Source organism: Papaver somniferum, chromosome 5 (genome assembly GCF_003573695.1).
Source record: "Papaver somniferum cultivar HN1 chromosome 5, ASM357369v1, whole genome shotgun sequence".
In the NCBI taxonomy this organism is placed as follows: domain Eukaryota; kingdom Viridiplantae; phylum Streptophyta; class Magnoliopsida; order Ranunculales; family Papaveraceae; genus Papaver; species Papaver somniferum.
The window spans coordinates 71,966,040-72,038,128 of NC_039362.1; the positions used below are offsets into that span (position 1 = coordinate 71,966,040).

The 72,089-nt window shown below is 37.0% G+C and overlaps 2 protein-coding genes, 1 long non-coding RNA gene and 1 pseudogene across 3 annotated transcripts; 3 read left to right on the forward strand and 1 right to left on the reverse strand.

Annotated features, from left to right (window-relative positions):
* Nucleotides 1-16,995: 16,995 nt before the first annotated feature.
* LOC113281882 lies at nucleotides 16,996-18,644 on the reverse strand. Its single transcript, XR_003326391.1, has 2 exons — nucleotides 18,253-18,644; nucleotides 16,996-17,270 (listed from the first exon to the last, which is right to left on the reverse strand). It is a non-coding gene; the product is annotated as an uncharacterized LOC113281882 (long non-coding RNA).
* Nucleotides 18,645-18,772: 128 nt separating this feature from the next.
* LOC113281881 (heat shock protein 90-5, chloroplastic-like) lies at nucleotides 18,773-23,682 on the forward strand. The gene is made up of 19 exons (XM_026530784.1): nucleotides 18,773-19,167; nucleotides 19,352-19,425; nucleotides 19,531-19,656; nucleotides 19,736-19,829; nucleotides 19,941-20,024; nucleotides 20,111-20,254; nucleotides 20,345-20,461; nucleotides 20,586-20,633; nucleotides 20,715-20,795; nucleotides 20,871-20,975; nucleotides 21,076-21,216; nucleotides 21,313-21,405; nucleotides 21,699-21,776; nucleotides 21,859-22,113; nucleotides 22,232-22,334; nucleotides 22,440-22,614; nucleotides 22,742-22,847; nucleotides 22,938-23,027; nucleotides 23,148-23,682. Exons 1-19 carry the CDS (start codon nucleotides 18,904-18,906, stop codon nucleotides 23,337-23,339), a joined length of 2,370 nt encoding a protein of 789 aa, XP_026386569.1. The 5' UTR covers nucleotides 18,773-18,903; the 3' UTR covers nucleotides 23,340-23,682.
* A 3,678-nt stretch (nucleotides 23,683-27,360) lies between these two features.
* On the forward strand, nucleotides 27,361-37,817 carry LOC113279169 (annotated as a pseudogene).
* Nucleotides 37,818-69,134: 31,317 nt separating this feature from the next.
* LOC113281883 lies at nucleotides 69,135-70,767 on the forward strand. The gene is made up of 2 exons (XM_026530785.1): nucleotides 69,135-70,193; nucleotides 70,356-70,767. The coding sequence occupies exon 1, from the start codon at nucleotides 69,271-69,273 to the stop codon at nucleotides 70,168-70,170; it is 900 nt and encodes a 299-aa protein (XP_026386570.1). The 5' UTR covers nucleotides 69,135-69,270; the 3' UTR covers nucleotides 70,171-70,193; nucleotides 70,356-70,767.
* Nucleotides 70,768-72,089: the final 1,322 nt, after the last annotated feature.

Here is a 72,089-nt window from a genome sequence, read left to right on the forward strand (position 1 = left end):
TTATTTCTACTGAGCACTATGAGAGAGTCGAAGAAGATACATTTGGTTGCTTTGTTAGTCCGCTTTCAATCTGGCACAAGATCTTTCTAGCACTGGTTTAACTCATTGCACGTAATTAGTCCAGCTGTGTAGCAGATGTCCCTCTCATCTTTATCTCTCTCCTAATCTTATCCAGCTGTAAAGCAGCGGACGCATCTTACAATGTTTATCTTGCTGTGTAGCGGATATCTCTTTATCTAGTAGTGTTGCGGATGTGTCTCCCCTTTTCTTCAGTCAACTTTAGAGCTGACACCTTTAATTTCTTTGACATTCTAGTTACCTGGAGATAGGTTGAGAATTTGTATGTCCTCATAGCTCTTTGGATACTTGTGACCAATTAGAAGTCATGGTTTTGTGGGTACACCTCTGGTAAACCCTCTCGAGATTAACTCGGTTTTGTTTTTTTATTAGTTTTGCTCGAGGACTAACAAATAATAAGTTTGGGGGTATTTGATAGACATATTTTTGTGTCTAAATTGTCCTCAATGTCTGTTTTGTTGGAACTCGATTTTTGTACTAATATTGTGTTTTTATGTATTTTTAGGAAATAAATATTGTTGGAAAATTCGGCTCGAAAAGTTGCTCGGAGCACCCCCCGGAGGACATTTTCTATACGGACCCTCACTTTGGATAAGGGGTAACCTAATTAATAAGGGGAACCCCATTTCTAAGAAGCTGCTAACCGCACCCCAGAGCCGGATAGGGGGCAACCCTTCTTCTTCATTTCAAATTCATTTTTTGGCGGGAAGAAGAGTTCACTCCTGGCAGTTTTCTCGATCGGATTTTGGATGGGTTAGAGGTAGACTAAATCGCTGAAACTTCATGGGTGGACGTGATATAGCCTAAAAGGCTTGGTATGGGCCTTTGGTTTGATCCAATTTGGCTGGATATTCCGCGAGAAGAAAACAGAGCTACACGTTCGTGGGAGAGTTTTTCACGGGATTTGCTATGAATTGTGTGTCCTGCTGGGACTCTAATTCGTGTACTGGACGTGTATGGAGGACTCTTAGTTGCGATAGACGCGTGAAGGAAGTAAAGAAGGATATAAAACCATAATTTTGGAAATAATATATTCCCGAGTAATGGCTTTGCTGTGAGAGAATTTGGAGACATTACTGCGAGATATTTTGGTCTTGTGGAGTATATATAGGGTGATGGGGACTCAGAGAGGCGAGAGGGAGAGTTAGGGAGACTTTAGAAGACAACAGAGGCGAGAAATAAAAGTTGCAGAGAACTCCATTGTTGCTGCTGGTGAATAACACACGAAGAACAACGACCCACGCGAAGAACAACGACCCACAGAGAATCGTCGTTTATGCTACAGTGGAGCGGCAGACTTATTTGCACAGTAACAGCTACACAAACCTTATATCGTTCTTTGTAACAGTTTGGTTTGTAACATAAATGATTGTTACAAACCCGGTTTAAGCATTATTTCTCCCTTTTTCTTCATTTGTAAACCCCTTGAGCAATAAAAATGATTTTTGAGCGTGTTTCCAACATGATGATGACCTAATTCTCCCACAACCAAGGCAGTGAGGAAGCTATTTACGCATGAATAATTGGTAATCATTTATTTCCTCTAATTTATAATTTATAATTCACTCAATCACTGCTTTTGCAGAGTTTTTAATTGTTTGCAAAAATTTTCTTCATTAGTTGTGATTCAATTAGATAGGTTATGCTTTGTTTAGATAATTTATGTTTAGGGATACAATTAATTTTTGAGAATTTTCCAGATTATTTGTGAATTAAGAAATAAGAGTCTTAAAATATAATTAGAGTTTTGGATTGTTTACCATAATTTATTCATGTGTAATGGTGAAATCAGTGTCTTGGTTGTTTTCTAATATCTTGAAGTCAATTTTGTAATAAGTTTTCTTTGTTTTTAAATTTTTATTAAGTCTAAAATTCATTGCATTCACAAGTCTTAAAACAACCCTTTTATCACTATCTATAACAACTTTGAGAACACATCAAAAGGGGAACCGATCCTATGGACATGTGCAACACGTTTTTAGGAAAAGGGGAACCGATCCTATGGACATGTGCAACACATATAAGTTAGATACCATATATATGTGGGGAAACGATCCTAGTACCTAGTCAACCGAATTTTGGAAAGCTAGTGTTACTATGCACAATACTCACATGGAGGTAGAACCGAGACTTGTTTTGGTAGAACCGTTAAACCCATGATTTGTGATTGAGTGTTTCTTAATCAATTACATAGTTCTTGAAAGTCAGATGAACCAATTCTAAACTTGTTTGGAAGTGTGGAAAATCTGTTTCAAGGTTGTAAGTATGAAAGAGGACTTACAAAGTAAGGATATCGGCATACTTTGAACACGTACAATAATGTTTATCTTTTATTGTTCAAAGTTATTCCTTAATAGCTACAGAAAGAAAATTCCAGGATCGAAATATAAATAAGTTAAGAATCTTTTAATTAAGGTTGTTAATTTTATTTTAGGAAAATGAGAATTATTAATATGCATTTACTAGTTGAGATTTTCCAAAGAGATTTTCGGTCATTATTTTGGACAGAGCATTTCCAGGAATTATGAAAAACGAATTTGGAATATATTGAATATCTTTGAGAATATTTTTGGTTTTGGAAATTCCTTGGTGTCCAAACTTCATTGTCTCTAAATACTTGAAGTTTTCATTTCTAGCAAACTAATCCTTCGTGACAGCAAACTTCCTCGGTTGTGTTGTTACTGGTGTAGCCGCCTATTCGGAGAGGAGAGTAACCTAATTAGGCAAAATCTCTTACGACCGCTCGTTTTAAAGACTTATTTGGGTCTGAGAATCTCTACGAGTACCGTTGGTGGGAAACTAGATAATTGCAGTTTATTATTAGTTTTTGATTGATTTGATTGACTAACGGTTGTTGAACTTTGATTGCACCTAGTTTGTTTATGCTTGAGAATCTTCTCTTCTGATATAAGATTCACTCAAACTAGATCGAAGTTTCGACAGAGATCTTTAGACTGTTATTAGTGCTAAAAACAATCTTGTGATAATCCATTATTAACAGACTCCGTTCTGTGCGTGATTGATCACAAGATTCAAGTTGTTGTGTGCAGGTATTTATTGAAGATCTAAGAAGATTTGAAGACAAAGAAGATATTGAAGATTTCTGATTTGGGGTTCATAATCTTTGGTGTGCACAAGTACGGTATAAGAGGATCCAACTATAATCGGTTTATCCTTGTGGTAGATTGGATTTATTAGTTGTGTAGATCGACATCAATACAATTCTTTGTGATTAAAAGTATTGATTGCAAAATCTTGACAATTACTTCGGTGATTGAACATAAGATAGATCTAAGAACCTGACAAAGGAGTTAATGTTAAGATAAGCAGAAGAGCCTTTGTCCAACTCACATCACTTGGTTGAATAGATTTGATACCAAATAGATTTGTTGTTCATTTACTGTTTGGAATACGAACCAAAGGAATTGTTCCAAGTACGTGACTTATTCATAAGTTGGAGGCGTGGGACTACAGACGGAACTAGGTGAACTATAGGTTTAGTTACTTGGTCTCAACTATACGAAGTTAGGTTTAATTTTGTGTAGCGGTTTAATCCTGAGAGTATTCAATTCTGGACAAGGTCCCGAGGTTTTTCTGCATTTGCGATTTCCTCGTTAACAAAATCTTGCTGTGTCATTTACTTTATATTTCCGCATTATAATTGTTTATTATGATTAAAGTAAATTACACAAACATTAATTCCTATTTACTTGATAAGCAATCCTATTGTGCTTGGTTAAGTCCGAACCTTTTTATCAAGTAAACGTACTCCGTTGTTGTATTGTCTCGATCTCGTATCCATATACGATCACACGAAGTGTGAACGATTAGCTCAGTCCATAGACAATCACTTTCGGAGAAAGGACTTATAGGTAGGAAAAGTTTTAGCTTGAGGTATATTTGGGTACCCTTGCCTTTTTAGAATCAATTGTTCAATCTATAAATCGATGGAAGAACCTTCTCGAGTTGAAGATAAACCACTCTTATCAGACATGGCGAAAGGATACTGATCTAGAGTAAGGGTTTCGACTATTAAAGGTGCAATCTCAGAGGGTAAAGGTAATAACCATTTGATACCGTATATATATATATATATATATACGTAAGGAGGCAGAACCTTAAAATAATTTTCTTGGATAATGAACAACATAGCAGAGACTTATCTCGAAGAGTCTGGCACTGATATGGTCAAAATTCTTCATTTGAAACCCTGAACGATATTGAAGAAAATCATTGATATATTCAAAGGAGGAGTGGCCTCTTCACAATATACCAATGCAAAAAAAAAGGAAGAATATCCCCTTTGTACCTCATTTAGACAAGAAAAAACTAGGATACTAGTTTTGTTATCAAGGAATCTGATTGGACTTGAACAACTATTCTGAAATTAAGGCTACCGATTGTTAAATCTAGACTGAAACCAATCATTCTTAAATTGAGAAAATTGGAGATGAAAAATTGGGAAATTAGGAACTTGATTTTGAAACCGAAAGATTAATCTCCCACCGTGGTCGTCAATTTGTAATAGGGTAAAAAATGATTCTGGTGAAAATGGGGTAAGTTGATGAGAAACGAGTCTAAACCCTAAACAAATGTACTGCACATGAGTACTTTAGATTCGAGAAATTAATTTGTACAATTTTGATGTTTACATTATGGAACTTATAATTACACATCTCCTTCTCATTTAAAAATGATAATCAACCTTGTGTTGTGACACTATTATAAGCAAGGGGAGATTATAACCCACTATTTTACTAAAACACTTGTACAAAGGATAGATTATGTTTACTTCTGAACTTGTAATAGATTTAGTTGAATGGCCAATCTCATATGAATGTTTTCCCAATTGCCCAACTACTTCTATCGTTCCCTTCAATTAACAGTACCGAGGAGAAAAGTAAATCTTCCCGAATCAATCCACATTGAGAAGTTTAGTTCACTGTTGAACTATTGGGTTGATCACAAATAACTTGCACGAGTAAGAGAGTATCCTACAATATATAACTATTGATTATCATTTTTAAATAAAACTATTACCTCTGGTTTTGGTTCCTCACCAGAGGTAACTTAATCTTTGTTGTTTCTGGTTGAGCCGACAAAATACATTACTTGTAATTCTATTATGGAGAGAGAGGAGAGTAACCTAATTAGGAAAGGAGAGTAACTTAATCAGGAGAAATCTCTTACGTCCGCTCTGTTAGAGCACTGATCGTTCGAACTCGCAAGCGTTGCTATATCAAGTTTGTTTGTCAAGTTTAATTGCCAAAAATATAAGTCTTAATTTCTAGTCTACTTATAGCTATGTCTCGGATTAGGATAGAATGTGTAGTTGAGCTTTAAACTTCACGGAGTTCATTGATTGAAGTCGAAGAACTACTAAGGGGAGCTTGTGGAACTTCATCAACAAAAGGTATGTGGAGACTTGAACTCATCTTGTGGATAACAAAAATCTGTTGTGCCACGTGGCACAACATTAAAGGTGGAGTAACTTATTATGTTACAACAACGCACACTACATCTCTCCTTAGGATGCTAAGTTATGAAGTTATCTTTATCAACGTGTGGCGCAATGTTAAAGGTTGGAGTATCAAAGTACGCTACAATGGAGTACACCAAATCACTACCAAGATTGCTTAGTTATTAAGTAATAGGTTGTAGTATAGGCACATGGGTATGTCTGTCTGTCAGAGGTAACTGAGCAGTCTGCACAGCTTTTAGTACGAAGGCGCAGTCGTCAACCACATGGGCTCAGAGTATGTGGCATCCTATGACTGGAGAAGGTACGCGGCCAACGAAGGCACAACTTGTACGGAGGTTTCACAGTTCACGATGGCACGTGGGGGAAGCTAAGGTGGCATCGTCTGATGGGAGATGGTAGGAAGCCAACGAAGGTACTAGATTGACCAAGGATCATCAGATCTCGATGGAACATAAGACATTAAAGATATCCATGATGCATGTGGAGCTATAAATGCCTATCATCATCTCAAGAGAAAGGGGACTTTTGGGTGAGCTAGGATTAGAGAAAAGACTCATCTCTCTACTTTCTCTCTTATTTACTAGAGCTTCATACTTTCTTTAATGGAGTTCTTCCACCCAAATGTAACAAGATCATAATAAACTTATCATCTTTACCCGTGGACGTAGGTTAAGATTAACCGAACCACGTAATCTCTTGTGTGATTTATTAACTTAGTTGCACTTACATTATCTTCTCACTTAACTATTTACTTACTGAGTTGTCTCTGTTCTCAAAGTTATCTCTGTTTTCTGAGTTATCTCCGTTCTTTGAGTTATCTATGTTCTCTGGGTTGTCTCTGTTCATCAAAGATATCTCTTTATTTAGATTATTTGCTTACTCGTCTCTGTTTTATAGAGATACCATTGTTTTCTTAGCATCTGCTCTATCGAAGTATCTTTACTTACTTAGTATATGATCTTCTGAGCAGATCTCATTACGAACGTACCTTTTATTACTCAATAGTATTAGTTCAACCGAGGTATCCATACTGCTTAGTATTGGATTCTCTGAGTTGTTCATATTACGTAGACGATGGGAAAATTAGTAGTCACACATCTATCACTTATAAGTCTATTTCTATTTTATCTCCTATTGAGACAAAAGTCGTATAACTATATAGACTTTATTTTGTAGACATTTGATATTTCGAGCTGAGTTTAACTCGCTTACATATTTATCGAAATATGTGTTGGTAAGATTTTGCTTTAACCAAGTTCATCTTTATTTTTGACGAAAGTCAAAAGATGATCATGTGAAAATCGTCTGGTAACATCTTACATGATTTGTGTGAGACAGTCATTTGATGTGGACTCGAAATATTTCGTATTGATCTATTGATCACTTGAAAATTGCTTTGAAGCTAATAGTTTGTGTGAGACAGCTATTCCCGTCTTCCAAGAATGTTTCAATGATTAACATGGAGTTTAAAACGATTTTAACCATTGATTGGATATAACACAGTATGCGTACTTGTATGCTAACTGTTGCAAGTTATTCCAAGTCCGGGAACCATAGTATGCAAAACCGTATGCGTACTGGTTTGATAGTTGAAGTCCGTGAACTTAGCATGCATACCCGTATGAGTACCGGCTTAAAAGTTCAAGCCCGGGAATTCAACTGAGTTTGGTCATGTACGATAGTATGCGTACCCGTTTGCATACTGGCGAACCCAGACCAAGTCCGGCTACTTAGGTATGCGTACTCGTTTGTATACTTGAGTGAATTAAGTTCTAAAATCGGTTTGTTCATGAACAAATACATTTATATAATAAGGAATGCAATCTTTTGCAAACCGTGGCTATAATGTTCATGAATTGATTCGAGTGTTTCAAAATCGATTTTGCTTCAATTGTGTCTTGTATACTTCTATGAGAATATAAACAATTGAACAACTCTAGAACTAGTTGTGATTAAGATGAACAAGGTTGATATGAAAGTGTTCATATAGCTAACTTCGGTTAACTATTGTTGAGCCAACTATGTGTACACGTTTAGGTACGGTTACCCATATCTAAATGAAGGTACATTTCATTTGTGTGTAACAAGCTAAGTTCAATCTAACGGTTGAAAGATATTAGCATGACTCTAATCAGGTTTTCATCTAACAGTGAATATTGAATGCTTTGTTACCAAGGTAGCATTGATTGCAAACCCTGATTTGAAGACTATATCATGGAGAACTCTAACAACTGGGAAACCTAATCCCCACACCTCCTGTGTGATACAAGTTGTGACTAGAGTTGATTCTCCTTTAACCTAGGTTTTTCCTAAAACCATTATAGGTTAACGACTTAACGACTTCATTGGGTTTCTAAATCCAGATCCAACTATTTTCTCTGTAGTTGCGTGTTCTGATCTTACTTTGTTCTATCGTATTGAGTACTATCTTCTCTAAGATTTGCTCGATATTTAATCTCCGATAGGTAAGATAAAAAGTGGTCACAAACATCTTCGTCTCATCATTTGTGATTCCACAATATCTTGTTTCGCTACCATACGATTAAGATTATTGTTAGGTGATTGATATTACTAGGATGTTCTTCGGGGAATATAAGTCTGGTGTATCAATTGGTTCATGTTCACCTTGATTTTTCAAAAGACGGAACGAAACCTCTGAGGTATTTCTTTGGGAGACAGATTTACCAATTCGATATACTTTTCTGTGTGAGACAAATTTGTTTATCAAGTCTTCGACTTTGGGTCGTAGCAACTCTTAGTTGTGGGTGAGATCATCTAACGGAATCAACTGCGCAGAATCCGGTGTGGTTCAAGAGGCGTAGGAACGCTACTGTACCTTAATCAGTGTGAGATTGGTTAGGGCTATGGTCGGTTGTCAGCCGACGCAAAAATAATTTAAGTTCTTTCACTTCACAATTATAAATAATTGTACAATTATAAATAATTGTACAATTATAAGAACAGATTCGTTCCACAGGGAGATATGGGTTGTCAACTTGTTTTGATTATTTATAGAAACTGGGGGGTTTTGTTTGTGATTATAACTAAATAAGAATAAAGCAAATAGAATAATACGAATATCAGAAATAAAAAGTACTGGTTAGAGTTTTCATCTTCCATCTTCCAACATGTTATCAACTGAATCAATCTCAACTTTCATTTTCTATCGATATCAATAACCCTAGAGCGTATTATCGCAGGCGCTTACTCCGGCAAAACTCTTATTATCATCAAAGGCGCAAGAGCCGCTCTTTGAATCCTTTCCACCAAATAACTTGGTGCAAGAGCCACTCAAGTTTAACCCAATGAAAGCACTAATATTTATGAGTTGAGGTTATTCTAAGCAATCCAGCGCAAGAGCCACACGGATTTAACCTAGGTTACACTTCTACATATAATTGTATGGCAATATCCCGTCGTTAACAACTATATTATGCTACTTCTAACAAGGATTTTTCGATAATTCCGGATCTCAAACCCTAATTTAGCAATAGAAATGAATGCATGCTCATTTAATTTGCAACTTAAACAAACTAGCAATCAATCGTACATGGAGTTATAAACGGTAGAACATAAAACGATACTAACAAATTATGAATGAATAAGAATGAATACTTCAATTGAATAACATGTCTTCCAACTTAGGACTACATCTCTAACCAATAAGAAAGGTTTAGTTACTCATGGATTTCTTAAAACCCATGTAAAATAATAAAGAAGAAAATAAATCAAACCCTAGGTTGTAGAAAATCTTCAACTCCCAAACTCCCCTCTTTCTCCTTTTGTGTGTATAAAATGAATGATAAAAGATCTCTTCAAAGATATGAAAGAAAATCTCTCTTATAACTTCCGGAAACTCATGCTCAAACTGATTTCACGACCAAAACATGAAGCTACAACCACATGGGCTGCGTAAAAAATAGGAAAATTTGTTGGTTGGTCCTAGGACCAAATAATTATTTATAGTATGGTCCATCCAGAATAATAACTTAGCCTAGGGTCCATATTTGATTAAAATATGGAAAAGACTTATACAACCCCTGCTCCAAACGTGTAAGTAGTATCTCATCGTTCTATTGGGGAAAAACTCAACGTACTTTTACGAACTACAGAGGAAAGTAAGAAAAAAAATCCAACCTAACCCTAGGTTTCTTCTATTGATCGATCAAAAAGGAATTTAAACGGAAACAAAAATCATCAAAACATGGATCAACTATTGATTTATCAAAAATGAGTAAGAAACAAAAACGAGAATCATCAAAATCTATATCGGTGGTGAAGAAATCATATGAAATCATCAAAAACTAGACGAAGAATCATTCGCTTGAAGATATGTTCAGTTTCCAATTCTTGCAGGAATTTCTCGACTAAGACGATTATGAGAAAGAATCTACCCTTGCAAGTTCTTCTACTCTGTGATCCCCAAAGAAATTTCACCCGTGAACTGATTGTGAGAAACATCAAGCAAATCAATCCCCAACTTATCTGATGGTTTAGAAATTACACTTTGGTATATGACATGATATCTCATAGAAACTCAAGGTTTGATAATACTGATTTATAGCCATGTCATCCTGTTTTTGCGTTCTCAAATTTATTTTACAGTATATGATCCAACAGTACGTATATGATGTACTGTCACTGTATATCGACTGCACCAAAAAGAAATTAGGTAGGTTTTGACATTTTCAACGGTTGGCACACATTGGCACATATCCCCTATACTGAAGAAAAATAAGCTATCGGTACATATATCGGCTATACTGAGAAAAATTGTACGTACATAACAGTTATACTGAAAAATGTAGCTACATATTAGCTATACTGGAAAAATTGTAGGTACATATTAGCTATACTGGAAAAATTGTAGGTACATATTAGCTATACTGAAAAAAGTAGGTCTTATTTAGTAAATTTGGGTTCAAAATTTGGATTTCGAGTTGATGGTATGAATAATAAGGAAAGAACAAAAGTTTTTTCTTTTTTACATTATCATCAACGTAATCCATAACTTAACAGTACAGTACTTAACTATTGTATGAGAGTGGGCGACCTTGGAACGAAACGACAATTTTTTTTAAAAGGGAAATCGGCAAAGAAGACACCCCTTCTTTCCGTTCATCCCTTTCGACTGCTATACAAAACATTTGGCTAATATTCAAATATAAAAGCTAACAAGACCTATTTTATCTCCCTTTCCCTCTCTATATCTCCCACTGATAAATGAGATCACTCAGTTGACTTGTGTAGTTGGGCATTTGAGGACCGAAAATAAAAAAGATACAAAAGATAATGTTCCCCACAGTTCAGTCACCAAGTGTAGTTGGTCTGCACAAAACACTCCAAACTCCTGGTAATGCAGTATGAGAGTCACAAGCTTCCATCATCTGCATAGATCCCATTTCCTTAGATCAGTCTCACATTTGCTTTCTCTCTTCAACTCAAAATATAACAGGCTTGTTCATGTTACAAATACAGAGAGGGCATATCCTTTCCTAAACTTGTATCCTTCCTCTTGTATCGGCATTTAGGTCCCTTCTAAAATGAAATATAGGAAGATGGTTATCTTAAGCACAAACATGCGGTACATTACATGCACCAGAAAATATTAACCTGTAAATCAAAATAATTGGTCATTTTTATCCATCTGTGATACGCACACTTTAATACTTCCATCTTGCATGGAAGGCGGTAAAATAAAATGAATTTTATAGAGTGTATGGTATATGTACTGTGGTTTTTGTACAATACATCATTTATGCACTGTGGTTTTCTCAGAGTACATGATTTATGTACAATTTTTTACACAAAAAAATCCATTTATGGCCAGAGTTCCCCCATCTAAGTGACTAAATGAACTCATAAAAATATCAAGTTTCCCTGTGATTTCCCTCTATTATGTTAGATTCTAAACAAACCTGTGTATGAAGGCTTCGCCAAATAAGAATTTAGTACACATTGACCTACTGCTACTTCATTTTTAGATCCGTGTAGAAGGTATCTGTGCAGGAGCTACTGGGATTATCTCTCCATACAAGCAACATCATAAACATCTTCAACCTCAGAAAGCGTACATACAAGAAAGAAAGTTCAATTGATATTATAGCTAAGAAATTTATTTCTCACCTCTCATTAATGGACTTGAATTCAAGCAAAATTAACATACATTTTAGATACCATTTTAAATTAACATAATGTGGAAGACAACAAAATAGTCAAGTGGCAGATACAATAGGAACAAATGGAAATTGATTTTTAGGAGTACGTCATTTATGTACTATGAAAAATTCCCCGATTCATAGAATGCAAGAAAATCTACAAAATTTCATAGTAACATTATTGGTATGTTCAGACAACATAACCTATGCGTAATGCAAAGAAAGGAAATTATTCCTTTCACAACGGTCAGTACGTATTAGTGAAATCATACTTCTATTGGATTTTAAACATCATAACAGGGATTGCATTCGAAAAGACAATTAATTCCATCTAAAACCTTTGCATAATGCTAAGATAACAATTCTTCCTTTCACAATTGTATCAGTACATATTTGCTACACTCATATTTCAGTGGATTTTAACTATCATAACAGGGATAACATTTGAAAAGATAACTAATTCCATCTAACACCTATGCATAATGCGGCACAAACACAAATTAGGCTGATGTAAATTTCATTTTGGAAAATGGTACACTTGTCTTCACAGCAGAGAGATGAGTCTGTAGTAAATCATGGTGTACTGTAATTTACATAATAAGAGAGGATAAACTTACATATCTTGTAGACGTTTGCTTTAGATCTCTTGTTTGTTTATCAACTGCTTGTAAAGTCTAGTAGCACCGCCACCTTTTGAGTACAAAATGAACAACACCATCAACACCATTACCGAAACGGAATAGAAATTAAAATTTTAAGTGAAGTCGTGGCGAAGATCTCAAAGATCTAATTTAACAAAACCAAAAATTACCAAAAATCAAAAAATAAACTCAGGATAATCCTCTGGATTAGAAGCACTACTGTCAGCTAAATCATTGACAAGGACCACTACTCAGCCATTGGTTTAAACTACTCCTGATAGTAACGAAATCTGGCGAGAAATAACACAGTACCTGCGTATGAAAGCTTCGCCATATATAAAGTTAGGAAGTACAAAGTACATCGTTTATGCAACGATTTTCTCTTGAGTGTAGCGTTTATAACCTGAGAAATAGCACAATATAACAATTATACATAGATTTTTTAGCAGTGCAGCGCATACACACTGAGATTTTGTCAGCGATGCATCATATATACACCCTGACTTTTCAGCAGTGCAACATATATATACATTGTGTCTTTTTGGCAGTGCAGTGTATATACACTGTGACTATCGAATGTAAGCTAAACGAGGTTTAGGATTGTGGTAACATTGGCATTAACATATGCACAAGGTTAAACTAAAATGATTAAATCTAGTAACAAAAAATAAACACAAAACAAATTCAGAATGCAAGGTTACCAAACCACCAAATTGCATTGACAAATAACGCAGCACAACGTTTATACACTGAATTTTCCCGGAGTGCAGCGCTTATAGACTGACATTTTCTGAAGTGTGGCCTTTATACCCTGAGAAAATAACATTGTACATCGTTTATACACTAATTTTTATGAAGTGCAGCGATTATACACTGACAAAATTACTTAACAACCACATTTCGATGATACTAATCGACCATCTGCAATGGATACCTGTGCACAAGTAACCATTTTGATAGTCAGAAACGTATTAATTCACTGATTTTGTATCATTATCTTAATACTGAGAAGTGAGAAGTCTCAGTACATGAAATATATACTCACCAAGATCCAAAAAGAGTAGAGCAACATTGCATTCAATATGATACTAGTTCATTATTTCCAATCTATAACAGACGTACACAATTTGCAGTTTCAAAACTACAATAAATATAAAGTCAATTCATTTTCCAGTCTATAAAAGATGTACTCAATTCATTTCCAGTCAATTCATCAAATATACTGCATAATCAAAATCCAGTCTATAGAAGATGTACTCAATTTCTCGACAATACATCAAATATACACTCAATTCATTCAGTTCTTTTTAAGGAAAAAACATGCCTCTATTCATTATGTACGTCAGCAGATAACATCCCTGGTAAGCTTTTATATGTTTATAACTACAAAAATCATCCTTGAATAAACCCAATCCACACCAATTACTGAATAATCTAAACAATTTTCGTTCTCTAATGAACACATGAACTGCTCAATAAACAAATTCCATTACCAAACCAAACAGATCATCAGAAATGAAAACCAATTAATAGATCAACAATCAAACATTCAAAATTAGATCTATACTACTGTAACTAATAGATCTAACACAATAATCACCCAAATTTCAGCAAGAACCTACGAAAACAAACTATTACAACAAATAAAAAACTCGATTAATGAAGAAAAAGACTGAAAATGTTAAACCCTAAAGAAAAATTAAAAATCTCACCATTTTTTTGGGGTGTTAGAAAGGATCAATCGAAGGAGATAAAGAGGAGTAAATTTAGGGAATAAAATCTTGCTTGCAGAATCTGATCAAATCGATCAAAGACCTTGAATCTTCATCGCCAATCGCCAGAGCTTTCCTAACCGAGAGAGAAAATGAAACAAATGATTTAGGATTTGGTTATGTTATTGATGTATATCAAGGTTGTTTTCGGTATTTTAAAAAATGTCACACGTGTGGTTGGACCAGTGGATAAAACTTTGGGTCCAAAATCTTAATTTGTTATAGAAATGGACCACCGATTAATGGACTCCTAATGGGTGGACCTGCCATTAACTAGAACCACAATAATAATAGTACCCATTGGTAATTCCTACTAAAAAATACGAATAAGGTCCAGCCCATTAACTATTCGGCTTGTCAGTTGTGGAGAACTGACAAGCATAGTCTCTTACTCAACTATCAGTTCCCTCGGACATACATCCGTCCGTGAAGATTATCTTCTCCTGAATTATCTTCTTCCGGCCAATAACATTCACGGATATTCTCTACTCCGTGAAAATAATTTTCTTATGGATTTTGTGTTTCCGGCCATTCAGCTCACGGACACTCTGGTTGCCGTGAGTTTTCAAAGTCCCTGACTTTCTCCATCGACCACAGATCTAAACTTCATGACCATTCTTATTTATCACCGTCGAGCTCCATCTCATGCTGTTAATGGTAGCAACAATAGAACTTGGACCATCTACTCAGCTCCAACTGATCCATCCCGATCAACCCATCACCAATGTTACAGCACCCATGGACCACCAATAAGGCAATAACACAACCTTCTCATCTCAAATGACCTGCAACAACCCTTCAAAACTCAACAACATCCACTATCAATAATCATCACTGCCATCTTCAATAACAGCAGTCATTCAAATTCCCATTACTGCCAGCACCTCTCGGCTCTATTCATCTCACTCTCCATCGTTCCATCGTAGTTACTACTGCCTTCACATGGCAGCATCCATTCTCCATCAAGTACCATCATCTCAGTTATCCTATTGATGCTGACTCGAGCTCTTCTATTCGATCACCATGCTAAATCGTGATCATCACAACAAAACTCTATTGACTTCCATTCTCGAGCTTCCCTGCCAACTCCACGTATTCCATCACAGACGCAAGTAGCAACACAACTCCTTCTTTATTCACTGTCATTCCTACCACAGCATCAGCACAAGTTCACAACATTTATTCCATCGATCATGGCAACGCAACTCCATTCCTCAACCACCAGCAGTATTACCATCCACCAGCAGTATTACCATCCACCACAGCTCCGATCAATCTCCTCCTTTTTGACTTCGTTCTTCACAACAATTATCTCCTCAACTGCCAAACTTCGTCGATCGGCAAACTACCACAGACCACCAACTATGCTCGCGTATCACACCACTGCTATGAATGCAACCATTATGACTCTCTGTAACTTGAACATATTTTAGTGTCAGTCTTGAGGGACTGACAATTCAACTCTATTAACAACCTGTGCGGCTGCCCTGAGTAGAAGGCGCGCCCGCCTTTAACAATTCTGTGTTATATCACTTTTCGCCAACTTCGGCTCACTTAAAATGCTTCTAACTTCTTCATACGAGGTCGGAATAACGTCATTCTTTCGGTGTCTCATTCGTCTTTTCATCCTCTTCAAGGTACGTGGTGCTAAGAAATCCCGTATTTGAACAAGTTCCATTTCCTTTTGGTCAAGATAACCTCAAATACCTAAGAAACTCAAACAAACAAAATCAAAGCATAATGATACAAAAACAACCAATAAAGCAAAACATTTGAGTACCAAACTAGTACAAATAATGCACCTATCAGGCTCAACTACATTCTAGTCCAAAGTTAACTTGTAGTAAGCTAGAGTCTGTAGCGGCTTAATACAGTGTGGTGTTCATATATGGACTAGGTCCCGGGGTTTTTCTGCATCTGCATGCGGTTTCCTCGTTAACAAAATTTCTGGTGTCTATGTTATTTCTTTTCCGCATTATATTTTTATATAATTGAAATATCACAGATTTTGCGTAGTTCAATCAATTGGCGAATCCAACCTTTGGTTGCTGATTGAAATTTATGGAAGCTTGGATATTGGTCTTTGGTACCATCCAAGTTTATTTCTCATATTAATCCGGCTCACAGATTTCTATATGATCGATTGCTGATTGATTTGAGAAATTGAGACATAACTCTTGGATGTATTTTCCTTGATTGAGTCTGACTGTCTTGTTGATTCTCTTGGAAATATATTGGAGTTAGTCCATACAGATTGCCCAAACGAAATACTGGGTGTGGTTGTTAGACTCCCGCTTTTTCACGCTCGTTTAAAGACTTCTTTTGGATCAAGAAGCGTTTATGAGGTACCGTTGATGTCAAAACAGAATGATATTGTTTTTTTTTATTTTTCCTTGACTTGAACCTGTTTCCTTATTTTAGTATGAATTTTGTTAATGGGGAAACTAAAATCTTTTTGAAAAATTACGGAACCTCGTCCAGTTTGAATACCGTATTGTACTAAACCTCTACAAACACTAGCCTACAATCGAATTCAGTCTGGAATGTAGTTGGGACCGAATCAACCCTCAGGTAAATCAACTTTAGTCGTGCTCCTTAGTCTCTTGGATCTCACAAGACCCTGTACAGTTGATTCCCCTTGCTGACATCCTTTACATCCCTAGGAGTTGCTTCGGTCGCAATGCAGACTTTTAACTATTGCGCCTCTAACAAATTTAAGTAAATAATTATAAATGGCTGATGACGAAAAGTTTGTAGATAAGGTGTTTTAATAACCAATTAATTTACTCTAAATGAATCACAAACAACTTGTACATCTCAAAAGACTTATGTTTGTCGAAATAAATTGTTTTCCAATCAAGTCGCAGAAAGTCAGCATTATAACCAGGTGATTTAAGTAAAAAGTCAGAAAATGAGAACATAATAGACCTTAATTCAAGGAGTTACACGTCAAATGGTTGATTATCATGAGTATACTCACAATGCAACAATTTAAAAATTATAATCAATCTTGTCTATATGAGGTTCCACATCATTGGATCATGTAAGTTGTGACACGATATACTCTCACAATCTGTCAACTTCATCAGTCAGGTGAGAAGAAGTCGTGCAGGGTAAGCCTTGGTCATGCATGTATGCCCTGGTCATGCAGGTCACATTTACAACTAAAAATTAACAACCATTTACATGATTTAAAATGGTTAAATCACTTATGGAACACGAAGAAATTAATTAACAATTAGTGCAATATTAGTTGTTTCCTCTTCTTTACAGTATACCAACGCAGAAAAATGAATTAAACTAGTATCCATCGTAGTGTTGAACATGGGCATGTGTAAGGAGCGTTGATCTCAGAATTTTGCACAACCAGTTAAAATGACAATGTAGAAGAAAACAGTTTTCAGCTAGCACTAACGCATTTAATAGTAAAGCTAAGTTGTGTTGGAAGCTTTATCGTTGGTATTCCAAATCACACGTCAGTTTAGGGAAAAAAGACGACATCTTCATTTTTAATTAAATTAACTCAATAAGCTAAGCTTTCAAAAAACCAATAATCAAGCATATAAAACAAACTCAATTAGCTACATAGTATTTCTATATATCCATAATCTTTCAGAAAAAATAAATGCAAATATAAACGTAGTGATACAAAGAACTAAACCCATGTAGTTTTCCTATATCACCTTTCACACCATAATCTGCATCTTGCAATCACACAAGAGAGTTAACAATCACAGAGCAAACCAGAAATCTTAATCTCATTTGGTTAAGTCATTAGTGAGATTCCATCATCAAGCTGAATTTGAAAACTTTTAATAGAACCAAAATCAAACACATAACTACCACCATCATCAAATACCTAATTACTGATTCCTTTGATCCAGGTTAGAACGACATTTACAAAAACAATAATCGAATCACAAAGACTCAGAGCTCCAAATACAAATTGATCGAATCACAAACACTTAAAGCACTAAATATAAATCAGAAACTAAAATAACAACCGAAAAACGTTCAAAAGTTTATTATCAAATCAAAAACTGATCGAACCTAAAAAGTCGAATAATAAGTAAAGAAGAAATTAATTAAATAACATAAAACGAAAGGATCAAAATACTTACCTGAAGAACGAATCCCTCTAAAGAACAACAATTCCAAATTGTCTCCATTTCTATCTCTCTCCAATTTCTTAGATCTGAAAATTAGAATAAACACCTAAACACGAAAAGGATAATTAAGGAAATAAAAAGAATCGTATTTTTCAGATCGGCTGAAATTTAGACTAACTCATCCAAAATATGAACCAAATGGTCTAGCCGGAAAAATTCTGGACTAATGAGTACTCGGCACGGAAGGACAGAACTAAACTGTCCAAAACCCTATTAATATGAGATTAAACGTTAATTTCTGTCGGGAAGATTTACTTTTCTCGAGAATCATCCCGTCGCACCCAAAGCAATACTGGCCTTGTTGATTGAACCATGGGCATGATATGCGTCGCATCAGGTTTGGGCGTGAATCATGGTAAAAATAAATAAATCACGGCCCTCGAAAGGATAACAATGTTTCGTTTGACACGGCCGAATCTCCACCATACAAACACCTCCGTAGTCCAGACAAAACGGCACAATCACAAGCTCACACTCTTTCTTCCAGAAACATCTTCCCCTCTCTCTAAAACCTCTTAAACCCCGAGAAAGGGTTATTTCAATTTTCAGTCTGCTACCAACTCCTTATCTACAAACTCTTGTGTCTATCAAAAGGTTTCAGCAATGGCGCCAGTTCTAAGCAGGGCTTTCACTACTTCAATAGCTTCACTTCCTTCCGTTTCAGTTAAACAACGTAACAATAGTTTATTAAAATCTACTCTTTTTAACCCAAACCTTATCAACAATAGATTAGTATCTGCTGGTGCGTTGAAATGGAAGCTTAATGAAAGATATAATAGGCGAACAACATCAATCAGATGTGATTCTGCTGTTGCTGAGAAAGAAACTGTTGATGCCTCTGAAGAGAAGTTTGAGTATCAAGCTGAGGTGGGTTTTCCTGTTTGAATCTATGATTTCTATGTTCTATTTTATTGGTAGGAAATTGAAATTCCGTGTGGGTTTTTGTTGAAATGAGAAAAATAATAATTAGGGTTTTAGGTTGAATTTTAATTTCGCTGTAAAAGGAGAGACCTTTATTCATAATCTTATCTTGATTATGATCGCTTTGCAGGTTAGCCGGCTGATGGACTTGATTGTTCACAGTTTGTATAGTCACAAGGAAGTGTTTCTTAGGGAGCTTGTGAGGTGGGTATCCATTCGCTCGGTTTTACTGCTACCGGTTTTGTTTTATGTTTTTTTGTCTAACCGGTTTCTAAAGTATTCATTTCTGTAAGTTGTTATGTGTTGCAGTAACGCGAGTGATGCGTTAGACAAGTTGAGGTTTTTAAGTGTGACTGAGCCTCATTTACTTGGAGATGCTGGTGAATTGGAAATTAGAGTTAAACCAGACCCAGATAATGGAACCATTACCATAACGTAAGACTTGCTTTAAGTTACTCTTATCATAGTGTTAATGAGAATTTATTATTCATTTTAGATGTTTGTGAGACTGCAGAGATACAGGAATTGGAATGACGAGAGAAGAACTCATTGACTGCCTTGGAACTATCGCTCAGAGTGGAACGTCTAAATTCTTGAAAGCTTTGAAGGTCTTTTAGTACTACAAGTTCTCATGTTTTTAACCGTGATAATAATTAGTTATTTGCATTTTGGTGTAGGTTAAGTGTCTTTGTCTGATTACTTTGGGTAATCTTATGCAGGAAAATAAGGATTCTGGTGCAGACAACAGCTTGATTGGGCAGTTTGGTGTTGGATTTTACTCAGCTTTCCTTGTTGCCGACAGGGTATGTTTTTTATATAGTCATATTCATAGGAAGGTTTCACGGGATTCACTGGTGTTGATTTCGTGATATTCTTGAACTGGCAATAGGTGGTTGTATCAACAAAAAGCCCAAAATCAGACAAGCAATATATCTGGGAAGCATTAGCTGATACTAGCTCTTATGTCATTAGGGAAGAGACGGATCCAGAAAAGCTACTTACTCGCGGAACACAAATTACCTTGTACCTAAGGGTATTTACAATCTTCCTCGTATATTACTTAATTGAAGATTCTGGGTCTTTACAAACAGGCAGTCAAATTTTGGTAATTCGATTTTTGCAGGAGGACGACAAGTATGAATTTGCAGAGCCAACAAGAATCCAAGGCCTGGTGAAGAACTACTCGCAGTTCGTTTCATTCCCCATTTACACATGGCAAGAGAAGTCGAGGACTGTTGAGGTGAGGGTTGTTTCTTAAAGAAACTATCTTTTGTTTGTTGAAGATAGAAGTGTATAACTAAGATAGTAATTTCTTGAATGCCAATTGCATCTTCCTATGGTTCTAATATGGAATTTCATCACAGGTACAGGAGGAAGAAGAGCCAAAAGAGGGTGAGGAACCAAAACCAGAGGTAATGGTTTTATATATTTAAATCATTGCATGACGTATTCTCTGTTTAAACAGAATATTGAAGCTATCAATCTTGTTTCAGGATGAAAAGAAGAAGAAGACGAAGACCGTAACTGAAAAATATTTTGACTGGGATTTAGCAAATGAAACAAAACCAATCTGGGTAAGTTCACTACTAATCACTTTGATCAATAAATAGTTACTGTTATAGTTCTCATTTGTTTTTGTTCATGTGTAGATGAGAAACACAAAGGAAGTTGAGAAAGAAGAGTATCAGGAATTCTACAAGAAGACGTTTAATGAGTTTTTGGAACCTCTTGCATACACCCACTTCACCACTGAGGTATGTGGTCGCGTTTTGGTTGCCTTTTATCTTTACTTTATATTTCTTTTTCTATTTTTGAACTCTAAGTCATTCTCAATTTCCCCTTGACGGTTAACAGGGTGAGGTGGAGTTCAGGAGTGTTCTTTACATTCCTGGCATGGCTCCTCTTAACAATGAGGACGTTGTTAATGCAAAAACAAAGAACATTCGTTTATATGTGAAAAGAGTGTTCATCTCGGATGATTTTGATGGTGAGCTGGTAAGTATTTTTGTATAGTTTTGCTGTCTTCTGCCAGTATTCTTTCCTAGCACCAATATCTACATTGTGGTTACTGACCTGATACTCTATTCGCAGTTCCCAAGGTATTTGAGCTTTGTAAAGGGTGTGCTGGACTCGAACGACCTTCCTCTTAATGTTTCTCGTGAGATACTTCAAGAAAGCAGAATTGTAAGTTAGATGTTGCTTTATCTACTTTTAATGAAGAATTCATTCTCTTTTGTTTTATACATCTCTGGAATGCCATAGCTTAATAAAATAATAAAAAAAAGGACGCCCTAGATAGAAATAAATAAGATTATTTCTCTTCCCTAAAATAAATAAATATTGTTTTCACACTCGTCTTTTCGAAAAAGAACAGCAGTCGATTATTTGGTAGATAAATTTATTTTGAGCAGCCCAAGCGTGTAGCTGCTGACACTGGCCTTCGATTTACTTTGTATTTCTGTTTTATTGGTTTACAGGTGAGAATTATGAGAAAGAGGCTTGTCAGGAAAACATTTGACATGATCCAGGATATTGCTGAGAGTGAAAACAAGGAGGTTTGTGATCAACTTAGATACATGTAGCGCTTTTGTTCTGGCTCGACGAGGTTTTTCATGAAAAATGATTATTTTCCTGCAGGATTACAAAAAATTCTGGGAGAACTTTGGAAAGCTTCTCAAATTGGGATGCATTGAGGACTCTGGAAATCACAAGCGCCTTACACCGCTGTTACGATTTCACTCTTCCAAAAGTGGGGATGATTTGATAAGCTTGGATCAGTATGTTGAGAACATGGGTGAGAAGCAAAATGCTATTTATTACTTGGCAACAGACAGCCTTCAAAGTGCAAAAACTGCTCCATTCTTAGAGAAGCTGCTCCAAAAGGGTATTGAGGTAATCATTCAGCTAAAGAGAAAAACAAGGAGAACATACACTAGTTTGTCTTAAATGCACTATCATAAGACTCCAAAATGCGGGTTGGTTGAAGAATGTGTATCTTCTTTTTCTGTAGGTTTTGTACCTAGTAGAGCCAATTGATGAAGTAGCTATTCAGAATCTACAAACATACAAGGAAAAGAAGTTTGTTGATATCAGCAAGGAAGACCTTGAGTTGGGTTAGTATTTGATTTACAATTATCAACATGTACTTTAAATTTATAAATGTAGGCATTAGCTCCTTTGATCGTGTGCATTCCTAAACATCTCTCATCTATTATCAGGTGATGAAGATGAAGTGAAAGATAGAGAAGACAAGCAAGAATACAACCTTCTTTGTGACTGGATGAAGCAGCAACTTGGTGATAAGGTAGCTAAAGTGCAACTATCTAAGCGTCTCAGCTCATCACCCTGTGTGCTTGTTTCTGGCAAGTTTGGATGGTCTGCTAATATGGAAAGGTTAGTTTCATCTCACCCTCTGAAAAACATTTCTTCTATGAGTTTAATTTTTTTTATTGCTTTTGGTTTTTGGTTTTTGGTGTCTTGTGTTTAAAGAAGTTGTTCCTCTCTTTGTTGTGTTTCAAAGGCTAATGAAAGCACAGACACTTGGAGACACCTCAAGCTTGGAGTTCATGAGAGGGAGGAGGATATTAGAAGTCAATCCAGATCACCCTATCATTAAAGATCTAAATGTAAGATTTCTCTCCTTAACCCTCATTCGCCAATTCTCTTTGCCTGATAAATTATTAGGCTAAAACTGATCTACTGTTGGTAACTTGAAGGCCGCATGCAAAAATGCCCCTGAAAGTGGTGAAGCAAAGAGGGCCGTTGATCTCTTATATGACACTGCTCTGATCTCCAGTGGGTTCACTGTAAGTGTGCTTGCTAATATGTCTATGCTTTTTTATCTTGAAGTATGATTTGTCTTTTATGTAGCCGCTTTGGTTCATTTCATCTGATCCTTTTTGCTTTTATTTTTCTTAATGTCGTAGCCTGATAGCCCAGCTGACTTGGGTAACAAAATTTATGAAATGATGGCCATTGCCCTTGGAGGAAGGTGGGGAAGATCCGAATCAGATTCGTCAGAGCCAAATAATGCCGCTGAAGAGTCTGTGGAAGCACTGGAGACGGAAGTTATTGAGCCCTCGGAAGTGAGAACAGAGAATGATCCTTGGAGAGATTAAATTCCAATTTTGATAGTCTAGATTTAGTTGAAAGTAAGTTTTATTATGTCCGTGGCTACATAACTAGGATGTTAGGTCATTTTCTATGGTTGTGATGCTGAGAATTAATGATTAGTAGTTATGTGATGCGACTTGAAACTCCTAGTTTGAAGGTCAATTCCTTTATTCTGGTTTTTGTCCTTTTGAAGAAAAATCTCTTCCAGAATTAAAGAAGTATAAGAGGACTGCCTCAAACTAGATGGTTTTTAACCATTTCTGGAGAATTCATCAAATCCATGAATGATAAGTTTTACAGTCAAAACCCGTGTATGACAAGTTAAACTATACAAGATCTAATTCTGTACACCTGAGTATGCATGATAGTGTTTCTGGAAAAATCTATGGGACTTCAAGAAGTAGTTTTTGAACTTGTGCAAAACTGGTGGCTGAAGCAAATCGTGACCTTCATCTTGATAGTAAAATGGCCAGGCATGCTTGGATTTTCGTGATTTCAAAAGACTGGGTTTTTTATCCTCCAAATTTTGTTGCAAGTGCGATTCTGGAGGATAAAATTCCCATAATTAGTTGAGCATTATTGATAAAATTCCCTGTTAAATAAAAAAAAACTATAAAAAGTTAGTCTTCTATAAAATTCCTGATTTGCAGAAAGGAAATTTTTTTTGTCTGGTTCAAATAAATTCTTTTCTCGAATGGAAAGGAAGATTAGAAAAACAACTGTTTCCCTTTTTTCTTTTGGAAAATTACTTACATTGAAAAGAGGGAAAAATTATATAGGATTTTCCAAAATATTGGTTTCCCTTATCTTATCTAACTGAACTGAGATATTGGTGTCTACTAACATATTATTAACCCTATTTTGAAAGTTAGAAATAACAAGAATTTGAAAAACATAAATCCAATAACATAGCATAGTCTAAAAAGTGAGGCATCATCAGCGATTGTAAATCTTGCTATTTGTGAGCCACCATTTTCACGGTAGTACTGTAATACCCGCCACCTAGTAGTTATTGGATTTTTGCTACCAAAATCATCCTTTCCGCTTTTTTACTTTTTCTGATCCTTTGAGAAGCACTATCACTAAACTTTTGATAAAGAATAACAACTTTTGCACAAACCAATAATATAATTTGTTGGAACATTGCTCGGCCGAACTCGCAAACTTGTTACATTCGGAATCGTCTCTATTGTAAAACCATCAAAATATGTGTCAAAGACCATTTAGTTTATACATAAAAATACAATCATCGGAGTCTGAGTCAATGACCAAACATAAACAATCATGCACCCAGGTACATTTGAGTTTACTGCATGGAAATCAAATTTAATAAAATCCAATCAAGATGCACCCAGGTGCATCTGAGTTTACTGCAATTTGAAAATCAAAATTTAATCAAATCTAAGCAAGATGCACCCATGTGCATGTGAGTTTACTACTGGTCTAAAAATTTACCTTCTTCTTTCATAATTCATGCCTTATACAACGCATTAACATTAATAGTTACCATTTTATCCTAAAATAACGTAAATATTTTCATAGTAGTAACTTGCGTTTGTTTCATTTTATTAATTTGGATAGTTGTTTTGATTTATGTTCTGGTTTTGGATGGTTCATATGGATCCCAACCAAAGCTATCAAGAGCCGAAACTACTTAGCACATAAAAACAGTTTCAATTCCAAAGATATTGGTATAGCAATTAAACAGGGACATGTTCTGATTTAGTTCAGATATCATATAAATGAATAACTATTTGCATAACACTGTCTTCACAAGTTATCATTTAGCATTGGTTCTAGCTAGTTATTGTTGATGATGGTGGCGGTGGTTGTAATTAATGGTGGAGAAAGAGAAGATCAAAATATTGTGTCTGCATCCAATTTTTCTTCAACATGAAAATCAAATTTATCTTAAACTAAGTAAGATGCACCCAGGTGCATCTAATTTTACGTCAACATGAAAATCAACAATTTATCCTTAACTTATCAAGATGCTAGGTGCATTTAAATTTACGTTAACAAGAAAACTAAATTTATTTTAAACTAAGGAAGATGTACCCATTAGGTCAACATAAAAATAAAATTTATCTTAAACTAAGCAAGATGCACCAAGGTGCATCTAATTTTACGTCAAGATGAGAATCAAATTAGATGTACCCAGGTGCTCCTGATGTCGTTCGTCTCATATTTTTAAACAACTCCAGACACAACTCAAATTTCCAGTGTGAGAATAACCTAATCTAACCAAGATGTGTCCAGGTGCATCTTATTTCAATTACCAAGATGAAAATCAAAATCAAACTTAACCAATCAAAATTAAAATTAATCATGATTAGGAAACTTACGAGTTTTTACAGTCGATTCATGTTCGTTACTCGTCTTTTTGAAAGTTCCGAAGATGACATTGTTAATCATGAGAATTATTAGTAATTTTCTGAATCTAGGGTTTGAAATTTTTCTAGAAATTAGGGATTTTAGAAGGAAAATAAATTTAGGGCATTTAACAAACTCATCTAGTGATTGCGGTTTAGATGGTGCTGGTGGAGATGATGGAAAAGAGAAAACTGAAATAAGGGGGAAAATGAAAATTGATCTGTTTTTGTGAGTGGAGATCATGATGTTTTGTAGAAACTCACTTTTGCGAATGAGATCTTCAATTCAGGTCAGAACTCGAGAAATGATGGCTAAATAATTAAAAGATTAAAAGATTTACTTTAAATCAGAGCATATGAATAAGATACAATAGTTACTAGGAGTCAAGATATGACTCAACATTCACAAAAGAAGAAAACCACTAAGTTTCAAACACAAGACAAATGGTAACATACAACAAACTTGAGCATCTTGCAAATATCATCCTTGCAACTCTCAATTCAGATACAAGGATGAACATACCTAGAGCTAGGTAGCATAGTGAGATGTAATCCTACCATGAATATTGAGAGACGAGTTGTAAATGCCATCTGAGTGTTTGAGCCTCGTATTCCTTACCTTCCTTCGGTTATTTCTTCTTCTAAAGGAATTGAACATAAACCTGTTAGGATATCCACTAGAGGATTTTTCTGAGAATTAAGTATAGGACCTTTAGGGATTGGTTCCAGAGGATAAGAATTGTGAGATCTCCATCTCCTAGACTTAGATCTACCAGTCTTTTTCTCATAAACACTGGGAATGTGTATATTTGTGGTGTAACAATTTGCACCATACAAAGGGACGCGACTCCTATAGAGATTTCGAGATGAGTGATCATTGAAATCCCTTTTATGAGAGTTCTGGTTTTTTGCATAAATGAAATCCATTGTAGATATCGTCAGACAATTTACTCCGTCGACAGTAAAAAGAAGTAGATTTTGTAGATCATAAATATGTTTCTTTCTAGCAAAACAATGTAACACAAAATGATTCTTTTTCCCACAGACAGAACAGGTTCGTGGATAAGAAACGTTAGAAGCATATGGTTTCAGATTCGTAGCCTCTCTGGAATTTTGTAAGTCATGTAACTGTTTCTTAGTAGACAATTCCTTAGAAAAAAATTTCTCCATGCTAGGTAATACCACATGAGTATTAGAGATAGGCACTGAAGAAGTTTTACTTGTCAAAATAGAGTTTTCCCTTTTCAAGGAGTTGTACTGTTCTTGGGCTAGTGAAAGAGATGCAACAAGTTTCTCTTTTCAACAAGAAAACTGTTTAATTCTGATGAATGAGTCTCGATCAAACGTTTTTCTATAATTGAATCTTCTTTGACAACATCTTCATGCAAACTAATTTTTTCACGCTGTAGAGTAGTTTCTTGAACAAGGTTTTCGATATTGTTAGAAAAATATTCAACAAGATTATAGAGTTCCCTTTCTCTATCAAGAGACTTCTCAAGTTCATCAGTGAGCTGAGCGATTTTATTTTCAAGCGAACCAACTTTAGCCAGTTGAACATCAAAAACCTTAGTTGCCTTTTTTAAGGTTCTGGTAAGCTTCATCTCAGATTCTGACATATTGTCAACTGTCACTTCAGAGGGAATGTTATCATAGTATGATAACACAAACTTTCTACACCGGGATTCAGAATAATCCACTAAAGAGTTATCCTTTAAGGTAAGCCCAAGACATTTGGCAAAATCAAAATCTTTTGAAGGCATTTCTATGTGCGAAAGTTTGAAATAATTTATATGCACAAAATTAGATTGCTAGAAACACAGACTTATGGGGTCTTTAACGTGTTTGCCTGCTCTGATACTAATTAAAAAAGTAGGGGTACAACAACCACACCCAATATTTCGTTCGGCAATCTGTATGGACTAACTCCAGTATAATTCCAAGAATCAACTAGACAGTCAGACTCAATAGGGGAACAATATCTTATAAAATGATCCAAAAAATATTTTGCCAAGTTTAGGTGTCAAAACTATAAGTCTTGACTTCTAGTCTACTTATAGTTATGTCTCGGATTAAGATAGAATGTGTAGTTGAGCTTTAGACTTCACGGCGTTCATCGATTGAAGACGAAGATCTACTAAGGGGAGCTTGGAAGAACTTCATCAACAAAAGGTATGTGGAGACTTGAACTCATCTATCACTCATAAGTCTATTCTATTTTATCTCCTATTGAGACTAAGTCATATAGCTATATAGACTTTTACATTATACACATTTGGTATTTTGAGCCGAGTTTATCTCGCTTATCTATTTCTCGAAATATGTATTGGACAACTTTTTGATTTAACTACGTTCATCATTATTCTTGACGTTAAGTCAAAAGATGATCATGTGAAAATTGCCTTGAAACATCTTACATGATTTGTGTGAGACAGTCATTTGATGTAGACTCAGAATATTTCATATTGATCGAGATCACTTGAAAATTGCTTATAAGGTAATAGTTTGTGTGAGACAGTTATTGTCGTCTTCTAAGAATGTTTCAATGATTGAAATGGGAGTTTAAAACAATTAACTATTGTCTGGATATAATACAATATGCCTACCAGTATGCAAACTGTTGTAATAATGATTCAGGTCCGGGAACCAAGTATGCATACCCGAATGCAAACGGTTTTAACTGTCAAAGTCCGGGAACTAAGTTTGAATACCGTTTGCGAACTGTTTCACCTAAATTCGGTCCGCAACGACAATATGCGTACCCGTTTGCGAATTATCGGATAAGATCAAAGTCAGGAATTTAAGTTTGCGTACCCATTTGCAAACTTATGTGGTTAAGTTCTAAAATCAGTTAAGTATGATTTCATACTCATGAACAAATACATTTATAAATGTTTGCAAACGGTGGCTAAATGTTCATGAATTGATTCTCTTAAATCAAATCCAATTTTGCTTCGATTGTTTTTCTCATGAATTGATTTCATACTCAGTTCGCAGTTCCCAAGTTATTTGAGCTTTGTAAAGGGAGTGCTGAACTCAAACGACCTTCTATTAATGTTTCTCGTGAGATACTTCAAGAAAGCAGAATTGTAAGTTAGATGTTGGTTTATCTATTTTTAAATTAGAACTCATTTTCTTTTGCTTTGTACTTTTAAGCATTATTATTTATACATCTCAGGAACGCCATAAGAAAAAAAAAAAAGAGGACGCCCTAGATGGAAATAAATAAGATTATTTCTCTTCCCTGAATAAAATAAATATTCTTTTCATACTCGTCTTTCCGAAAAAGAATAGCAGTCGATTATTTGGTAGATAGATTTATTTTGAGCAGCCCAAGCATGTAGCTGCTGGCACTGGCCTTCGATTTACTTTGTATTTCTGTTATATTGGTTTACAGGTGAGAATTATGATAAAGAGGCTTGTCAGGAAAACATTTGACATGATCCAGGATATTGCTGAGAGTGAAAACAAGGAGGTTTGTGATCAACTTAAGTACATGTAGTGCTTTTGTTCTGGCTCGTCGAGGTTTTCCATGAAAAATGATTATTTTCTTGCAGGATTACAAAAAATTCTGGGAGAACTTCGGAAAGCTTCTCAAATTGGGATGCATTGAGGACTCTGGAAATCACAAGCGCCTTACACCACTGTTACGATTTCACTCTTCCAAAAGTGGGGATGATTTGATAAGCTTGGATCAGTATGTTGAGAACATGGGTGAGAAGCAAAATGCTATTTATTACTTGGCAACAGACAACCTTCAAAGTGCAAAAACAGCCCGACTCTTAGAGAAGCTGCTCCAAAAGGATATTGAGGTAATCATTCTTTCTTGGCTTTCATTGCAGCTAAAGAGAAAAAAAGGAAAACATACTCTAGTTTGTCTTAAGTGCAGTATCATAAGACTCCAAAACGCGGTATGGTTGAAGAATGTGTATCTTCTTTTTCTGTAGGTTTTGTACCTAGTAGAGCCAATTGATGAAGTAGCTATTCAGAATCTACAAACATACAAGGAAAAGAAGTTTGTTGATATCAGCAAAGAAGACCTTGAGTTGGGTTAGTATTTGATTTACAATTATCAACATGTGCTTTAAATTTATAAATGTAGGCATCAACTCCTTTGATTTTATGCGTTCCTAAACATTTATTATCAATTATCAGGTGATGAAGATGAAGTGAAGGATAGAGAAGACAAGCAAGAATACAATCTTCTTTGTGACTGGATGAAGCTGTTGGGTGCAATAATCAAAAACAAAGAAAAATCAAATAAGTAAAAGTTATTGATACTTAGCTCCTTTATAATGGAAGTGATTGCTTTGACGAAACGAACAAGTTCCCCGTATCTCCGCAACAGCAACAAGGCAAAACTTTGGAAAATAGAGTGAGTCACGTGTTCAACACGCTGTCCTTAAGACATTAGCGCCCGGCTACACTCAAGAGTGATGCTATAGCCCTCATAGGACGGATATCTCCAGGATAAAACACCCTAATACACCTACTACTAGCATATGTAGTAGATGCTCAACTTGAGCTTGGCAACTCCGAAAAAACCGTTAAGGAAAATCGCGAATGCTTAAAAACCGCTATAAAATATTTTCCCTTAGGGGTCCCTCTAAAATATAGAGCAACCCCTTTCCCATAGATTTTACAAAAGTAGTGAATTTCTTTATATAATTGACAAATACAACTTAAGAAGAAAAACTCCCCGATGTGGGACTAAAAGGTTTATATAGTTTCTTAAAACTACTAAAAATTGGAAACTCCACGATGTGGGACTAAAAAGTTTCATTCACAAAATAAAACAATAAATTATAATTTTTTATTAAAACTTTAAAAAATTATTTTTTTATTAATCGTTTTCCAACAATCCCCCACATGAATGAAAACTCAATAAAACATGAAAACACAGATAGATCTTGGTAAATAAACATCCCAACCTCACGATCCAAACAGACTGATCGTGTAAGTGTTGAAATCATACTAGTCATTTCTACGTCCTCTCCCTCACACAAAAGTGTGTTGACCCCAGGGTCATACTATGGATTGCATAAATCATAATAGTATTGAGAGCTTTCATCTTTAATTCTCACATGGTGAGACTATAGGTATCTTTCACCAAAGTGAAAAAGCATGAACTAGTGAACCCTTAGTGACCTTTAGGTCCTAAGTTCCAGTAATACCAAAACCATCAAAATGAAAATCACATAAAAAACGCAGGAAATACCATTTTAGGCAGAGGTGTCCATGAGGTCTTGAACCTTTGCTTAGTGAGATATTACCAGAATTACTTGCTAGAGATAGTGAACTATGTCTTGAACTGCTAGCATTTGATGTAATTCGTGATAACAACCACGGGTGATATCTCCAAGATTGCTGCCAAGCTCGTGCCGTTTTGTCCGTTTTGGCCCTGGACGTATCCTGTTTCTCAGAATGCTCTAGATAATCAGCTCATATTCTCACAGGAAGCGACCCACTTCCTCATTCAGATAGGTGAGTTTCCATAAAGAGTGTTACTGCTACACCCCACTTCAATCTTAAATTGAAACTATAGAACTCATTAAGACTTATTAAAAAGTCATCCTCCACATGCAGTCACACTATCACGTCTACACCATAGGGAAGGGACAGAGAATGAAAATCTCTGATAGTGTTTACCTTTAACCACCACAAATTAGTTGTCTCATTCGAAACCTTGATCATGGGATCTCCAGTCAGCAAGGTTGAGTATCCTTCATGGCAAGTTTAATATATGAGCTTAAGCCCCAACCCCGTCGATGCATTTTTAACTATCTCTTTGTACAAACCTTTCGTCAAAGATTGCGCGATATTCTCCTTGGACTTTATCCAATCAATGGAAATAACGCCGATTGAGATTAGTTATTTCTTAGCTTTAACTATTATAGCTTGGCTAACACAATGTATAGATATAGCTGGCACAGGCCTATGCCAAAGAGGAATGTCTTCTAAAAATCATCTTAGGCACTCGGCCCCCTCTCATGCTTTATCTAACGCAATACTCTCAGATTCCATAATGAATTGAGCGATATGTTTGTTTGGAAATCTTCCAACAACAAACCCACATGTTAGAGTGAAACCATATCCACTCGTAGACTTAGACTCCTCTGAGTCAACTATCCAGTTTGCATCATAAAGTCCCAAGGACAACAAGATACCTTTCATAAATCAAAAGAGTATTTTAGGTACCATAATACTCTACTCAGTGCATCTGAATTCTCTTGCTCTGGACTACAATTATATCCACTTAACTTACTCACAATATAGGCAATGTCTGGACTCTTACAGTTCATTAAATTCATCAGACATCCTATAACTTTTGAGTATTCAAGTTAAGATACTCCACTACCCTTATTTTTCTTGAGACTACAAGAATAATCGTACGAAGTACAAGCAGGTTTACAATCAGACTGATTGTATCTCTTAAGCACAACTCAACATAATGAGAACGACTAAGACTTATAAATGTTTGATTATCTTCTAATCCTCATCCCTAAGATTACATCAAAAGGGCCCAAGTCTTTCAAGTCAATGTTCTCATTCAGTGCATGTTTTTAGTGGAATTGATCACATCTATGTTTGTATCAAGCATATCATCAACATACAAGCATACAATTACACAGACATCCTTAACAAGTTACTTGTAGACATACTTGTCAGATTCATTAATTTAAATCCACTATCCATTATCACATGATTAAATTTTCCATGTCACTGTTTACGTGCTTATTTGAAAACCATACAAAGATTTTTCAAATTACAAACTTTGTATTCACAACCTTTCACTACAAAGTCTTCAGGTTGATCTATGTAAATTTCTTTACCTAATTCACGGTTTTAGAAAAAGCTGTCTTAACATCCATCTGATGTATCTCTACGTTCTTTATGGCAGCAATAACAATTAGTATCTCAACGGAAGTAATTTCCGTCACAATTGAATTAGAATCAAGGAAATCTACACCTTCTTTTAGTTTATAGCCTTTAGCTACCAACTTAGCTTAATATTTTTCCACAGTTTCATCTACCTATCGTTTCCTCTTAAAGACTCATTTACATCCCATGGTCTTACAACCTGGAGGTAAACTAGAAGCTCCCAAGTCTGGTTCCAACGGACTGAGTCCATTTCACTAAATGAAGCTTCTTACCAGAATGGGGTTTCAGTAGATATTAAGGCTTCTTTACAAGTCTGTGGCTCAGACTAAGCTAGGCATGTTATGAAGTCGGTTTCATAAGAAGTCTCAAGTCTAATTATTTTACTTCTCTTAGGCTCAACATCAACTTCATCTTCCTTTAAAATAAGTTCTGACTATTTGAAGATAAATCTAAGGGATCAACAACACATCTCTAATGAGGTACAGGTTTAGAATAAACATGTTCAAAGAACTCAGCATCCCTAGATTCCGTAATAATATTCACACCAATGTCAGAAAAAATCAGAACACACAACCAAAAATCTATTTGTAGAAGTATACTCAATATACCCTATACGAAAACACAATCAACATTTTTGGTTTCAATCTAGTTCTTTTAGGAAGAGGAATTACAATCTTAGTCAAACGCCCCCACACTTTGACACATTCATAAGAAGGTCATCTACCGTTCCATAAACCATATGGAGTTTCATCTGATTCTTAAAAGGGTACTTTATTCAGGATATACTAGTTAAGAGGACTGCCTCCCCCCACAAGGCCGCAGGTAATCCTGAACTAATCAACATGGAAATTATCATCTCCTTAAGGATACGGTTGTTATGTTCAAGGCTTCTAATTGGTTTCCAACTTCAAGTTTATACATCTTAAGGCTTCTAAGGCGTCATCCTTATCCTAAGCAAGTATACAAGATAGTACCTCGTACAATCATCTACGGAAGTTATAACCATCTTTTACCACAGTGGTTTTGGGTTGAACTCATGTCAACTAGGCCTAACTGAATTAATTCTAAAGGCTTAGAATTACTCTGAACATTTGTGCTAAAAGATTTTATAGCATATTTTGATTCTTCACAGATTTCACTTTTGTGTTCAAAATCCAAACTAAATTTGGGTACGAAGCCTATGCTAGCCAGTTAAGCATTGACTTATAAGTTTACGGTTCCAAGTCTACCACGTAAAACAATCAATCACACAAAGATATCACAAGAATCAACTACGTTCACATCATCAGTTTTTCCGTTAAGCTTATATAGACCCAAAGTCCTATAACTCTTGCTTAAAAAATCACTGCCTAGTTACAACAAGTTTTCCAGATTCAATTAAGATCTTAAATATTTTTCCATCTACAACAGAACAAGATACAAGATTTTCGCATATGCTCGGAACATGAAAACTTCATTCAATGTGAGAATATTACAGATATGAGCTTCTGCTCGACCTTTTCCTTTTATGCAACCTCTATTGCATATGAGTTACTCAATAAGAGTTTCTCGACATCCCCTATCCTATGATAGGAGGTGAACAGGTCTCTGTTTCAACAAACATTCTTGGTGGCTCCAGAGTCCACCTACTGGTCTCTCACATTGGTTATTAAAATAACTTCCGACATCATGCCACCAAACTCGTTCTAGTTTGTTTCAACTAAATTAGCATTAACTTTCTACTTATTAAGGTTTTTATGTTGTCTACAATTTACTGCCGCGTGGCCAGAAATTTTACAAACATAACACTCACCCTTAACTAAAGTAATTCCGGATTCAGGTTTACGAAATATACCTTTATCATGAAGACCATGCTTAGAGTTGCGTTCGATGTTCTCACCTTTGCCATCTTTGGAAGATTTGTTTCCAACCACATGCGGCTATTAGCCATGTCCCTCGGAGATGACACCTTTATTCACAAATCACAATTCCAAATCAGAAAGTAAAATATGAGTTTTGAAGATAACATCTATATATACAAACTTCGTTTGAATCAGCGTTTCAAAAAACTCATGGTTACCCCACAAAAATTGATTTAGTTAACAACAATTTTCTGCTCGTCAGAATTTTTCAGAAACGTTTTTCTGTTTTGTAAAATATCAAAAAAATACTTTTACAATTCCAAAAATTCTGAAATTTTACGCGGGTAACTATCAGGATGTCTACTAAGTTGTGTCAAAAGGGTTCATCGAAATTCCTTCTAGATTAAAAGATAAAATTTAAACTCTACATCTGACCAGAAATTCGTTTTTGTTTTTTCACTCCACAATTAACATCCATGATTCACAAACCAATCAATCGTTTTCGATTATTACAAATGATTATGTCTTAAGATTGTTGGGTGTAATAATCAAAAACAAAGAAAAATCAAATAAGCAAAAGTTATTGATACTTAGCTCCTTTATAATGGAAGTGATTGCTTTGACGAAACGAACAAGCTCCCCGTATCTCCGCAACAGCAACAAGGCAAAACTTTGGAAAATAGAGTGAATCACGTGTTCAACACGCTGTCCTTAAGACATTAGCGTCCGGCTACACTCAAGAGTGATGTTATAGCCCTCACAGGACGGATATCTCCAGGATAAAACACCCTAATACACCTACTACTAGCATATGTAGTAGATGCTCAACTTGAGCTTGGCAACTCCGAAAAAACCGTTAAGGAAAATCGCGAATGCTTAAAAACCGCTATAAAATATTTTCCCTTAGGGGTCCCTCTAAAATATAGAGCAACCCCTTTCCCATAGATTTTACAAAAGTAGTGAATTTCTTTATATAATTGACAAATACAACTTAAGAAGAAAAACTCCCCGATGTGGGACTAAAAGGTTTATATAGTTTCTTAAAACTACTAAAAATTGGAAACTCCACGATGTGGGACTAAAAAGTTTCATTCACAAAATAAAGCAATAAATTATAATTTTTTATTAAAACTTTTAAAAATTATTTTTTTATTAATCGTTTTCCAACAGAAGCAGCAACTCGGTGATAAGGTAGCTAAAGTGCAACTGTCTAAGCGTCTCAGCGATCATCACCCCGTGTGCTTGTTTCTGGCAAGTTTGGATGGTCCGCTACTATGGAAAGGTTAGTTTCATCTTCCTCTTTGAAAAGTATATTTGATTAGACTTCTTTTAATTCCCTTTAGGCTTTTGGTATCTTATGTTTGATTAAGCTATTCCTCTCTTTGTTGTGTTTAAAGGCTAATGAAAGCACATACACTTGCAAACACCTCGAGCTTAGAGTTCATGAGAGGGAGGAGGATATTGGAAGTCAATCCAGATCACCCTATTATTAAAGACCTAAATGTAATATTTCTCTCCGTAATCCTGAATCATTGATTCCCTTTAATTGATAAAGGTTAAAACTGATCCACTGTTGGTAACTTGAAGGCGGCATGCAAAAATGCTCCTGACACTACAAAATAAGTAGCTTCTAGGGATAGGCTGTGACGGTGGAACAGGGGACGGTCAGAAAAACGTTACTAATATCTTTTTGGGACGAATTTGGGCTTCTTGGAACGCTTTTTAGTCGTCCCAAGAAACCTTTTGTTTTGTAGTGTGAAAGCGGTGAAGCAAAGAGGGATGTTGATCTCTTATATGACACTGCCTTGATCTCCAGTGGGTTTACTGTAAGTGTGCTTCTTTATGTGCCTGGCTTATCTTTGAGTGTAGTATGTCTTTTATATAGCTGTTTTGGTTCATATCGTCTGATCTTTTTGCTTTGTGAAAACTACAGGGAGACCCATTCTCCCAGATTTTTTCACTGTCAAACCCACGGACAGAAAAGTTCAGGCGCGCACCCATTTTCCCGTCAAAAATTCGTAACAGACCCATAATTTATAAAATTCTGCTTCTCAGTTTTTAAAAGGCCAAACTACCCTTTTCTTCGAGCGACGAACAGAGAGAAGCGATAAGAAAACAATGGTGAAATCCGATTCTTCGTTTTTAACATTTGGATTTTTCCCTTTGTCAAATCTTTTTCCAAATCCTTTTCTGAATAATCTTCTCAATAAAACTAGGGTTTCTGTTTCAAAATCTGCGGTTTAAATCTGGGGATTTTGGGTTTCTGTTGTCTTTGATTATTCGAGAAGTAAAAAGAAATTAAAATTGAAGTTGAAAAGGGTAAGAAGTGTGTTGCAGTATTTCGATATCAACTGAATTGGAAATTTTCATACCTTATTTGTCTCCATGTTTTTGATCTCAATCGGAAATTTATGATTAGATTTGAATTAAAGATGTTATGCATAATGTCTTATGCATAACATCAGTTTTGTTTAGATGCATAAGACATTATGCATTATTTCTTTTTAGCTGCATAATGTCTTATGCATTACTTTTTTTCACTTTTCTGGTTATGCATCAGTTTTTTTTAGATGCATAAGACATTGTGCATTATTTTGTTTTAGCTGCATAATGTCTTATGCATTACTTTTCTCACTTTTTCTGGTTATGCATCAGTTTTTTTAGATGCATAAGACATTAGGCATTATTTTGTTTTAGCTGCATATTGTCTTATGCATTACTTTTTTCACTTTTCTGATTTATGGATTTTTATGCACGTGCATAATGTCTTCTGCATCATTTTGTTTAGTGCATAAGACAATATAAGGGAAAATTTAGCTGCATAACTTTTTTTCTGTTTCTTCTACTTGATTTTTTCTTCTTCGTCTGTTTCATCCATTTTTGTTGAAATGTATTCTAGGGTTTAGTCAAAAATGATTTACTTCTTTGAATCATCGATTTTAAATGATTTATTTCTTTAAATGATGGAGAAAAAATCTTTGCAGATCCGTTACAGAGATTAATGGAGGAATAGGGGAAGAAACCGGCGGAGAAGAAAAAAAATTATGCCCAAAAATGATGAAGGGTAATAGAGTCTTTCAGTACGTTTTAAATATTTTTAAATAATTATGGGTGCGACTGTATCAGAAATTAATTGTGGGCCTGGCGGTAAGATTTTTTTTTTTTGGGCCTGCGCCTAAGTTTCTTCTTAATCATGTTGCCTGATAGCCCATATGACTTGGGTAACAATATCAATGAGATGATTGCCATTGATCTTGGAGGATGGTGGGGCCCTTCTAAATCAGATGCGTTAGAGCCAAGTGATGCTGCTGAAGAGTCCGATCAAGCACTGGAGACAGAAGTGATTGAACCTTTGGAAGTGAGGATAGAGAATGATCCATGGAGAGATTGATTCCAATATTTGTAGGATAAGCTTACTGAAAATGAGTTTTATTTTGTGTGTGACTACATATGTGGTCATTTTTTTTATAGTTTTGATGCTGATAATATAAGGTTAGTTGTGTTATGACTAGTCATGAAATTTCCAGATTTGAAGGTGTTGATGGTGGATTTTCGATAAAGGTCAAAACCGTAAAATCATGATATTGCATGTTTCGGGCCCGGTATCAGGAACGCATGTGATGATTCATATTTTACGATTCGTGAACCATTTCACGAGCTCTGATCGAGTTCCTCTCAGAACCATGATGAATATGATTCTCGAAAGGCCTCCCACTAGCTGAGTGTTCGATGCTGCGCATTTCATCATGACCTCTATGTAGAATAACATGATTGGGCGGTCCTCCTACATAATTGTTTGTTGAGAGGGCTTAACGCCTTCAGGACGTCGGTGAACTCGATGTTCCCTGACTACATAGAGACTCCTCTCTACATAGAAGAAAGATTGGGCGGTCCTCCAACATAATTGTTTATTGAGAGGGCTTAACGCCTTCAGGACGTCGGCAACACTCGTTGTTCCCTGACTATATAGAGATACCATGCATAGATTCAGGCGGCTCTCCTACATAATTGTTTGTTGAGGGGGCTAAACGCCTTCAGGACGTTAACAACGCTGCACGATTGTTCCCTGACTATACACCTTTCAGAACGAGTATGATGCTTCAACTATCTCATATCTCGATTCTACAATAAATTAATTCTACCGTGACATTCGCCACTGAATTCCTAGAAAATAATCTATTATATCTCATTACTCCGTTCCATGAATCCCCGGCTGACTCCATGGGATTAGTAATAGATAACCAATTCATCTCATTACTCTCTTCCCTGAATTCCCCTGCTGGATTCATGGATTAGTAATAGATGCACAATTCATGATTATTACTCTGTTTCATGAATAATTCTCCACTGAATTTCATGAATTAGTGATAATTACTTAACAATCAGGTATCTGGACTATCACTGAGTAAGCCCCAATGAAATGGTGCAAGTGTACTCAACAATGATGCACGAACGAGCACCCAAATGCACCAACGAGCATTCGAAAATATGAACAAATGAGGAATCCCACACAAAATAGGAGAGAGAAAATAATAATAAAAAATAAAAAAGAGGCGCATGACCGGGCCCACCGGTCGGCCGGCCATGCCACCGTGGCCGGTCCCCCACGCCTCTTCTTTTTATTTTTTTATTTTTATTTATTTTCATGAACTCATGAAAACTTCTTCATTCAAGCAACTTTCCTTGTTTGAGTAAAACTCATGGTTTCTCCATATTTTCACGGTTTCATGAAAAATAATAAAATAGGGAAAGGTTTCGTTGGACCGGGCTACCTAGCCTGGCCGGTCCCACACCTTGCAATCCCTTATTTTCATAATTATTATTTCCCTCATCTCATGAAACTCCTCCGTTTGAGCAAAAATCATGGTTTCTTCATATTTTCTCTAATATTGCTCAAACCATGACAAAGCCAAAAACTTAAATGGTCACATGACAGACTAGGTTATTCACGCCAAATAATAAAATATTATTATTTTTATATTTTCAAATTTTCATCAGACGAGCAAAGTTCTACTTGCTCATTCGAGCAAAATCAAGAATTTCAGTCAAAGATTGAACTCTTCTGAAAATCCGAGATATTGCTCAAACGCATACCAGAAAATACCGAAGCTCTCTAGACTGAGACACGGACATTATGGTGACACGGGCATGCTTCCTTGACCGACCAAGGCCGTCCCTAAGGCTTGCAAGGAGCCGGTCCCACACATTCTCATAATCTTGACCTAATTTGCTCAATTGCTCATATTGGGTCCAAACTCTTTCCAACCAACTTGGAATTTGCTCAATCGACCATCAGTCGTCCCACACCACCAAGGGACGGTTCTATACCCCCTTGGTCGGTCCCTCACTTCTCCCTAATTAGGTTTTATCACCTAACGTTCACACTATTTTAATAAATGATGAAACCGACATTTTATCATCATTCTTTCACCAACCGGTCAACTAAGGACCCTGGTGCCCGCTCACTCAAACACTTGGGCACCACATGGACGTCCATCATCCTATGTGGTCAGTCCCTCCCTCACTCATGACCTATTTTCAGTAATTCATCAATTGACGAATAATTGATCAAAAATTAGGGTTTCGAACAAACGCTCCACAAATCATCATTCTGAGCAAGTTCAAACACTAATAAATTTATATTGATCCAACAATCAACATCTGGATTACTTATATGATATTTGGTGGTCTACCAATATTTTAATTGATATTTTATCGGGTCATGTCACCAATAAATAATTCTTCGAATTGAGCAATACTTGCTCAGTTGCTCGAATATTGATCCAACTATCAATATTCGGTAATTCGTCGAATTGAGCAATACTTGCTCAGTTGCTCAAATATTGATCCAACTATCAATATTCGGTAATTTAACAGTAATTCGTCGAATTGAGCAATACTTGCTCAGTTGCTCGAATATTGATCCAACTATCAATATTCAGTAATTCGTCGAATTGAGAAATACTTGCTCAGTTGCTCGAGATCCAACTATCAATGTTCAGTAATTTGTCGAATTCTCGAATATTGATCCAACTATCAATATTCAGTAATTCATCGAATTGATGCTCAATTGCTTGAATTTATGATATTTGCTCAGACGAGCAACATCTAAGAATTGTACGTCTAACATGTTCAATCCATGAATCATTGAGCATTCGTCACTCATGCTCGATTCAACAAAACTTAGACTTTAATAAGTCAACCAATTACTAATCAAATACAAGTCTGCTTTGCAGATTCCACGTTCGTGAGACATCAATCACGTCACATGGGGGGATATTACTTAGGGTTTTGGTCTGGCGGCCTACGACACGTGTATTCATCCACGATGAGAAATGTGAGCAAGTCGTGCAAACAGTTGAAGGAGTTAGCAAAGTAGCAGGTGGACAGTTAACCAAGTATCCGCACGTCATGGAACTGGTTTTACCATGATCTCCCACTTTCCCACTCTTTCACTCATGAAACCGTCATACTTACTGGGATCAATGTTTTCGCTATTCTGACAACATAAATAAGCTCTGAATCGATGACTCAATTGACATTCTTTTTTCACGACAACAATCGTCTACACACAAGTCTCGATCAAACTTATTTACACATATTTGCAGAAACCTTCAGCACATCCACAATCCTTGATCATCATTGATCCCACAATTCTCAGCTTTCCTCCTACAGATCAACCCATCTCCCTCTTTGTGACCGAATTGACTCTGGAATGACCATTGACTTGGTTTAGGCCAGAGTCCTACATATTGATCTCTCGAACTCAAAGCACTCCCGTGCAGTGCATCCGTGTGAGGTTAAGCAGTTTGCTCGGTTGAGGAGTCTCGCTCGAACTGTCATCTCTCCACTTCCCTAAAAAACCAGCAAATCGTTTTCCCCCATCTACAGATTGGCGACCACAGTGGAAGATTAATCTCTCGGTTGCAATTTCAAATTTTCACAAAATGGCTGGTCTTAGGTATGGGTTGGTTACAAATACAAACGACGCTAGCACTAGCAACAATAACAATGATGGTAGTCCAGAAACCATCCCGGCTTCCAACAATGGTGGTGATACTAATCCTCTTCAAACCAATGATGTAAATCATCCTCTCTTCGGCCGTCATCATGAAGAAGTCAGAGAAAATCCACCCACCATAGCCGATCTCATGAAGGTTCAGGAAGTTCTCGCCAAGAATCAAACTGATATGGATACTACTCAGAAGGATCTATGCAATTATCTCAAAACTCTCACAGAAAAAATCTCAGAGAAAACTAAGGACGGGTCGGAGAAAGGAAAAGCCAAAGAAACGGACCCTGAAATTTCACCAATCGATGTGGTGGATGATGATGAAGCCTGCAAAGCTGCAGAGAATCCACCGGAGAAGGAGTCTGTAGGTTTCATCACTTGTGAAGATCTGGAACACTTCATGGAGGCTCGAGGAAAACACAAGACGCCATCTGTCCATCCCCATCAACCTCCCTATTCCTCTGATGTACATAGAATATCTCTCCCGAAAGGCTATATTTCTCCAACGTTCACACTTTACAATGGAACAGGAACGCCCCAGAGCATGATTCTCGATTCCTGGAGGCATTAGGAGAACATGAACACAATCATGTTGTCCGACTGAAGGAGTTTTCAAATTCTCTGACCGGCCGAGCATATACTTGGTACAACAACATCGCACCAAGGAGCATCGCTAGTTGGGAAGAAATGGTTAATGCCTTCTACATGAAATACTTTTTCATCTCAGAGCAGATTACTCTTTTTGACTTAGGGAGAATGGCTCAAAACCGAGGAGCCACGAGAAACTCGAACCAGCACCATGCACTTAGTCAACAAACAGTACAATGTTCAGCCTTCCATGAATGTTGCCGAAGGGGGCAAGAGAAAAGCTGATGCGCAGCAACATAAGAATGCTCCTCCAACGTCTACGAAAGCACCAAGGAAGGACAACCAAACTCAAAATGCACAAGCGCCGGCTCAGCGTCAACAGAATGATCAGGAAGTGCCAGACTTTCCTTTTCCTATTGAAGAGGTGATCTAATTGTTAGAAGTCTGGATCCAAGACGGTGCGATCAACTTACCTCCCGTCAGGAGAGGGCCGACAGATGAGGAAGTGGAGAATCCGCGTTACTGTCGCTTTCATAGGTATGTCAGTCATCCGACCAGTGATTGCAGAACCTTGAAGCGCATATTCAAGGAAAAAGTCGATTCAGGAGAACTGGGGACTGAAGGAGTACACAAGAATCCTCTCCCAATCATAGCTTTTGCAATCTCTGAACAACCAGTCAAAGAAGCACTTCAATCATTAATCAAGCATGCCTGCGAATTGGTTTATTTTTGAAAAGGCTCAAAAGGAGTACCTTTTCACGGCTTTGAACCATGTATTGTCTGGGAAACATTTATCTATCCCGGAAGTACTCCCCGAACCTCCAGCCACTGACAAGGAGATGTATGACTGTGGACTGCTCACCACAATACATCTCAAAGGAAATGAATTCAGAAGAGTTCTAATCGATGTTGGCACAGCTATCAATATTATCCCTTTGAAGATTCTCAGATCTGCAGGCATTACTCGACAAGAAGCCTCTCATGCTCCTGTCTCAGTCAGAGATCACGAAGGAATATCCAGAAATGCATATGGCTACATCATCCTCAGAATGAAGGTCGGGGAAACCTGGTCAGAAACCAAGTTTCACATAATCATAGAAGATCCAGGATATGACATGATCCTTGGACGAACATTGATTCATGCTGAAAAGGTAACTACAACACCTTTAATTGCACATTTCTCTGTTGAAGAAAGCTCCGACTCAGAAGAAAGCTCTGAATCATAAGAAACAAAGGACACTCCATCATTCGAGCATCTAGAGAAAGTTCAAGCCCTGATAGGACTTACACAAAAACCTGTAGAGAACGCACATGAATTCGTCAAAAGATTTTGTACTCAGGCAAGTTTTATTCCCTCTCATGCGTCTATATTATCAACTTTCAAATATGCTACCCTGGTCCGGGGACTCAATTTTATTCGCAACCAAGCTATCACCAAACATTATGAGTAGTTAGTCTCTCCCCAACAATATTTCACCAAGTGGTTGGACGCAGAGCCTCTCCGAATCCAGAGTCTCACCAACACAATCATTGCTAGAATAATGATTGAGCACGACAATCAATATCCTAGGTACTCTCCCTTGCGTGAGTGCCCACATGTACCGCAAGACTGGAAAGCTCTACCAATGTGGAATCCCACTGTATGAGGAATTCCGACCCAACAAAAAATATCCAGGGCACGAGCAACCAAACCTAACAAGTTTCACGAAGGAGATTTAGTTCTCAAGGCAACTAAGCGCAATCTCCATTCCACAAGGAGCTCTGACTGGGAAGGGCCTTTTATGATTGCTAAGTCAGAAGTTGGAGGACATTACAAATTGGATGATATGAAGGTCAAGACAAGTGTGGCAGTGATTCACGAAAATTGTCTAAAGGCTTTTGACGCATGAAAATTCAGCGTCCCAAGGCGTTTTGTGTTCAAAGCACGAACTCTCGAAGCACCTAATGTTTTCATTTTAGGATTTCCTTTCACATGTATTTTTTAATTTCCCCAGGAGTTTGCAATTCATGCATTCAGTATTTGAATTCACCAATTTATCAAAGTTCTTTATTTTAGAAAAATCTCTATCAAATCCAACAAAAAAAAATTCCTTAATCACTCACTTATTCAAAACCAATCAAAAAATCAAAACAAAAAAAAAACCTCACATCTCTCAGAAGTTCAAGGTTCAAGAGATTAGGGAAAGAAAAACTAAAGGAACAGACAAAGTAAGATTTCTGCTTCTCTGCATTCTCCAAGACTTGCAAGGCCGCTTTCTCCAACTCCAGCTTTTCAGTCAATTCAACAATCTTAGCCATTTTCTCCACCACAACATCACTGATAAAAGGTATATTATTCTCTACTGCGTCCTTAATGATGTTGATCCTTTGACGAAGCCACTTCAAGTTGAAGCCAAGTTCTTCAGATTTATTCAAGTTGTACTCCCAATCAAAGAGTACATCTTGAGTGACAGTACTTTTAGCCCTGGTCCGTATTTCATCTATGACACGTAAAATATTTCCTACTTGAATTGTCAATAAGTAACTGAGTTTGGGGTCTCTCTCAATGACGATGTGACCATACATCTTCCATAGCTTCTCGTACACATCAGCATACCCTATGGGAACACTAAATCCACCAACTGATGTGTGATATGTGAGCGACTCACCGAATGGAGGATCACAAATAACCCCCGTATTAGGGTATTCATGCACTATTATGCGGTTCTCAATTATTGGAGCAGCTTCAGCAATTGTGGGAGAAGTTTCTTGGGTAGTTTCTTCTATTCTAGGTCTGGTGGCTTCTATCTCTGAAGTAACGATGATTTGATCTTCATTCTCCTCGACAAATTCAGCATCAATATTCTCATGGCATTGAGGTGAAGAGATGGTAACATCATCAACTCGGTTCACCATATGGTTTGAATCTTCATTCACTCCATTATTCTCAACTTCGACATTTGGTACCTAATACGAAGAATACATGAGACTAGAGCAATTCAAGCATGGAAACCAAAGGTAATCATAAAATTCAGCATCTAAGTGAACTAACACTATCTAATTTCTTTATTATACATCCAAGACATGAGAAAATAGTGTGGAAGTCATAAAACACGTTTTTCAACAAGCTCGCCTGAAGAGATTTTATACGGCCATGTATAAGACGACGAAATAGGAGCAATTGGTAAAGAATATAAGGTTGAGTCATATACCATTATCTTCGTATGGATGTTTTCTACAACATATCAAAATTTTATAGCAATTGGATAAACGAGTGAGGAGTTGTGGCCAAAACATTGGACTACATGCCAGCTGAAAATTCCTGAACATCTCCTGGAAGTTTACTGTTTCGCTGATTTAGGCCCCTAAACGTGATCAAAACTTAAAACGCTTCCGTGTTAAATCTTGGAAATTTCCTGGGCATAAGGATACATGTTTAGATCGCGAAAATATGACATCGTATGAAGATTTTATGGCATTTTTTCTAAAAGGTTGAGTCCTGAAATTTTCTGATGACGTATTTCACTAAAAGTTTTCATTCATTCGTGTGGATTCTCATTCATTCCCTCAAAAATCAGCAATATTATACTTCTATGAATAGAGTACAAAATGGATACTTACTTGAGGGGTTTCCAAGTCATTCAAAAGATTAATGTGGTCGACACCAACATTGGAAGCACCATTATCATCATTCGGTACCGATTCTTAAAGGTTCTCTTTCTCACCACTATTCAAAGACGAATGAACAGCCTGACCATGTTGGTTTTCCACAACAATTTCCTCCTGGATATGTCCGCAACAATCATTATTATTTTATTCAAGAAGTATTATGATTAATTATATGAAGGAATACTTACATCAACTTCATCTGCATCACTGGATTCGTGAGTTGTGGACTGAGCAAAACGGAGACCGTCAATACTTGATGGAGACAAATTATGGAATGGCAACAAACATTGTTTTCATGATCCTAATTATGCGGAAAAGGAAAATTCATGGTAGAAAGAATATGAACAACTCACCAAAGAAGCGGCTGGAGACTGCACATTATTCAGTATCATCCTATAATTCGTCATACTTCTATTTTCTCCACCCTGGGGACTTTCTTGCACTTCTGAGAAGGCTACATGAATCCGAGATCTCACAGCACGACCATCCTCCAATAAATTTAATGAAATAATTAAGGTGTGATCATCATGCCTTTACCAAAATTGTAAGAAAAATACTAACATGTGAACATTTTGGAGGAGTTTTTCTTTTATCATCACTAGAAATATGCTTCAACCTTGGTCGATCAGAAATTACATCAGCAGGAGGAAACTCTCGTACTAGATATTTAACATCCATTGCAAACTTATGCAAGCGCTCAAGTTGTTGACGCCAGAAGTCTACATGACTCGGAGTCGCATAAGTAGCTCGGTCAGAACAAGGAAACAAATAATCATTTCCTTCCACATGTGTGCAATCTAAGTGGGCCTTCAGATATTTAACTGATGGCTTATTTATTCGATGACCTGGGGAACACTGATCAAGACCCATTTGTCGAGCCGCTCTGTCAATGTTATATTCTTCCACCTGGAACTTTTCGTGCATTACCGACATTAAATAGCCAGGAGTGCAACTCAGTATAAAAGATTTTTCTCCTTCACTCAGACTGGCACCAGACTGTTAGAGCACTGCTCGGTCTAAATCGCATGCGTTTCTATCTCAAGCATGTTTGTAAATATTAGTGATCAAAACTATATGTATTGATTTCTAGTATACTTATGACTAAGTCTCGGTCTAGGATAGTTAGTAATAGTTGAGCTCCAGACTCCATGGCGATTATCTTGCAAAGACAAAGAACTACTCAAGGAACCAGTGGAACTTCATCCGACCAAAAGGTATGTGGAGACTTGAACTCATCTTGTCACTCAAAAGTCTATCTACTCTATCTCCTACTCTTGAGACAAAAGTCTTATAAGTATGATAGTTTTCATACATACACATTTGCTATTTCGAGCCGAGTTTACTCGCCTATCTTTTTCTTGAAATACGTGTTGGTAAGCTTTTGCTTTAACCATCTTCATCTTTATCCGTGACGAATGTCATGATGACGTTTCAATCTTGAAAATATCTTTGTTGACGATAGTCAATTCTTTATGTCTAACGACTGTTATAACATTATAGAAGAATGTTTCAAAGATTGAAATGTAGAGTTGAGAATATGTAACCACCTATGGATGTAAGCATATAGTGTGTCCGCACATTAGTGTATAAATCCATGTGCCGGAAACCAAGTGTGTGCATATGTGTGCATGCGGTATTGGTGAAGGAGACAGGTTGGGTACGCGTACCCGTACACGTACTGGAGGAAATTCACGTCCGCGAAATTCTGCTGAGTATGAAGTTTACGAACTCAAAAACCAGTCACCTTAGGTACGCGTACTGGCGGAACTTTTTCACCCGAAAAAGTCTGTTGAATTTGGAAACTAAAACCAACTCAAAATCCGGTAGCTAAGGTACGCATACCCGTACGCGTATCCAAGCTAGTTATTTCTCAAATCGGTAGTTCATGGACTTAAAACAATAAATTATAAGGAATGCAATCTTTGCAAACCGTGGGTATATTGTACATGAATTGATTCAAATGAATCAAACCGATTTTGTTTCAATTGTGTCTGTGAATAAAGACCTAAGCAATTGAACAACTCTTGAACTAGTTCTTATGAGTCATTTGAACTAGTTATGAGAAAGATGAATACGGTTAATATGAAAGCACTCATATGGCTAACCATTGGTCAACCATTTGTGAACCAACCTATGTACACGTTTGGGTACGGTTACTCAAACCTAAATGAATACATTTCATTTGTGTGTGACAAGATCTAACGGTTGAAAGATATTAGCTTGGATAAATCAGGTTTTTCATCTAACAGTGATTATTGAATGTTTTGTTACCAAGGTAACTTAGATTGCAAACCCTGATTTGAAAACTATATAAGGAGATGTCTGGCAACTGTGCAAAACTAATCCTCACATCTCCTGTGTGATACTAGTTGGTTTGCTAGAGTCGATTCTCCTTTAATCGTAGGTTTCTTCTCGAGACCCTGTCGATTAACAACTGAAAGACTTCATTGGGATTATGAAGCCAGACGAAACTACTTCTCTTGTAGTTGAGCGATCTGATCTTGCCATTTTCTATCGTACGAGTTCATTTAAATAATTGACTTGAGATTATATCTCCGATAGGGCAAGATAAAAAGAAATCACAAACATCTTCGTCTCATCGTTTGTGATTCCGCAATATCTAGTTTCGCTACCATACGATTTAGATTATTGTGAGGTGATTGATAATACTAGGTTGTTCTTCAGGAATATAAGTCTGGTTTATCAATTGGTTTTTGTTCACCTTGATTTTTATCAAAAGACAGAACAAAACTTTTAGGTGTATCTGTGGGAGACAGATTTATCTATCCTTGTAGACTTTTCAGTGTGATACAGATTTGTTTATTAAAGTCTTCGACTTTGGGTCGTAACAACTCTTGGTTGTGGGTGAGATCAACTAAGGGAATCAAGTGCGTAGTATCCTACTGGGATTAGAGACGTAAGGAGCGCAAATGTACCTTGAATCAGTGTGAGATTGATTAGGGTTCAACTACAGTCCAGACCGAAGTTAGTTTGTAGTAGGCTAGTGATGTATTTTCAAAAGTTGTTGTAGATTGTGGTAAAAGGGGTTCTTTTCGAACTTGTGAAGGGAATAATTTTTTTTTAGATTTAAATAATTTAGAAATGTAGAAAATTCAATTAACAAGTGATGTAAATTTTATGGAGAAAATAGGGGTGATGATTCCACCATTCAACAATATTTATGTAGTTTTATTTATTTTTTATTATGCAAATTTAATAATTGTTTTGATTCTAACTATTGCCAAAAGCAGATTCTCAAAATATTAAAGATTAATCGCAAGCATAATACATCAAGAGTATAAAACTAAGCATGTATTATCAAGAGAAAATATATTTGATTAATAAAAATCATTTAAATCATTTATTTTCAATGCAATTAATCATATATAAATATTGCAAAAATTAATCAAATAAAAATTACCACATAAATATTGCGAGAAAGGCTTCCTCCGTTACCCCTGGGATTGGGTTTAGCTACTCATGATGAAAAACATCTCAAAATATTTCATTGATGCTCAAAAGTTGATTACAATGAAGAGAAATGTCAAAAAAATCAATATTCGACCGTACTTTGCAACACACAGGAAGCGTCAGGGAAGAACGATACAAATGAAGTGCTGTAAGCATTGTTTCTAAGTCGCGGGAAAGGAATTGGAAATTGTCTCATTTAAGTGACACCTTTCAACGACTTTCTTGGAGCGTATTTTGTTCTTCGTCTTCAACTACACCAGCAGAACTCTTCTCTTCTCTGCGTGATTTTCTTTTGATTCTCTCGACTCCTAAACTTTCCCCAAAGACTCTCCAAAATTGCTAAACTCTTTAGCCTTGTATTTATAGTGTTTTAGAACAAAAATATCCGACCATAACACCGTATAATCTCCCATTAATGCCGTCATTGCTCGCTGCCCATATTTAACAATAATTTCCATTTTTGGCTTCTACACACGTTAGATTTGATCCTGCACGCTCTAGTTAGCCTTCTCCACGTCTCAGCACTCTTTCAACGCTAGTATAACTCCTCCATGCACATAAGAACTTCAATTTTGCTCGTGTTACAGTACACGTGCTCTGTTTTGGGTGTGTGAATCATCACGCGTTTTCCATCCAATTCCGTTCGAACCCACTGCCCAAAATGTGTTCCTTAACCTATATCACATCTCTCTATCAAATTTCAGCCATTGAATCGACCCGTAACCCCTTCATTTTTGTGATCAAACTTCTGCCAGTTGAGAATTTCATTTCCCGCCAAAAAACAGTTTTCAAACGAAGAAGAAAGGGTATCCCCCTATCCTGAACTGGGGTGCGAATAGCAGGTGTCCATTGAGGTGCCCCTTAATCGATAGTGAGAGTCTGAATAACAATTGTCCTTCAAGGGTGCCCCGGGCAACTTTTCGAGCCGAATTTTCCAAAAATGTTTATTTCCTAAAAATACATAAAAACACAATATTAGTACAAAAATAGAGTTCCAACAATACGGACATTGAGGACAAATTAGACACAAAAAATGTGTCTATCAAATACCCCCAAACTTATTATTTGCTAGTCCTCGAGCAAATTTATTCTAGAAAGGAAAATCATTTGAACCCCTAGGTGGCCCTAGTGGCGGAGTGTTGTCTCCGGAGGGTTTACCAGAGGTGTACCCACAAAACCTTTACTCCAGACCCTAACTATCTACGCAAAATCTTGGAAAGCACTAAAGAACCTCCTTGGTTGGCAGACTTATTAATTATAGGAGGAAGTACCCTGATGCGAAATTCCAATTACTGTACACGAGTTTTCACTCAAGCATACTAAAATTCATATAAGTGACAGAGCTCTACTAAGATAGTTTCACGATGGACATCATACTCGGAGTCAGACTAATCACATGAAAAGATTAAGAAGATGGAAAAATAAAAATGTAGATGGTTGAAAAGTGAACGGTGTTTCCCATATCTGTCTGAAGGCCTCTGCCAAGGTGAACCTAACCTAAATGACTGAGATACCGGTCTGACTAATATTAACACACTGGCATATACAAGGGAACCAGTGGTCAATAATCCTAACTCTAGGTCAACACAACTGGCATATACAAGGGTACCAGTGGTCGACTTTATTAAACACACATTTATTTAAGAACTAACAACATGATTGGACCTTGTGGACCCAAGCGCATGTTTCTTGTCAGCAGATTACATGGTAATTCCCGTGGATCCTGCATTCCACGCTTGTTTAGGCGACGGAGACAGGGAGAATACACACATATTTCTATCCAAGTGTTAGTATTTATTCCGATTGGTCTACTGGTCTGGTCTAATTTTTTTTTTGAAAAGGTAACTCAGTCACTCTATTTCACCCTAGCAAAGGTAACAACTTGAATCGTGTGCCCCACCAAATCACTTGAAATAAAAGAAAAAATAGAAAGTGAAAAGGACTCGACGAGATATGGCGAAACTATCATGTTATTTCTAACACCTGAGCTCTGTGCTTTTATGAATAGACTCTATAGATGTTTCCATCTAGTCAGATTGGTTCCTCAACTCCTAAAACAAAAATGTTTCCATCCACTTAGATTGGTTAGTGCTATCCTTAATAGGCGTAAATTTCTAGGCTTTGGAGTTTATTTATTGCAACTTAAAACTAACAAAAAGTTTCTTCCCCACCCCCAAACTTAAATCTAACATTGTCCTCAATGTTTCTAATGAAAGAGCAGTACCAAAAGTAACATAACACGAGGAGAAGTTGGAAAGATAGTACCTCGGTGAAGAAAATCAAAAATTAATATACAACATACAATCCACCTCGATGGTCAATCAAGGGTAAACAGGGTCCTCCAGAGGGACCTCCTCAACATCACCTGTAGGAAAATGGCTCTAAAAAGGGTTTCAATCTCTGACCGTTAACCTTCGAAGAACTACTACCATCCGGTGACTTAATTTCAACATCTCCATGAGGAAAAACCGTGCGAACAATAAAAAGGACCCGTCCACCGAGAACGCAACTTCCCAGGGAAAAGATGTAAGCAGGTATCATACAGAAGAACTTTTTGACCTGGAGAAAATGTCTTTCTTAGAATATTCCTATCATGCACAAGTTTCATTTTGTTCTTATACTCCTTCGCACTATCATACGCATCTCTACGAATCTCTTCCAACTCATTGAGCTGGAGTTTCCTATGGGCTCCTGCCTTGTCGAGTGAAAAATTTAGCTGCTTAACAGCCCAATAAGCTCTATGTTCTAACTCAACAGGTAAATGACATGCCTTTCCATAAAAAAGCCGATAAGGAGACATTCCAATAGGAGTCTTACACGCAGTACGGTAAGCCCATAAGGCATCAGTAAGCCTAGACGACCAGTCTTTCCGATTAGGATTAACTGTTTTCTCTAATATACGTTTTATCTCCCTATTGGAAACCTCAACTTGACCACTAGTCTGTGGATGATACGGGGTAGCTACCTTATGAGTAATACCATATTTCTTCATTAAAAGCCTAAAAGGTCCATTACAAAAGTGCGACCCTCCATCACTAATTATAGCTCGCGGTGTACCAAAACGTGTAAGTATATTTTCTTTCAAGAACTCTATCACAACCCTATGGTCATTGGTTTTACACGCAACCGCTTCAATCCACTTAGAGACATAGTCTACAGCGACAATGATGTATAGGTTACCAAAAGAATTAGGGAACATACCCATAAAGTCAATACCCCACACATCAAAGACCTCAACAATCAGAATCGGGTTCAAGGGCATCATGTTCCTACGGGAAATGGTTCCTAATTTCTGGAAACGTTCACAAGTAACACAGTAACTATGGGAGTCTTTAAACAACGAAGGCCAATAGAATCCACACTGCAATACCTTAGCAACAGTCTTCTTAGCACTAAAGTGACCCCCACAAGCATGATCATGACAAAAGGAAATAATACTGGACTGGTCACTCTCAGGTATAAATCTCCTAATAATCTGGTCTGGACAATACTTAAAAAATAAGGATCATACCAAAAGAAGTGCTTAACCTCGGCTAAAAATATAGAACGATCTTGTTAACCCCAATGTTAGGGCATTTGACCAGTAACAAGATAGTTCACTATATTCGCATACCAAGGTAATTGGGTAACAAAGAACAATTGTTCATCAGGAAAGCTATCCCTTATAGGAAGGGAATCATCTGGGGAACTAACAACTAGCCTAGACAAGTGATCTGCTACAACATTTTCGGAACCCTTTTTGTCTCTAATGTCTGGAGAAAACTCTTGCAACAACAGAATCCACCTAATCAATCTAGGTTTAGTATCCTTCTTAGACAAAAGATATTTTAAAGCATCATGATCAGTATATATGATGATCTTAGAACCTAAGAGATAGGGTCTAAACTTGTCTAAGGCAAACACAATGGCTAATAGTTCCTTCTCGGTAGTGGTATAGTTCAACTGGGCATCATTCAGAGTTTTGCTAGCATAGTAAATCACATGAAGTAACTTATTTTCTCGCTGACCTAGCACAACACCAATAGCATAATCTGAAGCATCACACATGATCTCAAAGGGTAGGTTCCAGTTGGGTGCCTGGACTATGGGGGCGGTAGTGAGTAATGACTTAGGATTCTCAAAAGCCTCTAAACAAGCATCATCAAAGACAAACTTAACATCTTTTGCAAGCAAATTGCAAAGAGGTCTAGACATCAAGCTAAAATCCTTAATGAAACGACGATAAAAACCAGCATGCCCTAAGAATGACCTAATATCTCTTACGATTTTTGGGACCGGTAAAGTTTTAATAAGGTCAACTTTGGCTTTATCTACCTCTATACCCTTTGAAGATACAATATGCCCTAGAAAAATTCCTGAACGAACCATAAAGTGACATTTCTCCCAATTAAGCACTAAATTATTTTCCTTACACCTAGTCAAAACTAATGACAAATGATGCAAGCACTCATCGAAAGACTAACCAAACACTGAAAAATCATCCATAAAGACCTCTAAGAACCGTTCTACCATGTCAGAAAATATGCTCATCATGCAATGCTGAAAAGTCGCAGGGGAATTACATAGCCCGAAAGGCATGCGTCTATACGCAAAGGTACCAAAGGGACAGGTAAAAGTGGTTTTCTCCTGGTCTTCTGGGGAAATAACGATCTGATTATATCCAGAGTAGCCATCTAAAAAGCAGTAGTGACTATGTCCAGCTAATCTCTCTAGCATCTGGTCGATGAAGGGAAGGGGAAAGTGGTCCTTCCTAGTGACCTTGTTCAATTTCCTATAGTCAATACAAACACGCCAACCCGTGGTCACTCGGGTCGGGATTAACTCATTGTTATCATTCTGGACTACAGTAATACCAGATTTCTTGGGAACAACCTGAATGGGGCTGACCCACTTACTGTCTGAAATAGGGTAGATAATGCCTGCATCTAATAGCTTAAGAACCTCAGTTCGAACTACTTCTTTCATATTGGGGTTTAGTCGACGTTGTATCTCCCTAGAAGGTTTGGTGTCTTCCTCTAAATAGATCTGATGCATACAAACAGTAGGACTTATACCCTTAATGTCTGTTATGGTCCACCCTAAAGCTTCCTTGTTGTTTTGAAGGACGGTTACTAGCCTACTTTCCTGATCTCTATCCAAGTCGGAAGAAACAATCACAGGTAAGTCTCAGACGGGCCTAAAAACACATACTTCAGGGTATCTGGCAATGGTTTTAGGTCCAACTTAGGAGGCTCTTCTAAAGAAGGAACTAGGGTAGACTTAGAAAATGGTAGTGGTTCGAACTTAGGTTTCCATCCATTACTAGTATCTAACAAAGGGTTTGAATCTAACAAAGCATTCACCTCATTAATCACCTTATCATCATCAAAATCAATCCCAAAGTGAGCTAGGCATTTCTCTAATGGATCTTCTAACAAAGTGTTTGGTAATGACTCCTCGACTGATGTTCCTATCATGTTCACCTCTTCTATATTCGAGTCATCTAGTTCAGAGGGTAGCCTACTAATATTAAAAATGTTCAGCTCAATAGTCATATTACCAAAAGACAAATTCATAATACCATTTCGACAGTTAATGATCGCATTGGATGTAGCTAAAAATGGGCGACCTAAAATCACTGGTATTTGGTTCTCTGGGTCAGGGATAGGTTGGGTATCTAGGATAACAAAATCCACCGGATATATAAACTTGTCGACCTCTATGAGAACATCCTCGATCACACCACGAGGAATTTTAACGGACCTATCAGTTAACTGAAGTGTCATCTGTGCAGGTTTCATCTCACCAAGTCCTAGCTTAAGGTACACATGGTATGGCAGTAAGTTCACACTGGCTCCTAAGTCAAGCAACGCTTTCTCAACACGGTACTTACCTATTGTACAAGCAATGGTAGGGGACCCTGGGTCTTTATACTTAGGATTAGTGGTATTCTGAATAATAGAACTCACATGACTAGCTATGAAGGCTTTCTTCTGGACGCTGAGTTTACGCTTTCGCGTACACAAGTCCTTAAGGAACTTGGCATAAGAGGGAATCTGCCTAATTGCATCTAATAACGGAAGGTTGATATTAACCTGCTTAAAAACCTCCAATATATCATTAAAGTTGGACTCCCTCTTAGTCGGAACTAGCAGCTGGGGGAACGGGGCTCTGGGAACAAAGCCGGGCTCATCAGGACCCTCATTGGTCTCTTTGGAGACTCTATCAGTCTTCTCATTTTCTGGGTCATAAGGGTGAACTACAGCATGTTCACTATCAGGAATGGCAACCTTATTGTCAACTTTCTTTCCACTCCTAAGGGTTGTAATAGAGTTCACATGATTGTACGATTTCTCTGCTTTGAGATTGGGTTGAGTTTGACTAGGAAACTTACCTTTTTCCCTCAAAGACTCATTTATATGACTAACCTGGGTTTTCAACTCGGAAATAGCCTGAGAGTTAGCATGACCTATTCTCTTATTTTCTTCTATACCTTGAGCAACTGAAACTCCATAGTGTTACGAGTTAACAAAGCAAGAGACTCTTCTAAACTCATAATCTTCTTATCCGAAGGGTTCTGAAACTGTGCCGGGGCTGAAGGATTCTTAGGATAGCCAAAACCTGGGGGAACTTGAGAGTTACTAGACTGACCTTGATTCTGGCCCTTAGCCCAAGAAAGGTTGGGATGGTTTCTCCAGCCAGGGTTATAGGTTTCTGAATAAGGGTCAAACTTTTGACGGTTATCGAATCTAGTGTTGTTATAAAGAGCATTGGCTTTCTCTTCAACAGTATGGTCTTCCCAAAAAGGCTCTATTCTACCACTAGTACCACTAGAATGACCTAATTCCAACGCTTCTAACATTTTGGCTATGGATGCTATTTTAGCATCTGACTCATAGGATCCTTCTACCCTATTGACATTTCCTTTACTTAGAAGAATTGTTTTCTGGGTTTCCCTATCATTTTCCCATTGTTGGGTCTTATTGGCGATTTCATTCAAAAATGTCATCGCCTCATCAACAGTTTTATTCTCAAACCCACCTGTGCATAAGGACTCAACCATGGTCGTTGTTGAATAGTCTAAACCCTCGTAGAGGATCTGAACTAACCTAACCTTCTCTAAACCATGATGAGGACATTGAGAAATTAAGTCATTGAACCTTTCTAAATACCTATATAAAGATTCTCCCTCTTGTTGAGCAAAAGTACAAATTTGTGTCATAATAGACGAATTTTTGTGCCTTGGGAAAAACTTATGTATAAAGGCAGATGTAAGTTGTTCATAGGTTTCAATTGACTCAGAATCCAAACTATACAGCCAAGATTTGGCTTTATCTTTTAAGGAAAAGGGGAATAACCTAAGTTTCAGTGCATAATCACTAAGTTTTTAATTTTCAGAGTACTACATACTTCCTCAAATTCCCTAACATGAAAATAGGGGTTCTCATTCTCTTTTCCTAAAAAGGTTGGGAGCATCTGTAAAGTCCCAGGTTTGAGTTCATAATTTGCCTCGGTTTCAGCTAACTTGATACAAGACGGACGAGAGGTCCTAGTTGGGTTCAATAAAGATTTTAAAGTTGCCATTTCTGGCAATACCAAAGGACTAGGAGAAATTTCTTCACAAAGACGCAGATTCTCAAAACTGAAGTTTCCAAAAACGGGGCTCTCTAAAGAAGAGTCTTCGAGCTCCCCGCCTCCACAAGAAGAACTACTAGGTTTATCACTAATCAGACGACCTAGAGTATCTCTTTTCTAAGCCCTATTAACAAAATCGGGCATACACTAAAAAAAATCAAAAAGAAATAAAAATCCTAACAGGAAGGTTCTAGCAATCACACAACAGGCTGACTCGACTTTACCACAGCAAACCTAGGTATTTCTAGCAAACAACAAGCATGATGGCTCACTTAGATTGTTTCTAGACTAGCTTCTATATCTCGAAAGGGAATTCGTTACAATTTAAGCAAACCCCTCTGGAATCAATCCGAGTCAAAGTAAGTTGAATCGAGGCGAGGGAAGCTTAGTGGAGCTTTGATACCCAAGGCCTCACCGAAGTACAAGGCGGCGCAGTCACGCATTCAACTCACAGAAACCGTCATGAACTTCGAAGTATGCTAAAAGAATAACCAATATCCTTCGAAAAATTTTCCTAACAAGATCTATACCCTATAGGTCTCTTTCTAATCAGATTTTAAAGCTTGGGTTCGCGTTAGGTTTTGTTCTCCTAAAGCGGGCAAGAAGGGAGCGGTGATGAAATCCGAACCCTTATCTTGTTTAGGCCAGGCCTTGCCCTTTACTAGGAAAATAAAGACAGTCCAAATTCGTCCTCAATCAATGATCACCTTAAGGAATACAGTAACTCGCTTACAGGAGATTCGCGAGTGTTTCGATTGGACTTACCTCCCGTACCAGACGGGGGATGAACCGTTGTCGTCGACTCGGGCCACGACTCCTATGCCGTGTGCGAACCCTAGGGGCCGAGTTGATATTGTAATCACCTTCCTTCCCTGCACACAGTTTGTATTTAACTACCCTTCCGTAGGGTTTTTTTTTTAAAAAAATAATAAAGTCCAAGAGTGCAGTCCAAAGTCCAAATAAAGTAAAGTGCAAAAGAAAAGGAAAAAAAATAACCTAAAAAAAAATATAAAAATCTCTCTTTTTTTTCTCTCTTTTCTATATATAAAACAAAAAAAAAATTCCTCTTTCGCTCCTTTCGCTTTAAGCTTTTCCTTCCAAGGTCCTTAGTACTCCACTTCGAACCTGCAAATCAAAGACAAAAAGAAACGTAAAAAGGAAAAAAAATAATAATCCTAAAAAAAAAATCTACCTAAGCACAGGTCCGCGTCGGCGGCGCCAAAAATTTGATGTATTTTCAAAAGTTGTTGTAGATTGTGGTAAAAGGGGTTCTTTTCGAACTTGTGAAGGGAATAATTTTTTTTAGATTTAAATAATTTAGAAATGTAGAAAATTCAATTAACAAGTGATATAAATTTTATGGAGAAAATAGGGGTGATGATTCCACCATTCAACAATATTTATGTAGTTTTATTTATTTTTTATTATGCAAATTTAATAATTGTTTTGATTCTAACTATTGCCAAAAGCAGATTCTCAAAATATTAAAGATTAATCGCAAGCATAATACATCAAGAGTATAAAACTAAGCATGTATTATCAAGAGAAAATATATTTGATTAATAAAAATCATTTAAATCATTTATTTTCAATGCAATTAATCATATATAAATATTGCAAAAATTAATCAAATAAAAATTACCACATAAATATTGCGAGAAAGGCTTCCTCCGTTACCCCTGGGATTGGGTTTAGCTACTCATGATGAAAAACCTCTCAAAATATTTCATTGATGCTCAAAAGTTGATTACAATGAAGGGAAATGTCAAAAAAATCAATATTCGACCGTACTTTGCAACACACAAGAAGCGTCAGGGAAGAACGATACAAATGAAGTGCTGTAAGCACTGTTTCTAAGTCGCGGGAAAGGAATTGGAAATTTTCGCAGTTAAGCGACACCTTTCAACGACTTTCCTGGAACGTATTTTGTTCTTCGTCTTCAACTACACCAGCAGAACTCTTCTCTGCGTGATTTTCTTTTGATTCTCTCGACTCCTAAACTTTCCCCAAAGACTCTCCAAAATTTCTAAACTCTTTATCCTTGTATTTATAGTGTTTTAGAAACAAAAATATCCGACCATAACACCGTATAATCTCCCATTAATGCCGTCATTGCTCGCTGCCCATATTTAACAATAATTTCCATTTTTGGCTTCTACACACGTTAGATTTGATCCTGCACGCTCTAGTTAGCCTTCTCCACGTCTCAGCACTCTTTCAACGCTAGTATAACTCCTCCATGCACACAAGAACTTCAATTTTGCTCGTGTTACAGTACACGTGCTCTGTTTTGGGTGTGTGAATCATCACGCGTTTTCCAGCCAATTCCGATCGAACCCACTGCCCAAAATGTGTTCCTTAACCTATATCACATCTCTCTATCAAATTTCAGCCATTGAATCGACCCGTAACCCCTTCATTATTGTGATCAAACTTCTGCCAGTTGAGAATTTCATTTCCCGCCAAAAAACAGTTTTCAAACGAAGAAGAAAGGGTGTCCCCCTATCCTGAATTGGGCTGTGAATAGCAGGTGTCCACTGAGGTGCCCCTTAACCGATAGTGAGAGTCCGAATAAAAATTGTCCTTCAAGGGTGCCCCGGGCAACTTTTCGAGCCGAATTTTCCAAAAATGTTTATTTCCTAAAAATACATATAAACACAATATTAGTACAAAAATAGAGTTCCAACAATACGGACATTGAGGACAAATTAGACACAAAAAATGCGTCTATCAGCTAGTGTCTGTAGCGTCTTAATACAGTGTGGTGTTCAATCTGGACTAGGTCCCAGGGTTTTTCTGCATTTGTGGTTTCCTCATTAACAAAATTTTTGGTTTCTGTGTTATTTCTATTCCGCATTATATTTTGTTATATAATTGAAATATCACAGGTTGTGCTTTGTATCGATTAATTGTGAAGTCCAACCTTTGGTTGTTGATTGCAAATTGATTGATCCTTGGATATTGGTCTTTGGTACCATCGAAGTTTATTATCCTTGTATTTGATAAAGACTCGCATATTTCTATTTGCTTGAGTAAAATCAAATCAAGAGAGAGATATTAACTCCTTGATATACTTTTTATTAAGATTGAGTCTGACTGTCTAGTTGATTCTCTTAAAAGTATATTAGAGTTAGTCCATACAGATTGTTAATCGAAATATTGGGTGTGGTTGTTATACCCCCACTTTTTCACAGACTTCAATATGACATTTTCTTCAGTAGTATTGAAAGTGATCAATTATGAGACGATCGGAGGAACCGACACCCAGGGGCAAAATCAAACTCAGAATCGATGTCTAAAACACTGGTGAGGCGTATCTTATGTTGTGGTTTCTTTGTCGACCACGCATGATCCTGGCATTATTTTTCTCAAGGAAAGCATGGCGAGTGTCGACATTTGGCCCTTGCAAGATGCTAGGAGGAAGCGGTGCATACTTCTCAATGTGCTCCCACATCAAAGCTTGGAGGAACATAGTGTTAGCATATGTTTAAATTTTCATGAATCCGTTGGAGATACTGGAGTCTATGACTAAGGAGTCTAAACTTGAAAACAGTGAACCCAAAAACAGACTGCCGATAAAAAATTTCTCACCTTTGGCCATCTTTATGGCAAAAGGAATCACAAATGGCTTCAAAAAATGTTCGTTATCCTCAAGAACATCTTTGGAGAGCCACAAGCACAAGAAAGCAGCGATGGTCAAAGGACTATCGACATGTTCTTCAGGAACCTCATCTCTCGGCCACCAGTGTTTCAACCATTGAGCATAGCAAGTTTTGGGTGACTTGTTAAATTCATGCAATCGTAGTTTCCAACACGTCAGATATCACATTCTCCTCTGCCGTGAGCTCTTCAGGGAAATTTCCAGTAATTTGGAGATGCAACAAAGCGACTAAATCTTCTAAAGTGACGGTGAATTCTCCCTATATGCATATGAAAGTATGAGTAGGAACGCACCAGCGAGCAAGCAAAGCCACCATACCTGGTATGTCGCGATGAATGACTAAATCCCCAGTAGCTTAAATAGCTCGTGTCACCTGTGTACGATCCAGCATGGTACTTACATGACTATGACCCAACATATGCCTTGCCCATCCAGAGAAATGTGTCAGAGGCTTTCGAGAAAGCTTAAGTTCCACATGCGAACCCAAATAGTGTTTCCCACTCATACAAAACCTAATTATTGCTAGAGGAGATACTAACTTGTTCTGAGTAGTACTCCTGGGATTTATGAGCAGCCGAAACGAGGAACCTGAGGGACGCTTTTCGGGTCTATACAGAAACACGAAGAATTCATCATCAATATTCAGGATGTTCTTGGTTTTAGGAGTTTCCTTTTTCTCCTTGGAAGTCCCAGAATCATCATTTCTGGAAGAATCATCATCTCTGGAAGGAGCGTCTGTAGAAACATCCTCTCTGGAAGTTTCCTCTCTAGAAACATCATCTTCAGAAGCGCTACCACAGGAATCAGTCATCTTTGCGAAGTTGTTGTGACACCCATACACGAATTTCATCAACACAATGGAATTAAAGCAACATGATAATTATGATGCTCACATCAGTGTCTACAAAAATGGTAATCCTTAACTCTTACATGTTTACGGTTTCACGAACTTAGTGATAATAACGTAAAACTTCGAAAACTTGCTCGCTCTTTCAAATCTGCAAAGACGAGCAATCGTCATTATTTAAAGTCAACACTCGACTTTTCACGAAACTATAAACAATTCACATAAACTCTTCTTGTGAACGTTCCATGATTTTATGCCGCAAATACACATCATAAAATCATAAAATACAATTGTTTATCTCTAACAATTACTCAAAAAATTGCTATTTGATTTTTTATAAAAAAAACAAACTCACATATGTTTAAAAAAAAATTATTTTTTTTACGTGAGTTAATAGAAAAAAAAACTTATTTTGCTCAAACGAGCGTTTGTCTATGAAACAAGAGTCTTTTCTATTTTTTCAAAGGTCCACTTATTCCAAATAAAATTTTGAAAGTTCACAAACAAAATTTATCATGAAGTGCAGGTCTATTTCAAAAATATCTTAGGATAATTATTTATTACTTCAACTATGAATGAACGTTTCCTAAAGGTATTTCTGTGAAAGTTCATGCTTTGAAAGTAAAATTTTGATTTTCATGAAAATTCATAAACAAAATTTTCTCTACTGCAACTAGACCATGTCTATTCAATAATATATGTATTTCTTTCATATTATGGATTATTGCTCGTTTCTTAAACTAATGAACGAACGGGCACAAGTTTTCTAAAATAATTTCTTCATGAAACCTACACATACCCATACCTATGGAATTTTTTTAAAAACAACTCATGAATAATACACAACAAACAAAAAAAAAGTTCACGTACCTTTGTCGGCGTCGGAGTTCGACCGGCGGCAGTAGAGCTCCGGCGTACACAATTTTTTTCCCCTGCTCGAGCGTGAGAGAGAAGAGGGTTGTCGGACATCTTAGAGAAAATAAAATAAAAAATTAGGGTCTCTTCCCTTTTATATCAATTTTATTTCCAAAACCTAATTAAACATGGATTTCCTTGTTTGGGCTCGGGCCCGCAAACGCTAACCCGACCAAAACCGGACGTCCGACCGTCCAAATCAGCAGTGCCTCATCTCTTCATGCTCGTGGGATGACGCTCTATTATACTATCAGGGTCCTTACCTGAGCATTTGTTCGTACATGACACTATTGGAGCAAATCGAGGATTCTGAAAATACCTTTGTACAACCGAGTTCAACTGCTTATCTCGTCGACTGGAAAATCACAATCTAATGCTTACTGTGGAACATGACTGTCCCTCACTAAGCATGGGACTTAATATTATGGTGGATTTTCGACAAAGGTCAAAATCGTAAAATCATGATACTGCATGTTTCTGACCCGGCTTCAGGAACGCATGTGATGATTCATATTTTACGATTCGTGAACCGTTTCACGATCTCTGATCGAGTTCCTCTCAGAGCCATGATGAATATGATTCTCGAAAGGCCTCCCACTAGATGAGCGTTCGATGCTGCGCATTTCATCATGACCTCTATGTAGAATAACATGATTGGGCGGTCCTCCTGCATAATTGTTTGTTGAGAGGGCTTAACGACTTCAGGACGTCAGCGATACTCGATGTTCCGTGACTACATAGAGACTCCTCTCTATATAGAAGAAAGATTGGGCGGTCCTCCTACATAATTGTTTGTTGAGAGGGCATAATGCCTTCAGGACGTCGGCGACACTCGCTGTTCCCCGACTATGTAGAGAGACCGTGTACAGATTCAGGCGGCACTCCTACATAATTGTTTGTTGAGGGGGATAAACGCCTTCAGGACGTTAACAACGCTGCACGATTTTTCCCTGATTATACACCTTTCAGAATGAGTATGATGCTTCAAATATCTCATATCTCGATTCTACAATAGATTAATTCTACCGCGACATTCGCCACAGAATTCCTAGAAAATATTCTATTATATCTCATTACTCCGTTCCATGAATCCCCGGATGACTCATGGGTTAGTAATAGATAACCAATTCATCTCATTACTCTATTCCCTGAATTCCCCTGCTGGATTCATGGATTAGTAATAGATACACAATTCATGATTATTACTCTGTTTCATGAATAATTCTCCATTGAATTTCATGAATTAGTGATAATTACTTAACAATCAGGCATCTGGACTATCACTGAGTAAGCCCCAATGAAATGGTGCAAGTGTACTCAACAATGATGCACGAACGAGCACCCAAATGCACCAACGAGCATTAGAAAATATGAACAAATGAGGAATCCCACACAAAATAGGAGAGAAAAATAATAATAAAAAATAGAAAAGAGGCGCCTAGGGACCGGGCCCACCGTTCGGCCGGCCATGCCGCCGTGGCCGGTCCCCCACGCCTCTTCTTTTTATTTTTTTTATTTTTATTTATTTTCATGAACTCATGAAAACTTCTTCATTCAATCAACTTTCCTTGTTTGAATAAAACTCATGGTTTCTCCATATTTTCACGGTTTCATGAAAAATAATAAAATAGGGAAAGGTTTCGTTGGACCGGGCTACCTAGCCTGGCCGGTCCCACACCTTGCAATCCCTTATTTTCATAATTATTATTTCCCTCATCTCATGAAACTCCTCCGTTTGAGCAAAAATCATGATTTCTTCATATTTTCTCAAATATTGCTCAAACCTTGAAAAAGCCAAAAACTTAAATGGTCACATGACCGACTAGGTTATTTACGCCAAATAATAAAATATTATTATTTTTATATTTTCCAAATTTCGATCAAACGAGCAAAGTTCTACTTCCTCATTCGAGCAAAATCAAGAATTTCAGTCAAAGATTGAACTCTTCTGAAAATCCGAGATATTGCTCAAACGCACACCAAAAAATACCGAAGCTCTCAAGACTGAGACACGGACATTATGGTGACATGGGCATGCTTCCTTGACCGACCAAGGCCGTCCCTAAGGCTTGCAAGGATCCGGCCCCACACATTCTCATAATTTTGACCTAATTTTCTTAATTGCTCATATTGGGTCCAAACTCTTTCCAACCAACTTGGAATTTGCTCAATCAACCATCAGTCGTTCCCACACCACCAAGGGTCGGTTCTATGGCCCCTGGTCGGTCCCTCACTTCTCCATAAGTTGGTTTTATCACCTAACGCTCACACTATTTTATTAAATGATGAAACCGACATTTTATCATCATTCTTTCACCAACCGGTCAACCAAGGACCCTGGTGCACGCTCACTCGAGCACTTGGGCACCACATGGACGTCCATCATCCCATGTGGTCGGTCCCTCCCTCACTCATGACCTATTTTCAGTAATCCATCAATTGACGAACAATTGATCAAAAATTAGGGTTTCGAAGAAACGCTCCACAAATCATCATTCTGAGCAAGTTCAAACACTAAGAAATTTATATTGATCCAGCAATCAACATCTGTATTAATTATATAATATTTGGTGGTCTACCAATATTTTAATTGATATTTTTATCCTAGTTTAATTGGGGGCCATAACTTCTAATTGGGGGTCATGGAATTTTGTTTGCCCCCCAAATTTTTCAGGGGTGTACAAATCGGAAAATGAATATACTATTTTACCCTTGATTAATATTTTTTTTCAAGTAACGACCCTCATTAACGACCCTTCACCGACATTAATCACAGTTTAGGGTCGTCATATACATCATGATCAAAACAATAACGACTCTAAACTGTCATACACTAACGACTCTTTTTAGAGATTAACGACATTTATAAAACATTAACGACTGTTTAAGTCGTCAAATGCGTAACCAAAACAGTAACGACCCTTCCAAAGGGTCGTCAGGGAATTCATCATTTTTATGACGACCAAAAACTGTCGTACATTTCCGCCATTAATGAATCTTCGATAGTTTAGAGTCGTCACTTAAACATTCTAAAAATTAACGACTGTTGAGGGTCGTCAATGAAATTTTTTAATACCCTGACGATTTTTCATAACTTGGAAAAGTTGCAGGTTTGAGTCGTCAGTTTTGGTGTCAATACATTGACGACTTTCTAGAGTCGTTGGGGTATACATCCCTCGACATTGACGACTCTTTCTCTGTGTTGTGACATACATCCAATCCATGGGAGAATTTAAGATAATCTTACCATCAACACAATCATCTTTATTGGTTGAACCTTCCCCAACATCATTTCCCCTACTTGAATTACTCACTTCTAAAAACCCTAAATTTTCCTCTAAAACCTCCTCTTCTTCTTCTCAACTCAAACAACAACAAAAAAAAATGATTCTAAAATCTGAGTTTAATCTAACATAATCCAACCACACTAATTAACTTAACTTAATTAAATTTTAATATTAATCATTCAGGGGCAGTTTAGCCATTTAAAAATATTTTGGTTAAGGGGTGATTCAATTTGAGTTTTAATGACCTTTTTTTTCCTCTAGTGGGAGGCCCCTAATTGTTTTTTGGGCCCCCCAATTAAACTAGGATTTTTATTGGGTCATGTCACCAATAAATAATTCGTCGAATTGACCAATACTTGCTCATTTGCTCGAATATTGATCAAACTATCAATATTCGGTAATTCGTCAAATTGAGCAATACTTGCTCAGTTACTCAAATATTGATCCAACTATCAATACTCAGTAATTCGTCGAATTGAGCAATACTTGCTCAGTTGCTCGAGATCCAAGTATCAATATTCAGTAATTTGTCGAATTCTCGAATATTGATCAAACTATCAATATTCAGTAATTCATCGAATTGATGCTCAATTGCTCGAATTTATGATATTTGCTCAGACGAGCAATATCTAAGAACTGTACGTCTAACATGTTCAATCCATGAATCATTGAGCATTCGTCACTTATGCTCGATTCAACAAAACTTAGACTTTAATAAGTCAACCACTGAATAATCAAATACACGTCTGCTTTGCAGACTCCACGTTCGTGAGACATCAATCACGTCACATGGGGGGATATTACCTAGGGTTTTGGTCTGGTGGCCTACGGCACGTGTGTTTATCCACGATGAGAAATGTGAGTAAGTCGTGCAAACGGTTTAAGGAGTTAGCAAAGTAGCGGGTGGAAGGTTAACCAAGTCTCCGCACGACATGGAACTTGTTTTACCACGATCTCCTACTTTCCCACTCTTTTACTCATGAAACTGTCATACTTACTGGGATCAATGTGTTCGCTATTCTGACAATATAAATAAGCTCGGAATCGATGACTGAAGGGACATTCGTTTTTCACGACAACAATCGTCTACACACAAGTATCGATCAAACTTATTTACACATATTTGCAGAAACCTTCAACACATCCACAATCCTTGATCATCATTGATCCCACAATTCTCAGCTTCCCTCCTACAGATCAACCCATATCCCTCATTGTGACCGAATCAACTCTGGAACGACCATTGACTTGGTTTAGGCCGGAGTCCTACAGATTGATCTCTCGAACTCAAATCACTCATGTGCAGTGCATCTGTGTGAGGTTAAGCAGTTTGCTCGGTTGAGGAGTCTCGCTCGAACCGTCATCTCTTCACTTCCCTAAAAAACCAGCAAATCGTTTTCTCCCATCTACAGAAGATCGATTCCTTTTTATGCTCTTCTTTGTGAAGAAATATCTCTTCCAAAATAAAATATCTAAAGAACTCTCATGGTAGATTTTGAATTATCTCATTTACGACTTTCATGCTCTACTCTCTTCACTACTTGTTTTTTTTTCTTTTCTGTGTAAAGCTTAATAACCAGTAATGACCCCCACTCTAGAAAATGACCCTAAGCTTACAGAAAGATTGTAAACCAAAGCAGAAATAGACAAATCAGTAAATCTACAAAAATAAAATTGTCCCAACTTAAAATATTTAAGAACTGATTTAAATGTGGTCCCAGTTTCAAACACTGGTCAGGTTGAATTAAACATACCGAGCTTGTTTATCACAAAATCCACCACCACCACCTTTTGACATTTCTACATAACCACCAGAACTTGGGCCACTTCCTTTGATGCAACACATGTCATATGTTCAGTAACCATCAGGGACACAAGTTTTCAGTGTAAAGAAGTCTAGGAAAAGCTATAAATATACCAGATAACACGATCTCCAATTATTGGGGTCACATTGCTTCGGGCCCCCAATGAAACAGGAGTGTTTGAACCCCTAAAATAATATTGGCTCGCATTTGTCCCGGCATGGAAGTCAGATGCACTAAAATCATCTTCACTAGTTACCTCTTCAGTGAAGAAGGAAAAGTTTCTGGTAAGACCATGGAGTTCTTTGTTCACAAGATCCGCGATGGTTTAGAAGTTTGAAATGTCAACAAAATAAAAAGCCCCTACACTAATGAAGACCTTGGAGTATATTTTGTAACGCTTGGCAAGGTTAAGCCAGAAAAAGTGATACACCATCTTGGTGAAGTCAACCACAGACATGGATTTTGACACCTTTTGGAATATATTCAAACCACTGTTGTACCTAGGTTGATTGCCTGGCCGATCGCTAATTCTCCCACCAAACCAAAGAATAAAATTAACCACATCATTATCGTCACCACCAAACCATTCATACAAACAAATCAAACTTAGCAGATATTTTTTTGTATTTAATTTCTTGCACCATATGGTCAAAAGATATGGGGGTTTTAAATCCTAACTACACAAACCAAAAACAAAACAATGAAGGTTGGGTTTCATTAACTCTTTCATTTACACTGTACACATTATAAAAAAATTCATATCGATCTCATGGCACAAAACAAAACCTAAGTTCAACACAGAGTGTATCAACCGGGTAGTCCAGAAACTCTAAATAATTTTTCTAGCTGACCAGTGTCATTTAAAAATCAAGACTCACTTCTAAATCAATGGTATTAGATTCCATTTGGTTTCAACCCAAATTAGAGGACCAACTAATTACTATGATTCCATTCGATTCCCTCACCTTCAACTATTATGAGGATATGAACCCAATGGATTCTAAAGGAGAAACATGCGAATTAGGGTTTTAAACAGTAAAAAAAAAGGGTTAGGGTTTCAAACACCAAAAAATTGCTATTATAATTACCCTACTATCGGATATAAATGAAAAATTAAATAGATATATATACTTATACTGTCTGGACTTGATGAATTCATATTCATCCGTCTCTGACTCTCTGCAAAGTTACATAAGATGAAAAAGAGAGAGAAACTGTAACATAAATCGTGAGAAAGATGAAAGATGCGGGATATAATCTACTATCCATTTCTTATCCGGGTAAACCGAACCCATATAACCTAGCCAGAGTAGTTAACCAGAGTACTGAATAGGGAGGGCAGGTCTGATATGAATCAGATCAACTCAGTGGACGGGTCACACTGAATTAGACTCGCACATAGTTGATACCTTGTTGCAAAGTTCGACTATAAACGTACCTTTTCCCAGGATAGTCAATTTTTATGAGTTTTGCTCGTAAAAATACATCCAATGATATGCACTTAACTCGGACAAATTTCAATTTGCTTAGATTATGGCACTAATGCGTTAGTATATGGAATTGAAATAAGGAATCCGTTTACTTTTGGCAAATAGCAAGTTTGGAGTTCGACACATCTGATGATGTGAAAAGGAATGATGAATTTTCATTCGGTGAAATACCATGAGCTAGGCAGGCGGGTGGGGTGGGCTGACCTTACTCAGTTACTTGCCTTGGGGGTATTTTAAGCAACAATTTTGATAGGAAGAGAAGAGGCCATGAGCAGTAGTACCCTTAAGTAATTATGGGGTGGGCATAACAAACCCACGCTTGATCTAGCCGCGTCTCCAGTTCACTTTCCTAAATTACGATCTGCATCTACAGCTATAAATAAGCACACCGCGACTGAAGAAACCTCCATTACTTCATTACTTGCTAAATTTCATTGCTGCGACTGAAGAAAACTCCATTTAACAGCACACTGTTCTAGGGTTCGTTCTTGTTCGAAAAATAAAATATGGGTATTCTTAATAATCAAAAGGGCAAATCATCATCATCATCATCTTCTTCCATTAAACATGTTGATCATAAGATTAGAAAAAAGTGTTTCAAGAACAGAATCAAAGGATTTGAAAAGAAATTTAATGAGTTGAGGAAACTCTGTGATGTTAAGGCTGTTGGAGTTGTCCATTCTGAATTCATCAATGGGGCTAAAGAATTACCAGCAAACCCTCATGAATTTGATGAGGTCTTGATGCAATTTAACCAAAAGAAGATGAAATTGTGTACTGGTGAAGAAGCAGAGGAAGTTGAGAAGAATCAGAGATTCTGTTTCGGTAATGGTAACGGTAACCCTAAATTTGATAATTTATTTACTGTTGAATCACTTACAAAGATTGAAAGAGATTTGGAATCCATATTTGTTATGATTTCCGAGAGAGAAAATCAATTGAAAGCAGGGGATGTTACATCGCCATCATCATCATCTCCGAACTGCGATCAGAAGAATAATTTTGGAGTAATTGAATCTACAAATTACCATTACGAGTCTACTTCTTTGGTGGTAGAATCTTCTAACAACGTTTATGATTATGGACTTCCTTCTTCTGATTATAATCAACAACCGGAGGAGGAGATGAAGAAGAGTTTTGGGGTTGTTGAATCTAACTCTACTTCGTTGGCAGTAAGATCGTCTAAGAACTTGGATGATTATGGATGTTCTTCTTCTTTCTCTAATCAAGAAGAATCCCAACCCTTGATTTGTGTTGTTGATCCTTTCTCTGAAATGGTTTATGATCAGCCATTCTCTGATATGATCGATTTGGAGTTCCAGAGATTGAATTGCAGCAGCAGCTACATGGACATGATGATGAACACAACAAATCCAATTGACGGACCAGAATTCCTTCTGTGGTGAATGAATAGTGCTGGCTGGCTGGAGTAATTAACTAACTTTTTTGTTTGTAATCTATTTTATTTCTTGTATTCATGGAGGAGACAACTGATTTGTGATGATTTTATTACTTTCTAGTTTATGTAACTTAATTTTTTTTTGTAATCTACAATTTCTTGTATTCATGGTGACAATTGATTTGTTATTAGGATCCCACAATTGATGTCAGGGTCATTAGTTTGCAAGTTTGCAAATGACATAATGTATGAGAGAACTGGCAAAGTTGCCACAACTGCGGTTCTGAATTGGCTTTTCTAGTGTGCATCACTTCGCTTTACAGAACTTGTCGCCAAGGAAAATGAAGCATTTCTAGACTGCTGTACAGAATGAAGCATTTTTCAGATAAGTTTCTCTGCTTTGTTTCGAGTAGCTTGCTTGTGACTGTAACTTAAAAGAGTTGGTATTTCCAGAACTTGTTAGTAGCGCTCTGACTGGCAAGTATGCGTGGACAGCATATAACAAGCACTTTTTACATTCAGAACTTGATTTTTTGAGACAAATATTACAAACATGGATTGCTGACTAGTGATCATTCAATATAGTAGGTTATCTTTTGAAACGCTATTTCACAGTCTGTTGCTTTCACCATTCATTGAGGTAGTATATCTTATCAGTTTGCAGCATATGCGATTATAAGAGTAAAGTAGATGATACTGCTGAAGAGGCCGACGAAAAGATAGGTTAAGTACTACACTACCGCGCGCGGTGGGGAGGCCGACGAAAAAAAATTGACGGAAAATTATAGGCATCAATCTGCATTACAAACATTCATTTTTACAAAGTCTCTGTCATTAGTTAGATGGGGCATTTAACTGAAAATCTGTATGTTTACAAAGTCTCCTCCACTTTACTTGAAAGCTCCTTGCTTGCTTTTGAAACCATCCTTTATAAGTTGATATGTGGGAACCTCTAATGAATCTCAATTAGCAATCGGAAATCTGAAGAGACGACAGTAGTTGTTGTAGTCTTCCTGGATGATGTCGTTTACATTTGATCATGTCTTTCACAATAGACGACTTTTTGGGCTGTTTTGTGATCTTCAGATGAGGCCTTCTCTTCTGCGCACGACGTTGTTTTCGTGCTTCTGTCCTCATCCTATCAATGCTACCTTGTCCAAACCAACTGGTGGACTTCCTCAGTTTTTCAATTGACTCATACTTCCCTTGCACAAGGTCCTGGTGCAACATCTTTAATGTGTTCGTTACCTGTTTAGAATTACATAAAGAACGTATGAGCATCTAAACAACATTGGCTGGTCATAAGCTTAAGCAATCCTAACAAAAACATTAAACAACTTCAGTAACAAATTTATTTTCGCGAATCAACGTAGAATATATATGTCGAGAACATGTGTTCTCCCACTAGTCATACGGGACTATTGGACACTGGATTCACAAAAGAGGAGCTAATGCCATGTATGATAACCTAAACTTCTAGTAGAAAAGCCAATTTCTCAAGAAAAATAACTCCAAAAAGGAGAACCTTCCACAACCATTCTTCCAAAGGAAAATTTGAATTTGCCATGTTCGGACAAGCAAAAAACAAAGAAAGGAGCTGTGAAACAGTCTAACAGTAACAAAACGGTTGACTACTACAGGGGAGCCTTCCAGCGAAGATGGTTATGACAGGGATATACTACTGATAGCGGCGGTGTTAATATTGATTCTACAATTGTAATTGAAATTTTGAAAGGTCCAGTGTTCACGTAAGAGTTACTTTGGAAAAACTAAAAGGGCAGAAGATGGCATGCTATGTGTGAAGTAACACTTACCATAATGGTGGATCCATCTCCGACTGACAGTTTGAACTTTGAACTTTGACTGCACGGTGTCTTGGACCAGAGTCGCTAATGAATTAGCCTTGGGATAACCTACCAAATACAC

Coding starts and splice junctions, on each gene's coding strand:
- LOC113281881 (XM_026530784.1), top strand. CDS start 18,904: ATGGCGCCAGTTCTAAGCAGGGCTTTCACTACTTCAATAGCTTCACTT. Junction 21,217..21,312: donor ATGATTTTGATGGTGAGCTG/GTAAGTATTTTT, acceptor CTCTATTCGCAG/TTCCCAAGGTATTTGAGCTT. Junction 22,615..22,741: donor TGGTCTGCTAATATGGAAAG/GTTAGTTTCATC, acceptor TGTGTTTCAAAG/GCTAATGAAAGCACAGACAC.
- LOC113281883 (XM_026530785.1), top strand. CDS start 69,271: ATGGGTATTCTTAATAATCAAAAGGGCAAATCATCATCATCATCATCT.